Source organism: Aplidium turbinatum, chromosome 13, assembly GCF_918807975.1.
Source record: "Aplidium turbinatum chromosome 13, kaAplTurb1.1, whole genome shotgun sequence".
Lineage (NCBI taxonomy): Eukaryota > Metazoa > Chordata > Ascidiacea > Aplousobranchia > Polyclinidae > Aplidium > Aplidium turbinatum.
The window spans coordinates 9,802,548-9,865,602 of NC_137484.1; the positions used below are offsets into that span (position 1 = coordinate 9,802,548).

At 38.5% G+C, this 63,055-nt stretch overlaps 2 protein-coding genes across 2 annotated transcripts; both read right to left on the reverse strand.

Annotated features, from left to right (window-relative positions):
* Nucleotides 1-4,719: 4,719 nt before the first annotated feature.
* LOC145781952 (uncharacterized) lies at nucleotides 4,720-24,986 on the reverse strand. Its single transcript, XM_082593658.1, has 5 exons — nucleotides 24,799-24,986; nucleotides 24,255-24,387; nucleotides 13,464-13,562; nucleotides 13,049-13,153; nucleotides 4,720-11,617 (listed from the first exon to the last, which is right to left on the reverse strand). The coding sequence occupies exons 1-5, from the start codon at nucleotides 24,877-24,879 to the stop codon at nucleotides 10,002-10,004; spliced, it is 2,034 nt and encodes a 677-aa protein (XP_082449784.1). The 5' UTR covers nucleotides 24,880-24,986; the 3' UTR covers nucleotides 4,720-10,001.
* A 25,938-nt stretch (nucleotides 24,987-50,924) lies between these two features.
* LOC145781623 (uncharacterized) lies at nucleotides 50,925-55,287 on the reverse strand. The gene is made up of 6 exons (XM_082593298.1): nucleotides 55,140-55,287; nucleotides 54,457-54,608; nucleotides 53,293-53,970; nucleotides 51,940-52,206; nucleotides 51,411-51,521; nucleotides 50,925-51,207 (listed from the first exon to the last, which is right to left on the reverse strand). The coding sequence occupies exons 1-6, from the start codon at nucleotides 55,285-55,287 to the stop codon at nucleotides 51,058-51,060; spliced, it is 1,506 nt and encodes a 501-aa protein (XP_082449424.1). The 3' UTR covers nucleotides 50,925-51,057.
* Nucleotides 55,288-63,055: the final 7,768 nt, after the last annotated feature.

Consider the following 63,055-nt stretch of genomic DNA (forward strand, 5'->3'; position numbering starts at 1 on the left):
ATTGTCCACACCTACATGTTCCAGTGTCTTTAGCATCTCAGTACTGGTCTCATCTGGTCTCACAGCCCAGGGATATCTATAACTACGGGATTGGAAACTCTATCCAGTGCTATACATCAGTAGGGTCATCACATTACTACGACTACAGAAAGATTAACAAAGTAAAATACCGACTAAAGGATATACAAAATTCGATTTTACTACTGTATAATAATACAAAATACACTCCCATTGAAACTTAATTGTTGTATAAAAGTACATTTACGCTGCTAGAAAAAAAACAACAATGAATCCAAAAAATAAATGAATGCAACGAGTCCAAAAACCGCCTGTTGTTGTTCTTTAGCATTTTGCGTACTGCAAATCGGATCAGAAGTAAATGAGGAGTGTTCAGCAATCAGTGAAATATGCCGTTGTATCATCAACTTGTTCACAGACCAATCCAGTACGAAACCAATTCGTTTACGATGTCATCAGAACTAAAACCAATAGTCATTCTGGATTTTTTTTAAGCAGCAAACAAAATAGGCTACAACATGACTGCACTAATGGAATACAAACAAATAAACATAGCCTACCAGGCGAGCGTGGACCTTACAATTTACAGCAGGTGAATTGATTGTTACACTTTTGGTTATTCGTTTAGTCTCACTACTTGCTGCCCTTTGAGGTCAATTTATGTGATTATTTATCACAGCAGCGCACAAAGAAAAGTGACCCTACTTGCGTATAAAATGGTTTTCAGTTCCGCAGAGTTTCCAATCCCGTAGTTATAGATATCCCTGTCACAGCCTTATTCAATTTAGTTTGTTTTATGGCATGTTCAATTTCACTTTTTAGAATATTTGGTCCTGACAATGGCTCACTGAATTTGAAAGGTTTTACAGTTCGATCTGAATCGTCATATAAATCAGATAAATACTCTTGCCACCTCTTCTGTATTTCATTTTCTTCCAATAGTAGCCTAAGTTATTTCACCTGTTTTGCTCTTCAAAAATCCTGACTTTGACCATAGTTAATAAATATAACAACGGAAGCTGGCGAACTAGGTATATTTATTAACTATGCTTTGACGTAGAATTGTGCTTTGCAGTTAACGTCTTGATTCTTTGGTGTTTCTCTTGGACTAAGACTATACAATTTTTCGATTGATATGCACTCGTCATTCAAGTATTTTTCACAGGCTTTGTTGCATGCTTTCTTTATTTGTTTATTCAACTTTTGGTATTCACTTTTATTGTGTTTCTTTTGTCTTTTTTCTTCCACCATCTCTAAGATTTCTTCTGTCATCCAGTTTTTATGTCGTTGGTAATTCATTTTAGCAACTATTTCATTGGCTTTATTTATCAAATCTTTGATAATGCTAAACTGTTCTTCCGTGGTCGTCGTTTCAGTTTTGTTTTCGGAATTAGGCTACTAGCCTACTTGTCATTTGCATTGTGAAAGCTTGTTGGAATTTCTCTTTTAATGGTTTTACATGCAGAGGTGAGCATTGATTGATTGAATCTTTATCTTCGAACTGGGAAAGTTTCTTGTAGAGCTTAATTCTGGCAATTTCGCATACTTGTAGAGGCTTTGAATCACTGACGCAGGCCCGGTCGCGAAATTTTTTTCCCACGACATTTCTGTCTCATTGATTCTAATCACTCTAAAAGTAAGATTTTCCGAAAGTGTTTTGAGAGATTGGTTGATTCAGATTGCGAAATAACTATTTGCTAATGAAATTCTGCAATGATAATAAAATATAAGCTTTCCCTAACCCTACTTTTTTTGAAAAGCTCTTGTGCACTGCAAAAATTAATTTAAAGAAAGAAAAGTTTAACTTCGACGGCGTCGAACCCCGGTTCTCACGATCACTAGGCGGAGGATGAAACCACTCAACCAACCGTGCCAACGAGAATCCGTTGCATTCCACACGGTTTTAATACAAACTTTTACCAAAATATGTAAATGAGACAGAAATGTCGTGGGAAAAAAAATTTCGCGGCCCGGTTACCGAGATTGACAAAGTGAAACTTCCGATTGTTGAAGTCTTGTTGCCGGGGAATTATTCCATTCATTAGATGCCGCTGAATGGAGAGCAGTCCTTAACGTGCGTTGCTCAAGCGCACACCCCGAGAGTCGAACCAGCGCCGCTTGATCTTGAAGATTTTTCGTTCCAAAAGTGGCGCGCTAACCAATTGAGCTATCGGGGCGAATAGGGGCATCCGCCACACGATAGGCCTACTTGGGCTAGCGCGCGCTACCGTTAATTTTGTTTTAAACTTAAACTGACACAGGAAGCACTTTGTGAAACTTCAAAATAACCTTGAACTAACTTGTTTCAACTATCAGGTTTGGTGGCCGTGCGTATAGTTATAATCATGGATACACATATAGCCTACCATAAAATATCTTGTAGGCTACATGTAGGCTACGTCTTATACAGGGTTGCATTCCTGGGGAGGGGGCACGGGGGAGCTCAGCCCCCCAAAATATGAAAAGGCTTGATGAAGGGGGGAGGGGCTCGTTCAAGGTTCCACTTTTTAGCTCTTCTGGCTAAACAACAACTGATCGACTGAACAAGTAACACTTTAACAGCTTTCTCACAACAGAACTGCAAAAATACACGAACATAAGTTGGTAGCAATCGCCGTTTTCCGTGATTAGGTCCCGTAGGCTATAGTTAGCTTAATTCTATTATGCTATCTTCAAGCCTAGTAAATCAAGCTTTTTGCAAATAGGGCAATAAAACATGACATAGGCTAACAAATTTTGTGACTCTTTTGACATTCTACATGTCTGCGTGTGATGTGACTCTTGCATTGGATAGCCTTTCCCACTCATGTGCCTTAAAATTTAGGAAAGTGGGTAAAATTTTCAGTGTACGTTGTGTTGCGTCCTCACATCGTGGTATCAATGCTCTGTGGAATAGTTTCCCAGCATTGTATAAACACTTCATAGCCCTCTCAGAAAGGAACAATATTAGAGAAGCAGATCGGGCCATGTTCAGAGGTCTCTGAATGATGCACCAAACTGACAACCAAAAAATTCATAGAAGATCTGGATTTTTCTGGCGCTTTTAAAAGATTGTCTTCGGTAATTATCGCTTTTGTCAGAAACTCTCCAGACTTAGAAAATTAACTTCGTAGTAGCTAATCGTCACGTTAAATGGACTGTTAATTCTCTATTTCAAATCAAAAAAGCTGTTCAAGAATTAAGGAAAGTAGCCTATTCGTTTGATGAAGTTGTTAACTTGAGTCCTGACTCCTGAAAGTACAAAAATTACTCATTTAAAGGCATAACGTTGGACCAGTTCGAAGCTCGACGTAGAGACTATCCTTCTTTTGGTCGTAATCATTCATTCAAGCTTCAGTTGACAACATTGGAAGCAGGATTGTGGACACCAACAATGAAAATTCTGTGAAGAGCTTGGAAATTATTGTACCAGAGTTACGATCTGTTGTAATCGAAGTTCCATGACAAGAAGGGGAGCATATATTATTGGAAAGAGGAGAGATTTCATGTCACCACTCTTCTTTCCAATTTTCGATTATAGGCCTACGTTCACAATCCTTGTCATATAACTTACCAGATAGGCTACGATAAAGTTGCTAAAGAACGTAGTAGCCTACTGTACTAAACATGATTGTTATAAGTTCTGCTGAAGCCGAATGAGGATTTTCGTAAATAAACTTGGTCATCACACCACTACGATCACGGCTGACCAAATCATTGTTGCAGACCAGCAGGCTCTAATGTTGTTCATCAGCATTAATGGACCACCTCCTCATATATGGAATGGCACTGTGGCAACACAGAAGTGGTTGCGGACTCATCAATCGGCTGTGGATACTCAGGTTAAGCATTTTAAGCTGCCCACATTGAATGAACTCAGATCTGTGCAAAAACGTTTGCTGGCTATCAATTGGCTTAGGCCTGTACAAATAAGTAGCCTACGATTGAGTTATGAGATTGGAATTAGCTCATGCAAAGCGAGTTTCAAACTTATAATTTTATTTCGGATTCAACCACTTTTTGTTGCTTCTACCTTTTTCTGTACCTACTTCAAGCTACGTTTTAGCAGGGATTGTTTTTCGATATGATGTTCACAAATAAAAACAAACTGAGCAGTGTTTCTTTTTAAAAAAGGTAAAGATTTTTGGCTCATCTACACCGATCACTTATACATAGCCTACTTTGTCTATAACAACGCAGTCACTCTTGTCGGTATCAACGAGGCCTGATATGATGGCAACCAGGTTATTCTAAGCTATTCAAGCAGTCGGGCACATTTCAATTTATTGGACGCCAGGTATCTAATTGTGCGTTTTTTTCATCTTAGGAAAAACCTCATAAAAACGGTTGCCCGTTTGTTAACGTTAACGGGTCGTTGGATATCAAATGACACCTGTTGGGAAAGAGATGTTATGAATCCAGGATAATGACGTTTCATCCAAAATTGAAGTCAAACTCAGCAACTTCATAGGCTACAAACATTAATTTGGCTTAAACAGATACTGTAGTGTAGACTGGTGATCAGTGGCTTGCGCAATGGTTGGGGTCGACCCCCATCATGGGGATTGATATCGCAACATTATTTTAACGTCGGTGATGGAAAAAAAATAAAGGAGTAGCTGCTATCACTATCAGCATTTCTCAATTTTCTACCTGTTCTTGCTTACAGTTTTGTTTTCAAGCCTAGTACGGTTGAAATAACACTGGACTAGCCGCTTAATTTATAGCCTATACTTTTTATTTGTGTTTTGTATCAGACTCAAAATGTTGAATGTCACGATCAAAGAATTAAGAACAAGAAATAATAAAAGAACATACACTTAACTCCAGAACTGAGTCACAGACCACGATTTTTACAAGCAACTGCACACCGCAATAAAAGGGAATTGCAAGTTGCAACAGAGTGAAGGAGAGTTTTTTTTGCAAAAAAAAAAGCGACAAAGTTGCAAGTAACTCAGCAATCTGCATTGTACAAAAATATCATTTGGCACATGTTGTTGCGCAACATGGACAACTTAGTTAATTGCTTAGGCCTAGTCACTACTTATAAAATAACCTATATGGTTGGGTGGTTGGTTTTGAATCTTTATCCTCGACATGACAAAGCCTTGATAAGTTTATTCCTGGTAGTTTTGCATACTTGTAGAGGCTTTTGTCCTTAGCAGTCCTTAGAATACGTTGCTCAAGCGCACACCCCCAGAGTGGAACCAGCGCAGCTTGATCTTGAAGCTTCTTCATTCACAAAGTCACCCGCTTACAAACTGAGCTATCGGGGCGAATATGTTATAACAATTACTATACTATTGCTGGCAATACCGGGTCTACAGAGAAACCTCGTGGCACATTAGCTGCAACGAAAGCATAAAAGTTGCGGTAAGAAAAAGCCAAAACTATACAAATTTTAGTGAACAAGTAAAAAAACGAAGAGAAATTACATTGTTTTTCTTGTTTTAGTTTTAGCATGAAATTAAGCGCCTTCTGGCCGCTGAAACCTTGAAAACAAAGGTGCAATGTTTTCATTGATTTGTTCACAAAAGCTACTTTGTACAGCAAATAGGGGAAAGTGGTGTAACTTGGACCAGTGTGTAAGTTGGACCAGTTCCCTAACTCAAAAAATAAAAATCGTTTTGTCGATATTTTTGAACAGCTTGAAAGAAAAAATAATAATAGCCCGGATGTGAAAAACTGAGCGTATTTGGTTTAGAAACGTGGATGGGAGATTGGAATTGGTGGTTTTGGGTATGCTGATGTTATTTTGGGGAGTTGGTTGCTTAGCGCTCAGATGTTATTGGTATGACGTTTGAGACTGATATGATGTTGGTATTATCTTTAACCTATAAGGAGATGTTGTGATCAATTACAAGACTTATAAACAAGTATGGAGGTCATAGTTGGTAATTTTTAACAGTGCATGACAGTGTGTAATTTGGACCAGTCATCTCACCTACGCAGCATCGCGTCAGTTCAAAATTCCCAAAGCTACATTGTTAAGACATGTCAATAATAGGCTACCAATAAACATACAATTTGGGTAGAGAGGTAACTCTTTTAAACCATAAACAGACATAACTCAGCAACAACACTACATTTAACATTATAAAAACAAAAAACAAAAAGCGAACGTTTTCGGCTAGTCATATAGCCCTTTTCAAGCCTATAAGAAATACATTATTAAAAGAAATGCTAAAGAATCATATAGTATCACAGCAAAAATATGGTCAAAGCTAAACATTTGAGAAACTGCCTCGCTCACACAAAATGATAACTGAAAATTACACAGCACAACGGGTCAAGTATTTCAGAGGTAAAATTAATTGATTGTTCAGACAAGGACACCAATAAACATGCTACACAAGGGTCAAAAACCATTGGTTGACAACTTGATCTTTCCGAAAATATTGAAGATCAACTGGTCAAACATGTTTTGGAAATGGAGTCAAGATTTTATGGTTTAAGGGTCATAGACTTAAGAAAGCTTGCGTAGGATATTGCGTCTGCCATTAATATCAATACCCGCTTCAACAGTGAAAAGAGTTTGGCTGGAAAAGGTTGGCTGAGGGGATTCTTGAACAGCCATCCAGAAATTTCATTGCGAAGGCCTCAAGCAACTTCGGTTCAAATTACATACTTCAATGGTCCAAAATACACACCCCAATGGTCCAAAATACACACCATATGTGTAATTTGGACCATTTTTGAACATTTTTTATTGCTTAATTATTCTGTATTTTTTTAATGTACGTGGTTTATATTTTCTACACTGGTTTGCAAGTATCTAGACTGTATCTGGGTGGAAAATAATACACATTGACCGGAAGTTGGCCGAGTTGTGCTTATTTTTCTTTAAGGGGTTCAAAATACACACCTTTCCCCTACCTTACACGTATAGCGCATGAACGAATTTAGAAAAGAAATAGTTTATATATTTCATTCCTAGGATATAGTATCAAAAACATCACAAATAGAAGAAAAAACGAATAAGACATATCAGTGTTTACGCTGAAACTAAAAATCGGGATTGTCTAAACTTTAAAGGCAAGAAAACACGTTACGTTGTTTAAAGCCTACTAACATTGAGAAAACTGAATTAACCTATTCAATAAAAATGTTTAATCTTTGTTGAAGTAACAAAAAAGATACAAATCTTTCGCAGCACAGCTCAACAAAGGTTTGTCTACTTTTGGTATATCAGAAGTTTTGATTGATAGAGAATGACATTGCTTTTTTAAAGTAGTTCAAGAGGTCGACATTGGATGTTGTAAATTCTGTTCAAGGGTGCTTCAATTTCAGTTCACCCTAAAATTTTGCATTTTCAAAGTAAAAAAAATATATGGCCGCAAACACATACATTTAAACCAGAGGTTCCCAGCCTGAGACCAACAGACCCCTTAAAATTTTTAAAATCTTTGTAAATTCAACTAATACTCTAGTTAACAACTAAAAATGTTAAGGGGGTCTATGAAAACATACATTTAAAAAGAAAAAAATTCTAAAATTTACGGACTAAAGGACATTCTTAAAATTTTTGTGAGTCTACTGGCTTGACAATCTGCAGCAAGAAAAAATGGAGCACTTCTCTTGGGCGCAAGCCAAGTAAGCAACCTCACTGCGGCGACATGACGCCTACAATTTAAGTGCTGACTCACTTAGTCGCAACTTTTAAGTAAAGAGATTTTTATTGGGTGCATTGTGGTTGCAACAACACAGCATATTTTGTCAATAAGTAACGATCATACAGACAAGTTAGACCTAATAACAACTTTGACCAAATCTGTTGTCACAAATTTTAACAGGCTTCTGTTTGTCAGCATAGTATGTCATCTGTTTATAGTATGTTAAAGTTTACCCTTGCTTTTCACACGAACGTTTGTACTAAACAACAACAAAAAGTTCAAGTCGTTCAATATGAAAGTTTTTTAGTTACAATCCATGATGTGTAAAATGTTCGCAAGAAGCAGGCAAGCGACAATTAGCCGGATTTGCTATGCTACCGTTTGGCTGTGAGCTGGTATTAACAAATTTTTTTAAATTTTCATTAAAATCAGAGATATTGAAGAATTTTTTTTTTTTTGCCAAATTGCAATATTCATTTTGAACATTTTTTTTTCAATAAAATAGTCTTCATCCTCCTATCGAGACTAGATATTTTGGCTTGACACTGAGCAAATCATACAAGCTGCTAGTTAAACTTACCGTACCTGCTACGTATGATCGTTACTTATTGTCAATGATTACAGGCAATCAATGATTCAAGAACATCATCTCTTTATCAAAATTGTTAATGATTAAACATATCTTCCTCGGAATAGCGCCCAAATGAGTCAAGACAAATCACTGGCGCCAAGGTAGGGGAGCCGACTACACCCGCGTCTAAATGCCGTGGACACACAAAAACGATTGGGAACCATAGATTTAGACATTTTTGCAATACATTAAGTTTGTGTCAGATACATAAATTTGAGAACCAATTTTACAAAACCTTAATATGTACGTCGGCACTAGTAGTAGCCGAAGTGCAAACTTCCAATCACAACTACTCAACAAGACTTTAAAAAGACACAAAAAATCAATTGCTATTTTTATCACATCACTCTTGTACCTTAAACTATTAAAAATAAAGGATATCTGTGAGATGAGGGTTTTAATTGGATAAAGAAATGCTACAAGTATTGATAATACAGTATATTGATAATATTACACAGCGAAGTTTATGGAACTTTCGATACGGGTCTTGAAAAACAATTTGTCTCAAATAATTTCATTGCAGGCCTTACAAGTAGGCTACTTCAGTTCCTTTCTATTTCTGAACATAAAAGCGCCTGTAAAACTTACCAGAACAAAGCAAAGATCTAGAAAAAGATGCAAGCGATAAAACGACGTTAAAACGCACCCGAAACCGAAATGATATACTCTAAGTATAAAGGATGAGCAATGAGCATGCTCATAACACCTTACTCTTTTGTGGCGCAAATAATAGTCTAACATTAATTGTCTACTTTTGACTTTTCAATGCTTTTTGAACAATAACAACACCAAAATTAGCTTTACTGGCTTCAAGAACAATCTTTTTCAACTCAAAAAGTATTCTAAATCAAGAACGCATGTGAAGTATTGGACAACGCTGGACAATGTCTTGGTAGAAAGTCAATCAGTTCAAAGCTTGAAGCAGTATATTTTCCTGGTTTGTTAAAATTTTCGAAATCTTATTCTAGTCTACTGTTCTTCAGTCACACTCAGTCAAGAATCAGTAATGCTTCGTTGATCGGAAGTTGAGCGGCTGGCACAATTGGGTGTCTTGATTTCAGTCGACGGGGGTGTTCGTTTGGGAAAGCAGAGATCTTGTGGTGGAGAAGATGGTTAGGCTCCAGAGCCCGTCGACCGAGAAAAAGAGTGGCTTCTTCATGACGAAGCTCAGCAGGTTGAATGCCAGAGAAAATGGGAGATTGTCCAATGATGTGGGACGCAGGCCCCCGGTCACTGTGCGCTGTTTAGAGCAGCGTCGATGACATGGGCCAAGGCTGCCACACGCAAAGCGTCAGCCCCCACCCGCAAAGCGTCAGCCCCCACCCGCCAGGCGTCCGAGTAGCACAGCGCGGGATGCCAGCCTCCTGCGCAGCGACACCAAATGGTGGCGGTATGGAAGCGATCTGTCCAGTGTCACTCCAAGGTACTTTGGTTCGGGGCAGAAGGACAGAGATTTACCGTTGTTCTAGACATGTAGCTCACGATAAGCTTCCCGATTGTGCAATGTGCAGGTGGAAAACTGCTGCCACAGTTTTGGTTTCGCTGAGTTTCAGTCGCCAATTCTGGAGATAAGCTGTGAGGGTTTTCATGTCCTGGCTCAAGGTGTCTCCTAGATTTTCCTACGACTTTGTGGAGTGAAGAATTGCCAGGTCGTCCGCATAAGCGTATTTTGCGGAGACCGTGTTTGGCAGGTCGTGGGTGTAGATGTTGAAAAGAAGTGGAGGCAGGACCGATCCGTGTGGGACGCCGTTCACGTGGGATCACGCCTTGCCACTCTTGGACGCACTCTCTTCGTTTTGTGGTGTTACAGTTATGTTACCAGCTTCTTCGATCCAAGATGAAAGAAGTGAGCTCTGAGGGTTGTTGTTGTCATTGTTGCAATTATCTTGATCTTTTAACCTCGAAATCAAATCACGAAGCTTCCTATTTTTAACTTCGTAATCAACCATCACTTTGAGCGAAAATCCAATCTTTATCTTCTCTGTAACATCAGGATGAATGAGGCCGAACACAAATGTACTCATTACTTTCCATAAGGGATTAGTCAATTCAACAATGTACCGTTCAAACTCTTCAACTGGCAAAACAAATACCATGTATGTTGCAGCAAACAGCTCGTGCCATATTGGATCGGAAAACTTGCATAGTACTTTTGAATTTGCAATTTCATCTTTTATGTTTCCTTTCGTGACAGTGAGAAGAAACGCTTGAAACATTTTCGGGTTGATACCATCAAACTCTTCTTTCATAAAGATAAATCGTCCTTTTACAAAATAGTTCCATGCTAGAGAGGCAAGCTTCCAAAATTCTTTGACGTTTCCGTGGCCACCATAACAGTACATGACTCGACGAAGCGATTCGACAAGAACATTTGTCAACAATAAATTTGAGCTGGAGAGAGCAAGATGTATGATAATACACTTTGCAGGAGCACGACATGGGGACAGAATATAAGGGTGGCGGTGCAAGAGTTCCTTCAGTTTTTCAAGTTTATCTTCTGACAAGTTGCAAGACCGGCAAACTTGCATACCCAGTTCTACTCGTGATTCTTTGCTCAATCCGAGAACGCTAATCACAAAGCGTGGCTTGCAGTTATTGTTTAGCTGAAAGAACTTCCCCGGATGTGAAGTTATCAACTTTTTTGCCAAAGGGAATCTACGGCCTTCAAGGATCTTTCTGATGTAGACATCAGGTGTACAAAAATCTGAGCTAGGGTAAGAAGTTTTATTCTGAAACAACTTATCTGTTTCAGCGTGATGAAGATCATTAAATATGATCCAAACATTGGGGTTCTGTTCAAGCTTCTCAACCCACCAATCATCAGACTCAGATGAATGCTTCCAATGTTCACAACCAGTCATCATGACGCGAAACAGAGTTGTCTTCGATAAAAAGTCGATTTCGTTCAACGAAATGTAAAAGATATATGCTTCCTCCACCTTCTGGGGATTACCCAAAGCTTTGTTTGCCTGGTTATCCGAAATGTGCTTCATCATTTCCTTAGCAAGCATTGTTGTTCCAATACCTTTCGGTCCTATTAAAGCTATGCTGTTTCCGTTTTGATTAACATATGCTTCCCGGGCCACTTGATTGTTCGTTTCATGATTTGCTTTAATTTCAGCTTTTTCTCTTGCAAGAGCAAAACTTTCAACAAGATTGATGCTTTCATCAGAAAACTTTTCAAATAAAATTTCAAAGTCTTCTCTTTTGCTAAATCGCTTTTCACCATCCAAATCGAAATATGAACTTTGAGCCTCTGCCTCATACTTGTAGCCCAGTGGTAGGATTGGATTGTTAAAGTTCACTGGGATTGGTGGTTGAACAGTACCAACAATTACTCTATTTCGCGTTTTCAATATTTCCCCCAAGTCTTGCTCTGTAAAAAGATAAGGATTCAAACACAAACACACTTAAAAAACAAGAATCTTTCCTTAATGCATAATAAACTGAAAAATTAATTACGATTTTCTTCACTAAATTAAAAAAAAAAAAACCTTGTTAAAAGCACTGGTGTGCAGAAGTATTGACAGAGTGAGAATGAAGTATATAATTATATTTTATCAAGAGCTTCATTAGCAAATAAACTGATTATGATTACGTGCCTGATCTGATACAGCAGTTGGCAATCATACTCTTCAAGTTTATAAAATTACGCTTTACTACCACGTATAAACCATTTGTTATTTTGCAGTGATTTTTTTTTATACACGCACTTCATGTTTTACAGCACTGCTCTGCGTTGCTACAATGACGCCTCACAGTTTACAGTGTCACTACTTGATCTCATTACAATAATACGCGTTTAAAACAACAATTTGGAATGTTATAAAAATTAGGATTTGAAACTTTGCAATTGGTGCTTTGCTTTTTATCACGACATTTTAAATTGTTACACTGTAAATGAAACCGGGTTGAGAATTCTCTTGTAAGAGAATCTTTTTTGAACTATTTGACAAAAATCTAATCATGGCAAAGACTTCTGACTATATGAAGCAGGTGATCGCAGATCAATCTTATAGAATGGAGTCAATTTGGATACGCAAGAGATCCTGTCAAGACTAACAACAACCACCTTAAAAAGTTCCAACAAACTCCGTCATTTTTACATTAAATGCAAGCACGTGACAACAATTAAAACACACACAAAAGGAAACCAAGCAACAGGAAAATAATTGCACGGGACTTTGCTGTTGAGAGGCGATTATTAGGCTTGCTTGATTACTACGCTTGATACAACTCATGTGATCTGTTTCTTGCAGTGTTATTTACTCGTAATCATTCATGTATCACTTGTTGAGTTTGTGCTTTTCAGTCCGAAGTATCGTTACAGTTAGGCTATAGTGCATAGTCAGATTTATCTTATGATTCTCATTTTATGTACCGTATATATTGTATAATGTATATTGCAAACTCAAAGAAATTCTTGATGAGGACGCAATTGTACGTGTCGAAAACGTTTGAGTTTATTTTATTTATGTTAAATTTCTTACTGATTTCTTAGTGTGATAAATATGTTAAATTTGTTATAGTTTCTTCGTTTTCTTCATAATGTGGATATTAGCGACCTGTTTTAACCTGATGCTACGAGTTCGCAGTTGTAACAGCAACAAGCACGATAACAAGGTGAGAGGAGAATATTCAGATATAATATGTAAAGAACAGCCCAAACAGCAAAATTGAAAATCCAACATTTTTACATTGATTCAACGTTTGCAGAACTTAAATCAATGTAAAAATGATGGACTTTGCTGTCTGGGAGTGCCCCAACAATAAAAACTGAAACAACCAATCATGAGCTTCCGCATACCGTAAAGTGACTTTATTGCTGTTTCCCTCACACTACTAGACTCTCCCAATGAAAAAAGAGGAACTTGAAAACTTTGTGAGCTGTCATGATCGCCACTTTGTTTGCCTAATGTAAGCAAGTAAAAAAATTATCAGTATTAAAAAAAACTCAGCAGTCTATTCAAATAGAAAATTGTATATACACATTTTGAATATACTCAAAATAAAAATCTTGTGTTGTCAATAAAATAAAAATTTATGATAAAAGGAAAGCAACTATAGTGACACATTAACGTCCACATATAAATATGTTTCTAATTAATTTACTTAAATTCTAAATCTTGCATTCTTGTTTACCGTTACAATCGAAAATAAAAATCCATGGTGAACTGAGAAGGAAAGCAAGCATAGAGACCCAGACATAAATTTTTACATACCATGACATGACTGATTTGTTGCTTCACTGCTGGAAGGTTTCTTTAAAGTATTGGAAAGTTGGAAAAAATGAACATTGCCATGAGTGCCACTTTGTCCACCTTCAAAGATATACAAATAAGCCTTTTGTGTCATTAAATGCTGCAACAGTGCTTCACTTTACGTTTGTTAAATAGATTGCCTCAGTGCAAACTTTCTCACTACTCGGCCAATAAGCTGACAAACATAAATAGTAAAGAGCAGAAATCCACTGAGTTGACCCTGTTATGCTTCTGTTGAGATGATATCAAACAGTTTTTGTGTACTCGTGAAAGCAAAAAAAAAGTGGCATCTGTCATACAGCTATAAGAATTATGTAAGAAAAGATTCATCTACTATTTTTCAATGCACAAATGAGCTGCATGTGTTTTCTCCACAAAATTATAGTCACAGCTAAGATAGACAATATAATTTTATAGGAATACTGTAATACCATCTTGAGTTTTTATAAAGCATTTGAACCAAGGATGGATCCAAGGGGGGTGCGCACTCCCCAAAAAAATTTCAAACTGCTATTATTTTAATAAACTAATGGTATTAAGATCTACTGGTATTACTTTATATTTTGATAGATCATAGCATTGTATATCAGCATGTAACGAATTGATGCTGTGTAGATTATGGAATGTGTACCAATGGAAATAATCATGTGTTTTGTACTGCTCATGTTTTTAAACTTTAGAATATTGCCCAAAATTTCATCACGTTCTTGAATTTTGTTATACCATAAGTTTTTTTTTTTTATTTATGCTAGTTTTCAAGTCTTTATTAATATTAAACAAAAACATCTGTATTAACAACATGAATGCTTATCAGTATGTCAAATACAGCAGAGACACATTTTGACAGTGCCACACTGATGGACCTCCTTGAATGAAAATAGATTTCAGCAGCACCCCCCAAAAAATTAGAGGCTGGATACATCCCTGATTTCAACAATATATACAGGGTGATCAAGCCAAGTGTAGACAAATATTTATTGAAATAACAATACATCCAAACAGGAAAAAAATTACACATGTGAAGAAAAATGCAAAGAAAAGTATAAATAAACAAAATGTACTCTTATTTTTCTTTTGTACTCCTTTTGCTTTCACCAAACGCCTTTGTCTGTTGTGCACTTGACTGCATGAGGCACGCAGCCACCAGTCCTTTGGACAGACGAAAAGTTATTCACCGTCCAAGCTGTGCATAATCATCAGAATGACCGTATTTATGCAAAAAATGAAGAAGATATCCCACTGAATGAAAGGCTGATGTTCCGGAGACAGAAACCAGCCCTTGGGATGGTTTGGGGTGGGGTAACTTCAAGTGGTGAAGAAAATCCTCTCTTCTTCATTGAAGAGGAAGTAAAAATTAATCTACATCATCATCATCATAATCCATCGTTGGTTTGTTCCCCACTAGTGGGGGTGGCCGATTGTTTCCGCGCAGCAATTGTTTTAATCCCTTTTCTCCATTTCACCCTGTCCCTTGCATCTTCTCCTTCAGTCCGACTTTTTTAAACTCATCCTTCACTTGTTGTTTCCACGTTCTTCTTGGACGACCGCGTTTCCTCTTCCCATCCACCTTTAGATCTAGTGCCTTTCTAAGAAAACTTCCTTCCTCCCTCCTTATCACATGTCCATACCATCTCACTCCATTTGCCCTTGCCAGTTGGTCTATGGTCTCTCTCATCTCTAGCATATCCAACAATTCTTCAGTCCTTTTTTCCCTTCTCGTTTTCACCCCACACATTGCTCTCACCATTGACCTTTCCGTTCTTCTCAGGATTGCCAGTTCACTCTCTCTCAATACCCATGTCTCGCTACAATTTACATTGCAGGCCGCACACAGCTCGGATATACTTTTCCTTTCATCCTTAGTGAAAATTTTCTGCCATACAACATTTCCCCACATTCCCTGAACTTTGCCCAGCGCAATCTTGCCCTTGTTGTCACCGCTGCTTCACATCCACCACTTCCATTTATCCGATCACCCAGATAACAGAAGTCTGTCACTGTTTCGATGCCATGGCAGAACTCATCATCATGGCCTTCCACTTCATTCCTTCCTTTACTGCATTTCCCACAAACAAAACACTTCACCAATCTTGTTGCGGCTCTCTTGACATTAGCACATCTTGCATGTACCCACTTTCCACATTCCTTGCATTGCATTGAATTTCTCATCACTCTCTTGCCACATATTCCACAGGGATCTACTTTGCTCTCAACAACTGTTCCTTCTGCTCGGAATGGCCCGATTCGGTGAGTCCAATTCGGTGAGTCCGATCCCTTAACGGGGGATTTTTTCAATTTTTTTTTTAATTATCGAGTACCGTGGCCTAATTATCATTGCCGTTTTAGGGTTAGGGGTTAGGAGTTAGGGTTAGGGGTTAGAGGTTAGGAACTCACCGAATCGGACTCACCGAATCGGACTCACCGAATAGTAGCAGACCCCCTTCTGCTCCACTCACCATCACTTTTGTTTTTTCAAGATTCACCTTCATACCCTTGGTTTCAAATGCTTCTTTCCATTTCTCAAACTTTCTCTCCATTCCCTCCATACTATTACTTGTCAAGACCAGGTCGTCTGCATACAAAATTTCACTCAATAAGACCTCCCTCACTCCTTCAGTTACAACGTCAACCACAATAGCAAATATCAGAGGTGACAAAACTGATTCCTGGTGTACACCAACCTTCACAGAAAACTCGTTTGAATAATTTGATCCAACTCTCACTTTTGTTCTTGCATCCTCATACATAGACATCACAGCTCTCACTAATACCTCCGGTATACCTCTTTTCCTCACGGCCCATTCCATCACTTTCCTTGGTACTCTGTCAAATGCCTTTTCTAAGTCGACGAAACACATATATAGTTTTCTCTGCTTCTCTCGGTATTCCTCCTGCATTCTTCTCAATATAAACAGAGCATCCACTGTACCTTTTCCTGGCATAAATCCAAACTGCATATCATTTAATTTCACCAATGTTCTCAACCTCTTTTCTAGTATTCGCTCCACAATTTTCATTCCATGCTCTAGCAACATGTTTATTTGAAAATGTTGAGGGAGAAATTGATTCCCTGGATCAATGCAACATTTGGAGAAGACGAAATAACTCTGCAACAAGATGGGGCTAGGTCCCACACAGCAAATCTTGTCCAGGACTGGTGTAAGGAGAATATGGAAGAGTTTTGGCCAAAGGAATTATGGCCTCCATCCTCTCCTGATTTAAACCCAATGGACTTCGCAATATGGAGTATCAGCTCTGAAAGCAAAATTGCGCACTTGTTGGGAAAAAATATCATTAGACACCACACGTGCCTTATGCAGTCAAGTGCACAACGGACTAAGGCGTTTGGTGAAGGCAAAGGGAGGACATATTGAAAAATAAGAGTACATTTTGTTTATTTATACTTTTCTTTATATTTTTCTTTATATGTGTAAATTTTTTCCTGTTTGGATGTATTGTTACTTCAATATATATTTGTCTACACTTGGCTTGATCACCCTGTATATACAGATACATTAAACAATATTTATAAATGTGCATATGCAAATCTATATGTCTATGGAGGGTGGACAGTTGACACTGTATAATATACTGTACATGGAGTCAATCAGTCTGTGGAGTTTGTAGAGGATCAAGAACTCACTTGTTAAACTGCTTTTCGAAATGAAATAGACAAAACTAGGCACACTAAACTGTTGGATTCATTAGATAATACTGTATTTCTTAACGAAGATTTGCACTCAATAGTTACAAATGGTATTATTAAACAAAACCAGTTCATCAAAAAGTTCTAGGAAGCCACAAATAAACAAAAGTGTTGACATTGGAAATGTTATATTTTTGCAGTATATATGACTTTGGTTACATCTTTTTCATCAATAGTAGTTTTATTATACGGTATATATTTATTTAATTAGTTTCAAATGGACTTCGATGCAATTGAAAGACTAATCAAAGTAATACAGAATTTGAGTTTGCAAACAAAGGGCATGGGCCTAATCGTTACAGTTAAACGGTTTGTGACAAAGCCAACTCATGAGGTAAGTACATTGCTATTCATGGCAAAGCGACGCTAGAGATTAGAAAGCTGAAATATCATGGTATGGTATGATTAATTAAATCATATCTCCAAACCTACACATGATAGCAGCATCATTTGAAGTGGATTAAACATTTTAGAAAAAGTCATAAAGTTTCAAGGGTAATGGTTGTGTACCGGTAATTGATTGATTGAATCTTCATCCTCAAACTGAGAAAGCTTCTTTGAGAGCTTAATCCCGACAGTTTTGTATACTTGTAATGTAAATGCTTTGCAGCACTAATGCAGACCCGACCACGCAGTTTGACAGAGCAAAGTTTCGGATTGTTGAAGTGTTTTGTCAGTGAATTATTCCATCCACCAGAACAGTGGTTTTCAACCTATTCGGTGGAACGGAACCCAATGAAACATTCCAAAAGCTCAAGAAACCCCTGTTTAATAATTTAATTGCCTTATGCAAAAAACATCGTTTGATTAATAAAATTAAATTAAAATAGGCCTACTCATGTTCAGATTTATTTATGTACAATAAAAATAAAAACTGTAAAAAATTACATTTATTCTCATAAAATTTTTATAATTTCTCCGATTTGAATGTAAACTTGCGGAACCCCTAGATTTACTGGCGAAACCCTGGTTAAAAACCACTGCACTAGAAGCTGCTGTATGGAAAGCTGTATTGGAATATGTATATAGTGTAATTTGTGCTAGTAAATGAAGTTGTGTTAGGGGAATTTGTACAGCAGTTGTAGGGAATTTTATTTGGCAGCGTCGGGGAACAACCTGGTCATGCAAACTAACTTTTACAACACTTTCTGCATTGTTTGGATTTTTAAACTGTTTTGATTCAAAAAGAAACAAAGAGATCTTTGTGTTAAAACAAAATTTCTCCAGTATGATATTATTTCTAACAGCACTATCAATCATGTAAGGACAGTTTTAAAGTAACTTTACAGTAGTTTGCAACAGGATAACACCTATGCATACACTATGGTAAACATAGTACCGGTTGTCTATTTGTATTGACATTGCATATATATAGTACTACTCTAGGTATATACACTTTTTTCCTAGCTTATTTGTTTATTTTGCAGCTTAAATTTCCTTGTTTTTACTAATTACCAGTAATAATAGCTTCGGCTAGTTAAAATTTAGTGATGGTACAGCAAAACTGCATTATACTATGTATGGAGGTTGGAGGCCTATCAATTTCTATGCATTTTATGGGTCTGCTACTATTCGGTGAGTCCGATTCGGTGAGTCCGATTCGGTGAGTCTGATTCGGTGAGTTCCTAACTTCTAACCTCTAACCTTAACTCCTAACCCCTAACCCTAAAATGGCAATGATAATTAGGCTATGGTACCCGATAATTTAAAAAAAGAATTGAAAAAATTCCCCGTTAAGGGATCGGACTCACCGAATCGGACTAACCGAATCGGACTCACCGAATCGGACTCACCGAAACGGGCCATTCCGGCATTTTATAGCTTGAAAAATGTCCCAAAAGCATATTTTCGAAAGAAAAAAGTATGAAAAATAGATTCCAAACAAACAATAACATTTTTAACTGAGAGTACGGTACCATCACTAAATATTAACCAGCAAGACCGAATGTTGCAACACCAGAAGTATGCAAACATTAAAGACAAAGAAATGCAAACTTTCAAACAAACAATAAAAATACAGTAGTAAATATGAACACACAACATTGTGACTTGGCTGACATGATGCGAGACAATTGTACCTGTTGCAGAGACATGTCAACGCAACACCATTTGATGTAAATTCTACTTTATCCATTGAGCATGTCTTGGGCTTTGTACAGATATTTACACTAAAGTTGATGAAATCAGCTCCAGTATATATAGCTGCTTTTTTGTCAAGGGCTGTCCTTAACTCATCTGATGCCATTTTTTGTATTTTCACTGCTCATAAATCATATGTTTCTCAACAACCTAAACAACGGTTCTGGCATCTGAGGGTACCATTTATGATCATTTTTAAATAGTCCCTAACCTACCATTCTACTGTATGTAAGAGCCAATGATTTCTATCAAGTGAAGTCAATTTACTGAACATATCGCCCATTGTTATCACACAATGCATTATTACGGTATCATAACATAATTTTACTTCGATTTGTAGGTTAAGTTTTATGTTTGTTCATACTGTATCTTGTGACAACTTTGCGTAACAACAAATGTCTATCGAGGAGCAAGTCTTTCAGGTGCAGACAGTTAGGCGCCGATCAAATAGGCGCGCACACTGTGGCGTCAGGATATTTAGGTGCAGAGCACTGTGGCGCCCGTTCATATAGGTGCTATTCCTAGTAAAGTCTGCAGATTGTATTAGCTTGGCAGGTAGGGCAATGCTTTTCACACAAAATGTTATATTAAACAGAAAAATATGTTGTTTTGTTAATGCGCGTGCATTTATTTGTTGTCAGTCATGGCTTCAGTGAGTGAAGCTGTTTTATCCGGCAATGCGTTTTACACAAAATGTTATATTGAACCATAGACTGTATTGAACAGAAAAAGATGTCATGGCTTCCGTGAGTGAAGCTGCTTAAATCGGCAATGCCTTTCACTCAAAATGTTATATTAAACAGAAAAACATCTAGGCTATTGTTTTTAATGCACGTGTTCGGCATTTATTTGTTGTTAGTCCAGGTTTGCGTCAGCGAAAGCTTTATCAATAAATTATTCAAGTTTCCGAGTTCACTTTTAGTTAAGTCAAATAACAACTAAACTAAACATCAGTAAAAAACATACTGTAGCCTGTATTCAAGCGGGTGGTAGGTTTGAGTGAAGAGTAACTTAGTTTTCCACCAAAACCCGGACTAGGTTTTGCCAAAGCTGAGCTGATGCAATCTGCAAACTTTACTACAAATAGAACCTAAATCATCGGGCGCCACAGTGCTCCGCACCTAAATATCCTGACGCCACAGTGTGCAATGTGCATGCCTATTTGACCGGCGCCCAACTGTCAGCACCTAAAAGACGTGGACCCATCTATCGATATTAAAAAAAGATTGTGATGGGAATTCAACACAGATAAACAAAAATATTTGAACAATCTAAGATAGAATTGAAGTCTCATGGTATGATGTGCCCTGCAGTGACAGTGGGCATGCCTATTTGACCGGCGCCTAACTGTCTGCACCTAAAAGACATGGACCCGTCTATCGATATTAAAAAAAGATTGTGATTGGAATTCAACACAGATAAACAAAAATATGTGAACAATCTAAGATAGAATTGAAGTCTCATGGTAAGATGTGCCCAAGTGATATGTCCTAGCGACAGGTTGACCAACTGACCATGACTTCCATCAGTTTGGCCACTATAGATTGCTTTGATCTCCGAAAACATAACTATGGTAAAATACATCTAATTGTTTATATACTGTTTAGGTTTAGCCGACTTGCAACCTTTTCTGTACATCAAAATCATTAGTTCGGTTTAACCCTTTGCTTTTCAACGTTTTTTTGGAAGTTAACTGCTCAAGGGGGGGCCGTTTTTGGATCAAATTCAATCAGCTGTTACGTGTTATCCGCTGGTGCTATTTCAACAGAAGTTGCACTGGTGTGAAAAAAAAATCATTTGTCTATAAGTTTGAAAAGTCATTATTTTAAAATTTTATATGTTAAACTTGATATTTCAATTTTTGCAAAGGTACCCAAAAACGACAATTTTGATTTATCTTGCCGCTATTTAATTATCGTGCTAATCCGATTTTATGCAAAGTTCTGAAAAACAATGAGCTCGATCGAAGGCACGAAGTGTGTGTGCGGTGTGCCGAATCATTGCATTGATAAAGATTTACTTACGACTTGCGAGCAAATCTTATTGTAAGCTACTCACTGATTCTAAAATAGTTACAATCAGAGTAATATTGTTACACGAATTCGAAAAAAAAAAAAAAACTGCGTTTGTTGTCTTACATTTTTGTCCTAAACTAATGCATTCCCAAACTCATGGCTAGCTTCTAGTTTTATGGAACCAAATTTCTCATAAGTAACACCTTAGCCTGCTTGAATAGCTGTTTACATCTTCGTTTGTGTATTTTAGGTCTACAATTGAGTTTGTAGTATGAATATTTTTAGTAGAGAGAAGACAATTGAACAAATTGTTGAAATTATCTGAAATTTCTAAGTTCAAATTAGGTGCTTTTGAAATTGTGGATTTGTGTCAAGTCGCATCACAAATATCATGCAGGCTACATCATAAGTCATTTCGCTTACCGGTATTTATAAACATAACTCATAAATTACATCCACAAACAATACAGCATTTACATCAACAAAGCTAAGTTCGAAACCAAACTTTTTATTGAAGATTGTGTCAATCAATTTGAAAATACATTTTTAGTCCGCCAGCGTCGAAACAATGCAACAGCGAATTGATCAACATGCGTAAACAAAGGAAATGTGAAATAACCCACAGTCAGCAAAGCTACATAAATTTAACGTTTACAAATGTTGAATCAATGTAAAAGGACTGGATTGCTGACTGGGTCGTCATTGTTTGAAACACAAAAAATACGCGTAAAGGCGACAACATCAGCAAGGCAGCGATTATGTTTCTGGCCAAAAAAAATTAACTTTTTACTTCAAAGATAAAAATGATTATAACGAAGCTTCAAAGATTGTCGTAAAAATATTGCAGAGATACAATAAACATAATCATTTTGTGCCAGATTGTGAGAAGACTTCCTAGATTCTTTCCAAACATTTGCAGGATTGCAAATTATTTTCTATAACTTTATATTGCCAAAAAATGGCTTCTTTGTTGAAACAACGTGGCTACAATTCTATAAAAAATTCTTAGGCCTACTACATTGAAGTGATGAAATTTTTTTTTGATTTTGCTGATGACGTTTTACAATATCCGAGAAGTAAAAAATAATAATGATGAATTATTTTACAAAACCGTGGTTTGCAAGCGCTTCACAAAAAATTGTTGGGGGAAAATTTACCATTAGACGTAAAACGTTTGTAAAAGAAAATTGTCGGTTTACGTATTTATAATGTTTATTGCGCTGTTCGAAGTATAAACTGCCTTTATTGTCTACCTTTGTGGTTGCCGGCCAGCTTAGAGCAGCATGCAAACCACGCGTTTATGGTATTTGCATCGTGTTATGATTCTCGAAAATTTCGCACAAGGTCTTTATTTTTATCGTGATATTTTTGTGCCTTTTCTGTCCTAAACTTGAAGTCATTGTGCAGCACAATCCACATCGGTTTGTAGACTCAGTCTTCATTGACAATGTTTTGTGTGGTGCATCATTTCAAGTAGTGTCTTCCCCTAAGCTGTTACACAAACCGCCCAGAACCAGGTTGATTATTATGTATCTTACAGCCGTTGAGAGCCCGTTATTGTATGTGTGGAATTATTACTGTAGATGTCTGACTACATTCATGCCAAAGTCGAGCAAATTCTGCTTTCGGGATCCTTGCCGTTATTTACGGTATTTTTTGTTGATAAGTTTAGGCAGCATTTTTCAAAGATAAATGAAGACATCGGTATTGTTCGTCACTTAGATTTAGTTTTCTCAGCATTGTTTATTCATTCTTTGATCCACTAGTTTGTCCCACTTTTGGTATAATCGAATCGTTTATAAATGGCGGGCCTTCACAATAGCCGGCCTCTTATACATTGGCGCAACGTATTCAGATGTTGAATTAATGATGAAAAAAGCTGATTTGTTGTTTGTCTGATGTGACGCCTAGCTTTATGCCTCTTCTACATTACAAAATATTTAGTAATGTAGATGAGGCATTATCATCTTTATTTTGCGCTCTTTGGAACAACACACAGTGCACTGTGAAACAAAAATGCAGGACATAACAACAAGTAGGCGACATAAAGCAGGGAAGGGACATGTAGCCATCGAGTTAGCTGCTACGTGTAAATGGAGCCTATCTCATAATTTTGAGTGTATCTCACAATTACTGTTTACAAAAACGCCATTTCTTCGGCCTCTCCCAAAAGCATTTGCAGTGATACATTTCCTCAATTGCAAGTTTTGTCAATGAGAGCATTTCCATAGAACGTTTATTTCAAAACCAGGTTTTCGTGCATTTACCCAGGAGAAGATTTCTTATTGTAACGTTTTTTATTCGTCAATGAATATTATCTGCTTGAAACAACTGTTTTGAATAGTTTGTGGCCTACATAGCCTACTATTTTGATCGTGGATTGCTATTCTTCTTTGTAGAGCTGATAACGCAAAAAACGTTTGCTATTATTGTTTCTAATTAACAGCTTTGTGATCACTGGCTTTTCTTTTGTGGCATAAAAAATAACGCGCTTTGTATTATTGAGGTCAAACCAAACAAAGGAAAACAAGAGGATGTTTCTCTCTGCTCGCGCACATCGATGCACGAAGCAATTATGAGCTTATGGCTTGTTATCGCAATGTAATCCATTTCACGCTTTGCTGGAAGTGAGCTAGAAATAGCAAAAATTCACCAAAATCTTGAATTTACAAGAAAACTACACAACTTTTAGCATCAAATTTAATATCATCAGATCCGCCTGGCAATTTTAGGAAAAGTCAAGAAAAACCAAGTGCATGGCGTTACTGTGCTTCAAATAATCAAAGGAAATATGAGGGGGGGGCCAAATCTGGCCTCCCTTTGAGGAGCAAAGTGTTAACTGTATATAGTCAACAAAACAACCAAATGCTATTTAAGCAACAAATCACTAACCTTGTGATGGAAAAGAGAAAACGTTCTTTATTTGATAAATATTCTCAGCATAGCCAGTGACATTAGTACCATTTTCAATAATGACAGATGTTTCACCTTTACGATAATAACCATCAGGAGATGAAGAGGTTTCCTAAAAAAATGCTTGCTTTCGTATAACTGTTTGAATGAGAGAATGCAGACTCGATGGCCTCCTACGCCTTCAGGGCTACGGTCTTTTGCAATCTCTCATTGGATGTACATTGTACAATGTACGTTTTTGTTTTATGTACATTTCGTTTCACATTCAAACAAAGAAGAATACTGCCCAAAACACTTCATTTACAGTACATTGTGAAAATGTGATTGACAATCTGTTGTATAAACTTCAGGCAGACTTACGCCAACCGGGAGTAACTTGAGCACATGATGTCATGCTCCAGTGACATTTATGGTGATGATAACTTTAGAAGCTAGGTTTACTATGTGCAGTATAGTAACGAACTAATTATTATATAGTCTCTACAATAACATCTATAACAACAATAACATCACTGATACTTACATTCATTGATTTGACATTTTCTATTCTTGGAAGTTTCGCATGGGGCATGTAATGTTCATCCTGAGATGATGATGAAGACATACTTCCAGTGTTCGTGAAGCAACAAATCAGGTACAGTACTCATTACTCAAACAATTATATGAACTATATAGTATATTCTACATGATGACTGATAGCCTACACTTTGCATAAACTAAAGAATAGTTGCGTTAGGATACTAAATCTATGGTCACAACGGTAAACCATAATCTCTTTGTGAGAAAATTGTAATATAAGATTCCCGGATCCGTTCGTCTGTATGCAATGACCGCAAGAAAGACTCTTCTGGAAGCGTCTATTCGAGAATTGTATTTCTGTAAAAAATAGCCCACGGCTGTCGAAATTGGGACACAACACGGTACGCCACTAAAACTTGTCACTACAATACAGATTACTTGGATAAAAGACGGAAATTTGGTCCAGCTGGCAAGCACTAAGCAAAACAGTTAAGTATGCGGCCAACTCTCAAGTAACAATTTTACGAATGACGAAAATAGTTTTCAATATCTCAAATGCACGTAAGCAGCTATGTGACGTAATAATGATAAGCAATTCAAGCACCTGTTCAAGCCTGGCCAACATCTGTTCAAGCCTGGTCTACAGCTGTTTCGTAATTAAAGATTTAACGATGATGTAAGCTGCAGCTGCAATGCTTTACAGGTCTTGCAATCGATTCTGCAATCTGCTCATTTTTTGCAATAGTCCAGTACGTCAGACGCCAAGATTCAGTAGACCTGAACGGTTTTATATGACGTTTGATATGAAAATTGTCCGTAACAATCTATCATGAGAACTTATATAATGTATTTATCATAGATATTATTCCAGGGATAGGTTGCAGCAACCGTAAACAAAGTGTTTAATGCAGCTAGCAGAGCTAAAATCAATTACAACTGATGTTGGTTGGTAATATGTTTATTTTTTTGTGCTTATTTTTAATTTTGTTTTTCAGTGTTGCGTATGGTGAGTGGTGATTTTTATGCGACATGAAACCTTAGCTAGAAGTTACCTTATAAATCTGTGACAGTTTTTCTGTAATTATACAATATATAATATATATATCATAAATATATGTGATAATGATATGTAACACACTTGGTGTTCGCCCAATTAAGCATTTAGCTGGAGACACCTTGCTATTGCATTGCACAAAGCTTGCAGTTCAGGCACTATGGCAAGGTTGGCAAAAGTACCATTTTGTGTTCATTTATGTACCGGTACCACAAATGAAGAATTGTCCCATGGGGGTATATGCCTTTGTATTCATACCCAGGGTAAAAAAGGCCGAAATATTGCTGTATTCTATTGTCTAAATAAAATAAAACATAACACAAAAAAGGTTTAACTCTCTTCCTCAAAATGTTAGATTTTTGTTTCTAAATAGTTTTTGGAGCTGGTATACAAGTCCCCCCCCCCCTTGGTAACTCATGACTAAGACAGGACTCGACAAAACATATAGGGTGAAACTACTTTACCTTTGGTTTGCTAACGCTTGTGTCCAAAACTGGGTAAAACTGCACTTTAGCTGCCCAAATTTTTTTAAACTGTTTCTTGCTGAATAGCAATGTGTATTTAACATTGTGTGCCTATTCTGTCCGCAGAAATGTACGTACATGTAAGTCTTGTAATTAGGCTATAGGCTATACCGCACATAAAAAGGTAATTGCAACAACGCAATGGCTGGAAGACCACGTGCTCCAAACAACCATTGTCACACCAAGCACAATTTTGGGTATGCGTCAATGAGCGGAAAACTATAATATGTCAAAAATATGTGGATGCAAGCTAAAAAAAAGCTGCAGTGCCAGTTCGTCACCTCAAGGACGTTGTTTCCGTCATACATGTGCGAATTCATGTTTTGCGACAAATTCAGGAAAGACGACATGTTCTACCATTTTTTGGATGTTGTTGCTAACAACTACCCTGTGAATTTCTGATTATATACTAATTTGGGCACCTAAAATGCAAGAATAAATTGCATTTTAATTTAGAGAGCTAAAGTGCAGTTTTACCCAAAGCTGTAGCCGGTAGCTGGAGAGAAAAGTTTTATTTCGTGTAGTCTTCCTGTCTGTTGTGAAATGTAATCTTTTATGGTGCTATTTTTTAGTACCGTATTGATTATTATTTAATGATCATAATTGCAGCAGCGTATTTTTACATTTACAACAAACCAACCAAACAAAAGTTTTTTTCTTTGTTCTGTGTTGCCCTCCTCTTTTTGAGCAAAATATACCACAGTTCCTCTTTGTTGTTATTATTGATGGAAAACGACACTTCCGGCCAAACCAGCTGATAGCAGTCATGCATGTCCTTGTGGATATTAGTGATAAACATACATTTTATTGTGGTGAGCAATCAAAAGAAAATCTTGCAAAACACAAAGTAATGAACTCAACTACAGTTTACTGGATTGCGTTTCGTTTAGTATATTATTGTTTTAGATTCTCGTTGGTTCGAAGTTTCAATTGTAAACCACAAGCAGCTGACTCGATGACTGTTATAGTCTTTCGCTGCTTGCTGTCTGTTGTGAAATCTAGTTTTATATGGTGCTATTTATTCGCACTGTTTATATTTTATAATTGTACCGTTGGCTACTATTCTTGCAACAGACAAACTAAAAGTTCTCCCTTTCTCTCTCTCTTCCTCTCTAGTCTACAATAGACCTTTCCCGCAGCCAACCAATGAAGCGTGACGTTGAAAACAAACCACTTCAAGAACTGGAATCGTAGTAGTGAAGCACAGTTTTTGAACGTTTTGATCGAACAATCGCTTATTTTAGACGTACATATTGTACTAAAAGTCCTTTTTTGACTGAGTATTACAATTAAGTTATTTATTTTCAGAAAAAAATTGAATTTACTACAGGGCCTTAGCCTATGGGCCTATAACTACCGCCGGCACAGCACTATAGCCTACTGCATGGAACCACTAAACGAAAGGACCTCGCATTGATAAATTGTATTTCAAAAATATTTGAGATAACAACTAAAGTAGGTAGCCGAAACGTGTTATCATTTCATTTAGAATCTACACTTATATTTTTTTCGTGCAGGATTTCCGTTTATTACTTGATATTTTTGTCCTAGCTTACCCTATTATATGCTTTTGGTCACTCCAGGTTTCTAGCCATTTAATGTTTGTGTTTGGTTCGGCTTCTATTATTCTTATGGAACTAATAATAATATATTGACACAGAATGAGACAGCATAGTCCTATGTATTTTTGGCAGTTATTACTTTCTGTCGAAAATAAGTTTGCAACACACATGCATTCATTTTAAATTGGGCTACAGCACAAGTGGAATCCCCAATCCAATAGGCCTACCATACTTTTTGGTTAGGCAAATACAATTATATTAAATTATTAGCCTACTAACTGTTGTCTAAAATTTTAGTAAACTTTAAAACATTATAAAATTCTACTTAAGTACAAACAATTTATAGTAACGTATAGCGACTGCATAGTTGAATGGTGAAAACGTTTGCGCGACGTTCGCAAAGGACGTCGGTTCGACACCGCTTCAGAGTTTGCGGCTGTGTCTCGGCAAAGACACTTAATGGCATGCTAAAATAAGGATAGCAGCTGACTCGACAACTAGGCTATATAGCCTATCTCTTTGTTGCTTCTTATTGTGTTGCATTTGTGATCGCAGTGAAGGCTACGTAATAGCCTACTCTATAATTATATGTTGTTGCAATGGGAGCAAAAAAACGTGATTTGGCTAGCCTATTACTAGACTTCATGTCAACTTTACTGGGTGGCTTATATGAAACTGGGTAAGCTAAACAAACAAATAATTGAAATCCTTCTGTGGTCGAAAAAAAAGATTAAAACGTAGCTTCGATTTCATATCTAAAGTAATCACCAAACTTCTGCGGAAATCCAGTTTTTATTGGATGAGTTTGGGAAAATGCGAAGTGTGTGCCCATATGTCTTCATCAATAGGTTGACCCGTTGGGCAATTGAGCCAAAAAGCGGCCAAAACAAGTTATAAGCTTATAGTAACAATAAATGTTTGTCAGCAGCTGATTGTAGCAAGAATTGACAGCAATGGACACCGGCGTTTCGTGGTCTGTAGCTCCTGCAAGCTTTACATATGTCATTTCTACGTTCTATAATAGCCTAAGCACAGAAACAAATGGAGGCCTCATAATTGTATCGGAGCCCTAACTGACGAAGTTAGGCTACGGCCTTGATTGAATGGCAGTCCAGCTTATTAGCCTACTTCAGTTGATTCATATTCAGTGCAAGTACGGTATCCATAAGTGATAGGCTGCATTGCTTTCACAAGTAAAGAAGCAAAAAAGGCTACAAATTGAAACCCACTTAGCCTACTTATTGTAGCAAATAAGACAGTGATTCTCACTTTAAGACATAATAGCTAAAGCAGAAAGAAATTTCAAGTCTATAGGTACTAGAGCCCATTAAATAAGTGGCTTATCATTGTATCACATTGGTTTGTTTTTCATATAAAAGTAACTTGAATAAAATTTAACAGTCATATCCTTGTTTTTTAACGTTGATTCCATGTTTTTACGAAGATTCTACTAACTACTCAACAAGTTATCAAGTATTCACAAGCAATTTGGTGCTTGCCAATGAAGCAGCCGGCGCGATTGTTTTCAACGTCACGGTTCATTGCACAGAGCTGCGGGAATGGTCTATTAGGTAGAGCTCACACATCTTTACAGATTTAAGAAAGAGAAGCATAGGCCTCAGCAGTAACATGGTTTGGTTGTGACTTCAGCTGACTGGGTGACCACTTTCGCTGGCTGATCAGATTGAATTATTCAACACTGAGCGTAGTCTGAAGCGTTTTTTTATGTTTGTGAATAGTATGATATTGTGATGTAGACTATAAGCTTACGGTTGACTTGGTGTAGGCAACTCTCGCTTTCTCACAAACTAACTTATTCTTACACAGGACAGCTTTTTGATCTCTCGTTTTCTTTAACCACCTTCTTCACCGCTCGTTCTGACTGTAGACTGTAGTTCTGTCTCAATTGCTCAAATATGACTCTTTTTTGTTGTTTTATTTTCGTAAGCATTTGTAAAAATATAACGCTTGTTCGTCTCAGTAGGCACTTTAACATAGGACAGTTTTCCGTGCAAACCAGCTACCACCATTGCGCCGCGGCGCATTGGAACCCTTAACATACCAAGCGGGGTCTCGTAGGGACCCCAGAGGTGAATTTTTTTTATCTCCCGCCTTACCTATAGCAACAATTTTTCTCCTTATCTGTGTATGTGTCATAAATTTAAGCAAGTTCAGTAGGCTATAGTGCAACAAAAATTAAAAAAAAATTTGAAACACATGCAAACAACAACATAACGTTACCTGGGGTCCTGATGGGACCCCCCTTGGTATATTAGGTTACAAATGCTGAATGTTATCCAGCTACCTTCACGCGAAAAATGTCCTTACATTTTGCCAGAGTTTGAGAATTTGATGACAAATCAACACGTGGTCAAAGAAAAGAAAATGCTAAACTGCAGCTTTTCTCGAAATTTGGGTGGATTTGTAGAAAACTGCAAAAAAATCCATAAGCCATTTGAAGAAGTAACAGTAGATGAACAATTAGTCTCTTTCCAAGGGAAATGTCCAATGAGACAGTAGGCTACATGAAATCAAAACCAGCAAGATAGGGAATTGAAGTGTGGGCAGCTGAAGACGTGAAAACCACTTACCTGTATAACCTCCAAGTCTATACTGGAAAACTTCCTGTGAGTACACCAGAGAAAAATCAAGGACGTCTGGTTGTATGTACTGTGTGACATGATGAAATCACTGTTTGCAACTGGAAGAAGTGCTATCACAGATTTTTTTTTTACATCAGTGCCAACTGCAGAATTTTTGCTCTAGAAAAATATCACCAAGACAGGAACACTGAGCAAAAAAGTCAGATATTCCTGCAGTTATGGAAGTTGCGAAAGGACGATAGCCTACGGTTTATCGTCAAACTTTATCTTTTCAGATAAACTGTCAGTTGTAAGCTATGTGCCTAAAAAAAACAAGACGGTTCTTTCACTATCTTCTCAATATCTTGATGATTCACTGTCTAATGAAAATCACAAGAAACCCAACATGATACTTGAATATAACCGCACAAAAGGCGGAGTGGGTGATGCAGACAAGTTGGTGAGTGAATGTTCTTGTGCCAGACGAATGTCAAGATGGCTTTTCCGACTTTTTACGAACGTGCTTGACATTGGAGCCCTGAATTCCTATAAGCTTATCACTTGGGTGTTCAAAAACAGAGACAGGAACAGTAGAAAATCTAATCAAAGATATTATTTCTTGACGGAGTTAGGCAAAGAATTGACGAAACCTAATGTCTTGCGCAGAGCATGTAATCCATCTGGTTTTCAGCTTCACATCGTTAGAGCTATTGAAGGTATGGGAGTTTCTGTAGCTCGAAACACTGAAGCTTCAAATATATTCTTAACGTCAAGGCAGCTAGTGAGACGTAAGAGAGGAAGATGTTTTCAATGTCTTTGAAACAACGATAGAAAAGTTAACATTATATGCTCCAAATGCCAACGTTTCGTTTGCGAACAGCACCAAGTCACCAACACAACTGTGACAAGTGCAAAAGAATGTGAAGATGGCAGTGAATGAACTGTGTGTTTATGAATATGATCCTTTGGCTAAGTAATTTGTAGAAACACATATATTATACTGTATGTGATGCTAAGACTAAAATTTTAGTTTTTATAACACTTGGGGTAAAAACAGGGGTTTGTTACAGTGTCATAAAAAGGGCATCTGCTTTACTTACAATTTCAGCAATCTTCCTTTGTTACATTAGCTGTATAAACTGTAATCTAAGTAAGGATAAAGAAAGTAGATTACAAGTTGGCTTGTGCTTTAGTGTGCCGGTATACTGATTGTATGTATTGTGAGAGAACGCAAAACTGGCTCAGCCAATTTGCCGTTTGTCATTTCCAAGGAAGAATGGCCTCCTTCATCCCCAAACCTGAACCCCCTAGACTTTGGCATCTGGTCTTACCTAGTGAGCAGGGTTTCGACTAAACACCACCAAAGTTTGGAAGCGCTGAAGGCTAATCTGAAAAAAGAATGAGCCAAAATACCTCAGAGTTATTCATGACTCTTGCAGGTCTTTTTCGAAGCGTCTCCGACTTGTTATCGACGCAAATGGCCGACACGTTGAGTAAAACTTGTTTTCCCTAAATATTTATTTATTTGACAATAATATTATATGTTTATTACTCAATTTTTATCTACCATTTGTTAAATACATTTGTTTGAAGTTATAGCGTTAATTATTGATGACCCTGTATATACTGTATAAGTTACTTTAAGCAATAGAAACGATGGGGTCCTTGGAGGACCCCACCTTGGTAAACGACGTTGGTGAGCTAGGCTTGGTATGTTAAAGGTAGGACAATTTTCCTTATAAACTCAATTGATTACAGTCATTAAGATCCTTCTTGCACTCGATCAGTTCAGTTGCAGAAGAAAAACTAACATTGGCAGAGGGTGGGAATCGAACCCACGCAATCGAAATGAATATTCCCTTGCCCTAACCTTAACCCATTAGGCCACGCTGCTTGTGGCGATACATTCACTTAATTTTCTTTGTATCAAAAATCTTTCGAGTAGATCGATCAGAATATCACGTGATGAGTCGCATGACTGAAATCAGCCGATGCGCAAGCAAAACTGTCCTATGTCAAAGTGCCTACCGTTCGTCTCACAGGGTGTGCGCTTAAGCAACTCACCTTAGGACAGACTTTGGACAACTCAGTTGCGTAGCTAGGAAATGTGCCGGAATGTCCCGCCCGGGAGGATTCAGATTTTGCCACTCTTTCAAGAAAAAGCATGTGAAAATAAAATGCGTTTTTTTATCAGATTATAATCAAAAATCGTAGTCTGAAAGTGCCGCCACCAGACGTGCCGCTTGGGGCGATCCGCCCTCCCCCCCGCTCCCCCCCTAGCTACGCCACTGGGAAAACTAGACAATTCTAGTTGTTTAATTTGATAAATTAGAGCGAAATGTCGGTAATTCTAATCTAATTCGGTAAAAACTTGTTTGCTCTAATTGTAGGCTAGTTCTTATCCTATCTCTAGTTTTGCTAAAAATTTTAGTTTGTCCAACAGTATTTTTTGGCAAATGGAAGGATAGCCTACTGCGCTCTTATCAACGTTGTACAAAGAAAATGCAATAAAACGATCAAGATCAAAGTGTCATTCCATCCCTTGAGCAGCAAAGTCATGAAAAATTCGATTAATTTTGTTTGAGAATTATTAAAATAAAGTTCAACCAGCCTCATGTTTAAAAAGAATATATATTTCGCTACATAATGAGCATCTTCAGTTCTGCAAACAAACAAACAAATTACTGCAATGACTGCTGCATAAAGGGAAACTATACAACTATACTATAACTAAACTACTAAAACTAAACTACAACTAAACTATACAACCACCTTTATGCAGCAGTCATTGCAGTAATTTGTTTGTAGAACTGAAGATGCTCATTATGTAGCGAAATATATATTCTTTTTAAACATGAGGCTGGTTGAACTTTATTTTAATAATTCTCAAACAAAATTTTCGATGTGATCAAGTCAACCGCTTCTTGCTGACGGCGTGCCAGGGTTAGGTCTCGGTGTCTCAGAAGACATTCACTTTATCAAAATTCGATTAATTAATCAATTCACTGACGTTGCAATGTATATTGTGACGTAAGTGGTTGTGGCACTGTGATGGTGGAATGACACTTTGATCCTGAGTTGCCACATTGGAGTTGGTTTGGTTTTTGAACCTTTATCCTCGGACCGACAAAGCCTTGATTGCATAGCCGTACGAGACCAAAGCATTTTGGGGGGGCAGAAAGTAAATTTGCCCAAATGTGCACGCTTTTATAGAAATTGCCCAAATATAATGTATGCTGTGTATGATAACTATCCCTGATGATAACAGTGAAAAAGTAACATAACAAGATCACCAGCAGTGGCGTAGCCAGTAATTTTGAAAGGGCGGGGGTTGAGGGCGTGTTTCGCTTATGACGACACCCAGCAGTGGGAGGGTCTGGGGGGCCTCCCCCAGAAAATTTTGAAAAATTACTTTGAATTTGGTGCATTCTGAGAGCATTTTCAACAAAAATGTGGTTATAAATATTCCTGTAAAATGATGCTGTCCGGTGGCATAGCAAAAGGATAAGATTATGTTTTCTTCGGTATTTTTCAGAAATAAAGCTACAATTCTCGATGTTTTCTTGTTGCTAATTCCTGGCTGAGATATTTGAATGTTTGGTAATGGCAAAACTCGCTCTTTGCAATATCGACAATGTTATGAATATAAAGGTCGTGTACAAAATTTTATTGATGTGCTGTTAAAATGAGGATGACACATGCCGTTCAATGTAGAAAATTAAGAGGAATATCATTTAGGCTATATATTCTCAAAGATTTGTTGTACCCACGAATTTCCCCAACTGTGCAATTACGCATTAGGGATTTCTCCATAAACCGCAAAATCCTTGCTCTCAATCACGATCTTCGTCGGCATCTTACAATGGGACAGCAGGTCTTGCCCATCAATGGGACACTGTAAATCAACTCGACTCATTCGTAAAAAGGGAAACAAGATCCTTTAACTATGAAAACTGTAGTTGAAAAAGCAATACAAACCGGAAAAAATAGACCTGTAGCAAGAGAATTTGACATACCAAGATAAACATTGAAAAACTGGGTTGACACATATACAAAAAAGCCCAAGCAAATAATGATCAAGGCAATCTACGTTTTCAACCTCATTGTGGTGTCAAAAAGATTTTTAATGATGAAGATAAGAAAAATGTAGAAAACTTTAATAATACACTACAGTAATATAATCAATAACAAAGTGAATATCAAGCTTATAATATGCATTTACACAGATTATAAATTTTGTCCCATTGTTAGAAATTGCCTGTCCCAATGGTGGAGCCAGATTCAACAATGGGACGTTTTGAGTAACCTTAAAAAAACTGTGCGTTATTTCTAAACCACTGGAGATAATGAAATCAAACCAAGTGTTATTTGAAAAAAAATGCATTGGCAAAAGTGTTGCAAAAAAAAAACCACTGCATTTCTTTACAAAATTAAAAAAATTAGCAAAACGCAAAATTTGTCCCATTGATGGAGGTTCTCCCCTATATATTCTCAAAGATTTGTTGTACCCACGAATTTCCCCAACTGTGCAATTACGCATTAGGGATTTCTCCATAAACCGCAAAATCCTTGCTCTCAATCACGATCTTCGTCGATATGTTTAAAATTGTTGGAGTTTTCGACTGAAATTAATTCTTTGTAAAGTAGAGTAGCCGTAGGAGAGTAAAACATTTTTGGGGGGCGAAAATAATTTTCCCAACTTTTGTCTTTGCATATATATTTTCAAAAATACAAAATTATTCACAACCTCTGAGAGTCATTAACTTGGCCGTGTACGAAATACAAGCAAAAAAAACACGTACAACAGCAAAACAAGGCTGAACTTACTTTAATCTACGTTCATAGACCTGCCTGTGTCCCAATTAAATGAACCATCAAATTAAAACATTCTTATGTATCACACAAAATATACAGTATATTAAGCCTAACTGGATTCAAAAAAATTTGAACTGAGACTTCACCAATAACTGGATAACAATAATTGCTGAATATTCATGTCACCAGATTATATGAAAATCTCCAGCCCAACTTCAATAAAAAACCTGACCAAAAGTAGCTCAATCTTTTCAATGCAAAGATAGTCCAAAAACTCAATATTTGTAAATTTGCATTGAAAAATACTAAAATGACAATCCGCTTAGGCCTACTTATCAAACCAGTAACATTACTTAATCCATGCTGCTACAAATCCTACAGCCTGAAAAGAATTGGACAGTTTACCATGCCATGTGCATCAAACTTCCACCTTTGAACAAAACTAGGTTTGATACCAAAAATATTGATATTATATTACAATATAATCATAGTCAATGTTTTTTCAGAAGATCATTACAAAGATAATCTTACTTCACAATGAAGCTGCTAGGCCTACTCAAATCACAAGCACTGAAGAAAAATGACTCCCAGATAATAGCTTCAACTCAATCGTTGCCACAAAATACAGACCACATTACCAAAACATGACACAAAAATAGCACTGTTTACATTGCCTGATATATTAACGTCATGAATTGGATGACAAAACAACATAACATGTGTCTTTATATTTGATTGTTGTTGCTCTAATACTGTGTCATAGATAGTAAATAGCTGAGCATATCAACCCTGGGACTGGCAAAGACAAACAGCAGTTTATACAAAACAAATCAATACAGAAAACAGTTAAAATATAGCTCACAAAAACATGAAATTAAATCCAGGAAAATTCACAAGTTGTTTTCATTTAATATACTTTTTCACTTTGTACATAACTACAGTTAGTGGCCGGGATCAATGCTCACAAAAGTGGTGTATACAGTATGTGGCCTCACAACTGTTGTTTATTAAAGTTTATAACAAATGCTTATTCTGTTTGACCACATCTAAACATGATAAGCTATCTTTGTAGTATTTAAGTCAAGTTTTGCGAGCATAGCATAACTCATGGTAAAATTGACTTATCCAATAATTGGATATTTTTGCCCAAATATTTTTACAAACAACTACATTAGTGGGATATAGAGAAAAAACAAAAACTTCAGTTCAAGTTCACCAGAACCCAGCAAGGTTTCAAAATTCTACCAATGAAGGAATGTAGGCTAGTGTGATATTCTTATGAATATCTGTAATAAGCTTATCTCAGCTTGTCGAAGCATTATTTTGCATCTTTTTCGGCAAATACTGAATCGAAACTTATTCTGTCCAAATTTTAATACCAAATATAAAAGTTTTCAAATTGTCGATACTCTGTTTTACATTCAAAGCAAAATGTTTTTTATACCAAATGCAACACTATAAAGTTACTAAACTGGTAGAATATTGAAAACTTATGGTAAAAATTGATTTGTCCAAATAACTAGACATTTTTGCCCAAATGATTTTTATAATCAACTACATTAGTAGGATATTGAGAAAAAACAAAAAACCTTGTAAAGTTACCAGTACACAGTAGCCTATAGGCTTTTAAATCTTACCCATGAAGAAATGCAGCTTACAGCACTACATGTTAGTGAATATCAGTAATAAGCTTACCTTTGTTTCCCAACTGTATTTTTACAGAGTGTTCTATTTTGCAGTTGTCGAATCGAAACTTATTCTGCCCAGATTGCAATACCACATGCAACAGTTTTCAAAGTCGGTGATAATACATTTACATTCATTGGATAATATTAATGTATCTCATAAATTTCAACAATTATGTAAAGTTTTTTAACTGGTGAGGCATCGAAACATTGTGATAAGATTGATTTGCCCAAATAACTTGACATTTTTTCCCAAATTTGCAACATTTTTTTTCAGCGGGGGAGCAACCGCCCCCACCCCTCTGCCCGCCCACCTCCTATGGCTATGATTTGCAAGTAGCTAGAAGTGATTAAGCTACCACCAAAAAATATATATATTCGGAATTAAAGAGTGGGTGAAGAAAAATATTTCGTGTTTTTGAAAAAAAAATTGTGGTTAGGGAAATCACTATACCTGGAAGGGGGCCCGGTACTTTACCATCTGACGGCTGAAGTGGCTGTTTTAACCTCTGATGGTAATTCCTTTAGATCTGATTATATTAAGATCTTGATAATGTTTGAAGTCGCGGGGAATATTTTAAATCCGGGCCCCCTAAATATTCCGGGCCCGGGTCCAAAAGTACCACCTAGACCCCCCTGTCAACGCCCCTGCAGACAGTGACGTAGAATTCAAAGAACCCAATTAGCCTAACAGTTCGTATTCACATTGATTCAATGTCTGAATATTGATTAATATTCAATCATCGGATTTGCAGAAGGCGTCGTTGGATTTTCAAAAAATCGCCGAAAAAGGCTCTGGCCGAATAGGGAACTCGCCAAATAGTAGCAGAACCTTTTTATAAAAGTAACCAAACAAAGCTAAGCAACACCTTAACATTACAGTACTTTTAACAGGTATATATAACATGTTTTTGTTAAATGTTGTGGTGGTGTTGCTTAGCTATGTCCATTTATGGTTGAAAAAGTACTGTGACCTCCTCACCCGAATTGTTTTGTAAAAGTACCGGTAGGCTATTCACCAGATTTATATAAATTCATATTTTGTAGTTGCCCAAATCAAGATGATGCATTTATGGATATTATGAAAAATTTAAAGACTTTGTACATTTTGATGCGAGGCAACTGCATCATGCCAATTTGGGCAGTTTTATAAATAGACTATGATCAGATAATTTCATATTTTTTGTTGCCTTAATCTAAACGATACAGTTATGTAAATGGGAAAAATTAATGAATTTGTTCATTTTGGGTAAACTGCCTCACGCTAATTTGGGCAGTTGCATAAACAGACAGACTAATCAGTTTCATCAAATAATTTCATGTTTTTAGCTGCCCAAATCAACACGATGCATTTGTGAAAATTAATAAAATTAGCTATAGGCCTATAGCAAATTTTGTGTTTTGATTTGGGCAGTTTCACAAAAGTATTAGAGACATATTTTGGTGGCTGCCCAAATTGGCATGATGCAGTTGGTTAAATGCATTTCATAGCCTACTATAGTTTGATCACCATGCAATACAATACATCAGTACGGGTGTGCCAAATGAAAATTTTGCGGCACATTTCTTGTGCAAATAAGAGGCTGTACTTAGTTTGATAGGTAAAAGATATTAATTTATAGTTTTTCTTAATTCATGCAATTTTGTAGCTTTTTATATAGCAATTTTTGCCCTAATAATTTTAAGATTTTGCCCGGATTCGCGACGTTTTGAAACAACAGGGGGGGCGGCTGCCCCCCCTGCCCCCCTGGCTCGTACGGCTATGCTTGATTGGTTAATTCCGGGTAGTTTCGCATAGGCTACTTGTAGAGGCTCTTGACGCAGAGTCGGTTACCGAGATTAGCAGAGTGAAGCGTTCCGATTGTTGAAGTGTTGTTGCTGGGGAATTACTCCATTCACTAGGTGCCCCTGAATGGAGTGCAGTCCTGAATTGCGTTGCTCAAGCGCATACCCGAGAATCAAACTTGCGCCGCGTGATCTTGAACCCGGCGCTTAACCAATGAGCTAACGGGGCGGACTTTATCCAACTAAAGTTTGCCAACTAAAGTTAAACAACGAAGTTTTCATCCAACCATAGGTGTACGGGAAGCATATTTTTTGGGGGTGCAAAAGAATTCTTGCCCAAATATAATCAACTGGCCTAAACAAAAGTACTACACATGTAAGAAAAAGCAATAATATAGCCTTATAAAAAACAGCATGAGGCATCAACTGACAAGCCTTCTACAAAGCCACTGGTATGATAAGTAAGCGGAAGGCGGGGCAAGTTGAGCAGGTTTTTTTAAATCTTTTTTTTTTATTTCACTAACTTTCTCGAAGACTCAAGTACAGTAGGCTATTGCATTTCAAAAACATGCTAATAAGCCAAGTTTTTAGACAAAAACTGGTTGGTTTTATTTATTATTTTGCACTGTATTCAAGTTTAAGTAACGATTGCACAACTTGCCCCGGATTATTTTTCCGGGGCAAGTTGTGCAGCACCATGGGGTAAGCTGTGTAGCACATGGGGTAAGTTGAGCAACAACAATCGTTCTTTTTGACTAGGGGCAAGTTGAGCAACATATTACGGCCAGCAAAAGTACAGACAATTTAACAAATCAGCTATGTTTACATTCATTCACTAGTCATTTTTTACATTCATCCACGTGGAAGACTTTGAAACTATGTAAAAATGGCTAATAGGCTAGAACATTTGTAAATTAACAAAGGCGGTTTACAGGAACAGTTGCACAACTTGCCCCGTCATCAATTGCACAACTCGCCCCATTCACACTTTTTTTTAAAGAACAAAAAATTTCAAGAAAACTAACAAATGTACGAAAAAATTTTACTTGCGAAAATACATCTACATCATATGTCTACTGACCCATACTGCTAAAGTTTGACTAGTTCTACTGTGCATCCGAAAAATCAAAATTTCGTTTGCATCCAAATTTAGATCCTAAGACCTAAACACCTTATATCGTTGATCAAGCCTAACCTGCCCAAAAAACTGATAACTGCGATTCACGTGCTTCAAAGGCGTTATAGGTAAAATATAATAATGGCGTTAAAGATTCATTACGCTAATATTTATTTCCTTTCAAACGGGGACTTGCACAACTTGCCCCGGGCCCGTTGCACAACTTGCCCCGCCTTCCCCTACGGTATACCATTATGCAAATTTGCAAAACAACGAATTCATCAAAAGACAATTGAAGGGAGTAGGCTAATTGACACTACACTAACGAACCAGTAGAATGCAGTACTACCGGTACATGGCTCTAAAACTGCAAAACTAAAACTGCAAACTGAACTAAAAAGTACTGATTAGTGGTAGTCTGGTGGTATAGGCTACACAAATTTAAAAGAAGTATTTGTTTTGCCCACTTCGTTGTCCAAATATATCTACAATGCGATTGACATCCACTTTAATTGTTGTTGGTCTTTCCAAGTGCAACAAAGCTAAGTTTGACAGTCGTGTTTGGCCCATTGTTGATCTCAGATATGTCTTCAATCGTCGTAATCCGGAAAAAGACCTCTCAGCTGAACATGAAGTTGCAGGAACTGTTGCTAGAATTTTTGCTGCTTTGGAAAAGTGGGGCATAGTTTTATCTAATCCATTTGAAATTAGAAATTTTGTACATTGTACAGCAGTTTTGATTTCTCTGTTGCGAGTGAGTTGGTGAAAAAGTTGATATTCCGATTCCAGGAAATCCTGTTCCAAGGTGTAGAATTCAGATATCAACTTCAAGCTTTGTTGGTTGGCATTGTTTGTATCTTCCGAAAATTCTCCTTTTGAAGACTAAGGAGAGAATTTGGGCAATTTTTCATATTTGGGCAAGATTTCACACCTATCTATTCTCCTTTTAGGATAGATAGGTATAAAATCTTGCCCAAATATGAAAAATTGCCCAAATTCTCGACAGATTGGGGGTGCGATTGCACCCCCTGCACCCCCGGCTCGTACACCTATGCATCCAACTAAAGAAAGATATGTGATAAATGCGTCCAACTAATTCTAATCTAGTTTAAATTCTACTCTAATTTGTGAAAACTTGGGTAGCTCTAATTCTAATCCTAGTCTAATTTGTAAAAACTTAAATTAGTCTAATTCTAATCTCATTTCGAAAGACTACAAAAATTTTAGTTGTCCAAGTCTGCTTCAGGACAGCTTTCCATTCAGCGGCACCTAATGGATGGAATAATTTTCCGGCAACAACACTTCAACAGTCGGAAGCTTCACTTTGTGAATTTGTGTAACCAGCCCTGCATCAGTGCTAAAGTCTCTACAAGTAGCCTAGTTTATGGAACAACTTAAAGAAATTACTGTTTGTAAGTCTGAGGATAAAGATTTCAAACCAAACCGAATAAATGTTTGAGAGATACAAGTACAAAATGGTTGGAACGCCTGGGTAATCTAATCGTAATAACCCAAAATGGCTACTAACCACATGTTCACCTAAACTCAAATAGGCTACGGTATACTAAACTCATGCTCACCAAACATTTCAAAAGCCGAACTGTTTCAGTGCTAATGGAATTTTCATTGCACTAAAGATGAAGTCAGTTTAGATATAGGTAGCGGTATGCAATTGAAACTGAGATTATATTACAATAATGATGTTGGCCTATAGCTTATTTAATCAATTAGTACACTGCGTTGAAGTTACGGACTTTGTTTTGTATGTCTGCGGCAGGCTACAACAAAGCAAACTCTCTACCAAAACTTTAATAACCCTATTCTGTCATATGAAAGTAAAAGTTGGACTTATTTATTTATTCTAATTAGGCTACTAATTTATGCTTTTTAACTCTGGTGCTACAGAAAAATACACTAGGGCCTAGGCCCACTACAATTATTATATAAAAAATAGGCATTAGGCTACAAATGAGGCGATTAGACAAAGAAATGGGATCCAAGACAGATGAGCAAACAATTAAGTAAAACAACACAGAAACATATTGAGTTGGATCGGCAGGCCAGCTACATCGATTAGTTTTTGTAGATATGATGGAGGGATAAAGGTGCAGGCGAAGGAGACAAACTTGGGGAAACGATGTACCGTAGCTCATGTGGACTGACGTGTGGAAGCAAATGACAGCCAGCCTATCGTCCGCTCTAATAGCCCAGTTGGTTAGCGCGTGACTTCGGAAGAAGCTTCAAGATCAAGCAACGCTGGTTCGACTCTCGGGGTGAGTGCTTGAGCAACTCACGTTGAGGACTGCTCTCCATTCAGCGGCACCTAATGGATGGAATAATTCCCAGGCAACAAGACTTGAACAATCGGAAACTTCACTCTGTCATTCTCGGCGACCGGGCCTGCGTCAGTGATTCAAAGCCTCTACAAATATGCAAAATTGCCAGGAATAACCTATCAAGGCTTTGTCAGTCTGAGGATCAGGGGCGCCTGAACGATTTTTGACTGGGGGGGCAAGATTACGAAAAAAGGGCACTTTTTTTTACAAACAGGCAAATTTTTTGTTAAGTTTTAAGATAAGGTATAGCGATAATGCTAATCTATCAGCTCACTATGTATTGAGTAATGATAGCCTACAAGTGTCCGGTATACAAAGAAGGGCATCATGCTATGTTATAATGATGCAACCTACTGTCAAGCCTTAAAGCAGCCTGCGGCCATGGCTGCTAAGTAGAGCTTGAATGACCGCCGGTGCTACCTCCTCAATCGGCCAAGTTTGGCCGCCGGTCTCTTCTAACCAATTATTTAATTTCGCAATAGAATGATCGTGGATTAACTGTCGAAAATATGTAGTATCAAAGAGTGACGCAAAATTAGGTCAGCGAGTCATAATCGCCACTGTTGCATTGTGCGGGGATATTTGTTATTGATGGAATATATCCATCTGCGATCACCAGCGCTGTAAGTCTTGTTTGTAATTCTCGACGTTTATTTTAACAAAGTGTTAATCTGAAGTGCTAATTTACATCGGCTGGCATTATTGTCGTTTTTATGTCGATTCGATGTTGTCGGACATTGAATCGTTGTTAAAAAGGAGAACTAGGTTAGTTGACATCCAAGGGGAAAACATTTTTTGATCATATTTTGCAAACATTATGCTTCTTTTAGTAATGTCCTTCACATCATTGAAATATTTATTTTATTACATTGCCGTCATCGTCAACACAATCATGTCGAGCGTTGTTTTTCGTTGCTAAAAAGAATTCTAGGGGAGTGGCGAACTTCTTTAAAATCAGCCACATTGGAGTGTCGTTAGATGGTCCCGCAGTACTGGATTACAATTCCGATAAAGCAGTTGTTGCGTGGTGCAACGATTCTATTGTAGAACGTCGCCCAGGCCCAGACTTCAACAACACTAAGTGATCATTTTGGCATTGTTGCATGTTTAATTTTATTTACTTGTGCTATCGTTATTTTCAGTGGCGGCTGGTGAGTCCTAGAAATGGGGGTGCTGTGGCCGCGAAGGCGAATACAACAGTGGGGGGAGGGGGGTCTCCTTCAGAAAATTACATTTGATTTGGTGCATTCTGAGCATATTTTAGCTCTAAATTGTGATAAATGTTTAATGTAAAACTTGGCTTATAAGCTTTGCAAATGTGTAATATTTTGAATATCACGTTCTTAATGATTAAAAGAGAAAACGCTTGTTTATTTTCATTACCTACTCGACAAAAAATTCTCCCCTGGCCTATGTCACTTTACATTTTGGATGTAGATACGTTGCTTGTTGCATGACATATTAAATTTAAGCAGTTTTTGCTAAGGATGGGAAGTAGACCTATCCTAAAAAGTATCAGTTTTTCTAGTGCCTCCGTATTTGCGTTCTTCTTTAACTAAGACTACCGTAATACTAATCAGCGAAAATGTAAACTACTAATTGGTTCATTGCGTAATATTTAACAGTGCGTAATTTCACAACATGAAGGTGGACTCAAACTGGTGTCACTATTGCCTATTGCGTTGTAAACCACTTTTGACGTCACCACGAAGCCAGACACGGTGGATCGACTTTTCACTCTGTGCCTTTTTTCCTTTTTTCTCGTTCTGCCAGTGTGCTGTTCCGAAGACAGCACACCGCTTTGCAATTCGCTTGTACACTGTACAGGCAATTCAAGAAAACAGGCGGCTCTACGACGTCACAGTCGATGCCTCTACGACGTTATGCTGGTGTGCTGTTTCAAAACGGTAGCCACTTTAACAAGTCGAAATTCTGCCACTAAAATTGATTAGAATGAAACCGCCAACCAATCACAAGCTACGGTTTAAGTGACGTAAAAAATGGCGAAAAGAAGATGATAGAAAGCAAATTAAGTGATGGATTTTTCGTCAGCTGGTTGGCTTAGGGGTTAGGGTTAGGGCTAGAAAGTAGTCATTTCATTGACGCGGGTTCGATTCCCACTACTGCTATTTCTCTTTTTCTTCTGTAATTATCAAATAAAGTTCAAAACAAGCATTAACTCTCTGGATGAGTGCGAGAAGGATCACAATTGGACAGTGGCCTCTTATAACATGTTCTGATTGGTTGGCGGTTGCATTCTAATCAATTTCAGTGGCAGAATTTCGACTTGTTAAAGTGGCTACCTTTCAAAACAGCACATATTTCCTAGCACGCAGAGTTTCCAAATATAATTTACACTTATAACAGTCAGCAATTCTGTGAACAGAGAACAAAAAATACATTTTGGGCAGAAAAAACGCTAAGATATTTGAGAAACTTTTTGTGAAAACTTTTATGGGAGTGCTGCAGCACCGCAGCACACACTAGCGAGCCGCCCCTGGTTATTTTTATTTTGTATTTTGGCCTCCAAGCACACAGATTTGGCCGCCGAGAAGGAGCTCCCGAAAAAAAACGAGTTTTAAGGCCTGTACTGTGTTGCAAAATTTTCTGCCGTAAATATTATTTTGAGGCAAAAATGAAAGATTATTATTAGGCTAAAAGCGAATAGTGAACAAAGACGGTTATTTTTCTTAAATGTATTTAACAAAAGAAAAATGATCGAATCGCAATTTCTGCAACAAAATATACAACGTAAGATTGTTAAACTCAACACTAGAACTAGAACAAAAGAAGCTGTTGTTCGCTAGCCTGCCAGAATGAAATGATACGAATAGAACGGAGTACTGCCTCGCGGAGTACACGTGACAAGAGGAGTGCAAAAGTAATCAAGGAAGCATGCTAACTGCAGGCATTTGTGCATCCCCCCCAGCTCGTAAGGCGAAACTGTAGGCTTACGAGCTCGAACCCTTGATTACCCATTGACCAGAGGATGCGTCTAAATCCAATGCCGGCCGTCGGGACCGCGTAGAACGGCGCAAAACAGGCGATTTTTCAATATGAGGGACTCCACTTGTGGGTTCGGTTGGTTCCACTGAATCGAAAGGTAGCGGCTGCTTTGGATGTTCAGGTAAGTGCTGTGGCTCACAAAGCTTCGGGCTTGAGGCTGGTGTGGGGCAGGAGAGTGCAGGCGGACTGTGATCTGCATCGAGAGGCAACATCGGTGATTCTCCAATTTCTGGGCTAGGGCCTATCTCGAGATGCGGAGGGTGGGGAGGGCAGTAGTCCGTTTCAGGAGGCTGGGCAAAAGAAGATGATGGGAGGCTCTGTGGGTGAGCATTGATGTTTGGTTGAGGAGGGATGGGATCGGCACATGCTTTAGTATATGGAATTACTCGCAAGAAACGTCGATTCCGTTTTGTGATTCTGCCCGACCCGTCAACTTTCACTACATATTTGTCATGCGGCAACGTTTCGACAACCATTCCCACTTTGTCCCATTTTTGAGGATAGTTACCGTTTTGGTTTTGGATAAATACGCGGTTTCCACATTGTAAAGTACGTAAAGGACGAGTATGCTGAGACAGCGCCTTATCGGTTCGACCAGCTCGCAGGCGAAGGGCGTCTTCCTTTGCCTTCCATGTATCCCGCCATGTACGACGAATGTGACGATTGGAGAACTTGACTAGGCGGTTTACAAAACCGAATGCGTCGCGCAGAGGGTGACCGAACACGATCTCTGCTGGAGAGATATCACAGTCAGGATCAGGTGTGTTACGCAACTGTAACAATGCACGTAAGAAGGAATCGTTGTTCAGGTCTCCGTTTGGGCTCACATTAGTCATGAGCAAGCGTTTGACAGTTTTGACAGCCACCTCAGCTCGACCATTAGATTGAGGGAAGTAAGATGACGATATGCGGTGCTGCACACCCCAATTTTTAAGAAAGAGTTCAGTAACGGCAGCAGTAAATTCGGGACCCCCATCTGTAGATATTTCCTCAGGAACACCAAACGTGGCAAAGTACGAGCGCAAGAGTTGAGTCAAAGCAGCTGCTCCTGCGGCACTTGATCCTGATGGCGTGGCAAATACATCCGACCACCCCGAGAATCTGTCCCCAATGACCAAAAAGTGACGGCCCCCATAGTCAAAATAATCTGCAAAAATTTTCTCAAATGGTGTAGCTGGGGGATCACATGGCGTCGGGGGAGGAGCTGCTTGAGATGGAGCATTACGATTACATGATGTACACGAATCACGAATAGCATGGATATCATTAGTCATACTGGGCCAAAATACTATAGCACGTGCCCGGCGTTCCATGGCAGACACACCTTGATGACCAGCATGCAACGTTGAGAGTACTCTAGGCCTAAGCGATGGTGGTACAACAATACGATCATGATATAGGATAACGTCGTCTTCAACAAAGAACCCGTCACGATAGGGGAGATATGGGCGAATGTCGCCGGTGTTGGGAAAGGTGAATCCCGTTTCAATAGCTACCATTAACTTGCTAAGGTTTGGATCGGCGGCTGTTTCCCGAACGATTTCAGACCATTGCAAGCAAAAGGTATGGGCGGCATCTGCCTGTATGGTAGTAACCAGCGCCATTTCTGCTACATTATTTTCTGCACACGACGCTACAGCAATGAGATCGCATGATACTGGATGACGTGAGGCAGCATCGGCTGCGCAGTTGGTTGTGCCGGGTAAGTGTGCGATATCAAAGCGCCACATTAGTGTACGCTGTTTTAAACGAAACAGGCGAGTGTTAGTGATTTCGTCTAACGTACGGTCTCCGAATATTTTTACCAATGGCTTATGATCCGTTACAATAACCAAATTATCACAGCCTTGCGTAAAATACTTTGTCTGTTCTAGGCCCCACGCAACTGCTAGGGCTTCGCCTTCTATGGGGGCATAACGTCGTTCGGCCGATGAGAGGAATCGGGATCCTGCAAGAGTCACTTTCCAACCTGATGAGCAGCAGTCCGGTATAGTGGAAGCACATACGCAATGTTTTTGGAGAAGGAAATATCCGATGCCTTTATTAGACCAGTCAGGGCGCAAACATGTTCGACGGCAGGGGTCAAAGATTTCTACTCCATGGCGAATAGCGTCAACAATTGCCGATTTGGAGGCGGCAAATGCGGAATCCAGCTCCTGTGACCATTCGAACTTATGCTTTGGGCTAAGGAACGGCTTGAACGGTGCCATTAGGTCACGCAGTTGAGCATAGTTTCCTACTTGGTTGATTAATCCAAACCAGCTGCGTATGTCTGTGATATTATTCGGGACTGGAAATTCTTGGATGGCGAGCAAGTATTTAGGGAGGGGCTCGACCATTGCTTCTGAGATACGGAATCCAGCAAAATCTACGGTGCGTTGGGCAAATTGAAACTTGTCAGGGTTAAGGACAATGCCCGCCCGTCCCACTAAAGTGAGGAATTTTATGGTTCGCCACCAATGTTCTTCCAGTTCGCTATCATAGAACACTGTGTCGTCGACACAGCGTTCTTTTCGCACAAAATCAGTTAATATGGTATTGAAACGGCGATTGTAGCCATCCCCAGAGGATAGGAATCCTTGCGGTGCCCTAGTGTAGCGCCATCTTCCAAAGGGAGTGATGAAAGTTGTGAGGTGCCGATCAGAAGGACGCAGTGGAACACTGTGATAGCCGTTCCATGCGTCAGTCACCGATTTCCAAGTGTTTCTGGGGACACGACGGGATAGCTGGAATGGAGCTTCAGAGGCGAAGGTTTCTCTCTGGCAGAATTTGTTTAAGGGGGAAAGGTCGACAGTACGGCGTGGTGAGCCATCATTTTTGCGTGTGATAACCATACGATGACACCATGTGGTGGGTTCGCCGTGGGGGACTTTTTCAAGGATTCCCAGAGCCTCGTCGCGGAGGAGATCAGCGTGTACTTTTTCTTGCCAATGCAAGGGGATAGACGCTGGTGTATGAACGGCCACTGGTTTCGCGTTTGGGTCAACATGTATTTCTATGGGAGGACCAGCCATACAATGTAGCGCGCGGTGCGGGCAAGTGTTGAAAGTGGATGCGGCGTACCTCTGGAGTAGCCAGTTTGCCATCTTGTCATTGTTTTCAGGTGTGCACGGGAATGGAAGCTTGGTTGGGGGAGCTGGAACTGCACCACGTTGAGGGCAAGTGCACGACTCCAGTTGCTTGCTGGGTAATGTGCAGCCACCGTTAACAAGTCTGACGACGTTGATTTCTGGTTCGATAAGATTGTGCGCCATTTCTTGCTTGATCTGATGTTCCCCTAGAGTTGGGAACTTCGGGGATAGGGCACCTAAATGCAATAGTGTGTCATGAGATAAGTATAACTTGTCAACGTCTTGACTGATGTAAATCATGCTCCGACATTCAACATTGCAGCCGTGCGCTGTACCCCGAATGATCGCACGAAATGCTCCTGTAATGGAAATAGTAGAGCGATTTGCAGCTATTAGGTTTGGTGCGGGTACAAGGGTCTCTTGTCCAAAGCCGGATTGCACAAAGTTCTTCAATGACGATACATTTATTTGGGCACCAGTATCTGCGATTGCTGTTACTTGTGCTATCACGCTAGTGTAACTGCCATGATGACATGAGTCATCCATAGATATGTCTACCCGAACTGTGGGATGTTCTCGCATGCGGGATGGTGTCCAATGCCCTTTTTGGAATGTGTGGTGAGGACCACGAATTGTTGAGCACATTGGGTCTCGGGCTACGATGTCAGTTTGTGTTGAGGCAAATGTGCCTATTTGAGGTACAGTAGGTGCTGCACAGAGTGCTCCGACTGATGCATCTTTAGGAGGAGCGCCCCATTTGTTTTTATGACAAGATGACCGAAAGCATTCGAGACAAAGGGAGTAAGGCGTAGTGTTCCAACCTCTGGGGCCTTCTCTGTAACGATTGAATAATCTATTGCATTTAGGGCAGTGAGTTTGTTTAGACCAATTGGGAGAGGAGGGTGCTGCCTGGATGTGTCCACGGTCTCTTGGAATAGGGCTTTGGCTTTTCTTGCGCTTGAAAGTCGACACTACCGAAACGTCGTGAGATGGTACCGCATTGCGAGCCATTTCTTTATTCTCGACAAGGGCGATGATATCGTTAATGGGAATCGACAATACTTTGTCCATTCCCATCATGTCGCGACGAATCTCATTGTCGGAAATTCCACTGAGTAGTGTGTCTCGGATCATGTGATCTGTATAACTGACTTTCAGGCCGCAAGAACATTTAGTAGTGAATGCACATATATCCGCTTTTCCTCGAGCACGAGCTGCAAAAGCGCGAAATTTTTCATCGCGCATTTGGTGCATAGCCATAAACTCTGTCCGTAACACCCCTGTGGCGACAGGTATAACGGCCAGTTGTCGCATTGCAAGCAAAAGGTCATCTACAGGTTTACTCACTGTTTCAGCGTCAGCTTGGAGAAGGCTGTCCCCTAGGGCTTGGCCAGTACATTGGAATAACTGGGCTGAAGCTGCTTCATCCGAAATTCTGCACCCTTCTTTGAAAGCCTTCCATCTTCTGGTGAACACGTTCCATTCTTCCGGGGAAACTCCAATGTCTACAGTAGGTCGAATAAGCTTCGGACCAAGGTTTACGGGCGCTGGAACGTTGCGCGTCGTATCAGCATGACTGTACGTGTGACTTTGCAGCACCACACAAGCAACCGCTTCGGGCACGTCGGCTGTTTCAAAATTACAGTTGGGAAAGGCGCATGTTATCACCACCATTCCACAAATTTCTTTAGATTAACCTTATCCTATTGCGATTCGATCATGAACAAAGACGGTTATTTTTCTTAAATGTATTAACAAAAGAAAAATGATCGAATCGCAATTTCTGCAACAAAATATACAACGTAAGATTGTTAAACTCAACACTAGAACTAGAACAAAAGAAGCTGTTGTTCGCTAGCCTGCCAGAATGAAATGATACGAATAGAACGGAGTACTGCCTCGCGGAGTACACGTGACAAGAGGAGTGCAAAAGTAATCAAGGAAGCATGCTAACTGCAGGCATTTGTGCAAATAGCAGAAATTGTTATATTGCAAAATGTGCAGTTGCTTACATGACTTTAAAAGGGCACCATTGCCCCCCCCTGCCCCTCCATCTGCAGAAAAATTGAGGGCAGGGGGACATCCGCCCTCCCTGCCCCCCGCTTCCGGCGCCCCTGCTGAGGATAAAGATTCAAATCAATCAATTAACTTCCGCTCAGAGACGGCACATGATGATGATTTAACCTTTTTTTTTCTCACAACTGTTGCTTTTCTGAAATCTGTTTTTATTATCTAATTAGAAGGTTCGATCTTCGCTGACGCAAAGTATTCACAAAGTGGTTGTCAATTGAAGGTTTAAAGCCGGCACTCGGTCAAAATTATCAGAATCAACGCAGAAAATTTTGCTCTCCATTTTAGTACGGTAACACGTGCACCATCAGAGCTTTCAAACTCGTTTTAAATTATCATCCATCCGTGGAAAATTGAGAAATGGCTCTTGATGTTATTTTTGTTTGAAGCTTGTAATTAAAACAATTCCGAACTTTATTGCATGCACACATTTATTCAAAAAAAGAAAAGAATAATAATAAAGCTACGCTCAATCCGAATCATGGTGCTGAGGCAATCACATCTTGAGCAAATATGGTCTGGCTAATAAAAAAACAAAAATAGCGCTTCTGTTACACTGATGCAGAATTATGTAGCAATTCAAAGGAGGCTTTGAACATTTGACCATGATAATCATCCAACATTCACAAAGTTGTAAGGTCCTTTAAAAGATTCTTTTACAAATATTCTTTTAGTAGCTTAGAGGAAATACATTGATCTACTCGCACAACTGCACAAGGATACGACGCATCCACGAGCCATGCATTTAAATAGCTGTCATCCATGTCCTTCAAGTCCTTAGTTGATAGACATGCGTTTTTTTGTTCCTGAAATGTGATAGGAATTTTATAAACGCATTGGTACATTAAAACGAAGAAGATGTCAACATTCAGCAGCGGCTCTGCGATATGATTCAAAAGACAGTCTATTCAGAAAATAATGTACAAAAAATAAATAAATTGAATTGAATTTCTACAATGGCAAAACACAACCACGGAACTAATCTAGTGTCACATTGCATAAAAATTACCAGTTGCACTCCCGCATAAACACATGTCTGTTTTGGAGGTCTTCTTACAAACTTCTCCAGAACACGAACCACTCCATTGAACTTTCGTCCTCTCTTGTTAAATATGCACACCTGAAAGCATGAGAATTCCGATGTAGGTTACAGTATGGCAAAAAGTTGGAAATTAGTTTTATTCAAAATCTACGACACACAAAAATATTAGGCTACTACTATGTCTGCAACTTTTGTGATCCAAGCAGTTCAACCTTGCATGGTAAGCAATTCAAATCCTACAATAGGCTACAGCACAAAGCAGATACCCAAATCAATTTTTGTCCCCCGGCTATGCATCAACCGCATAGCCTAATCAACTCATCAAAATTGCCGATTACCCAACTACCGTACCGTAAATCTCACGTAAAATAATTCACGGCCAAATCGGCTGTTTAAAAGATTCACTGCTGTCACATGCAACCCTGGCCTATGTGTAGGCTGCAGTAGGCTACAGGCTATACCAGTAGGTTATTAGTAGCCTCCTAAATCAACCAACCTTCATATTTAATTTAATTCCACTGCAGCTTCGCAGTTTTGGAATAGTTGGCGAGTCTGGATCTGACGATTCATCATCTGTGCTTGTAGAGAAGCTAGATATATCGCTATACGAGTCGCTGCTGCTTCCTTCGTCATCGTAACTGCCACTGCTGGAATCATAGCGGTCGCGTTCGTCAGAGCTGTCAGTGTAGGAAGTTTCGCTTTCGTCGTCGTAACTGCCCGACTGACTCGACAGAGTATATTCGTCTTCATATACCGAGTCAAGCTGAATAGCAAAACCAGGAAAAAAAATTCTTGTAAAACTACTGATATAGTGTACTAAAACTTTTCAAGTTTGTTTTGAAGGCAAGCCAGAGTTAGATTTGTGACCAGACAAAATGCTGACTACGATAGGCTACTGCTTAGGCTATAGGCCTACTTTGTTGGTTTTGAATCTTTATCCTCGAACTGACAAAACTTTGATAGTTTATTCCTGGTAGTTTCGCACACTTGTAGAGAATTTTGACGCAGGGACGGTAACCGAGATTGACAGAGTGAAGTATCCGATTGTTGAAGTGTTATTGCCGAGAAATTATTCCATCCATTAGGTGCCTCTTAATGGAAAGCAGTCCTTAGAATGCGTAGCTCAACCGCACACCCCGAGATTCGAAACCTACTATAGCCCATGCGTCTTAATCTGGAGTGCACGGGCCACTAAGCGCTGCGAGACCTGTTTTTAGGGGATGCAGGGATGCTGAATAGTTTGGCTTGGTTATAAATGTCGTTAGAAGCTATGGTTGTTTACCGGGCTTTTCACCAACATTCTGAATTGTAGGTGACTATTACTTTTTAGCGTTCTACGAGGGGTGCGGAAACTGGTTTGTTATTTAAAGGTAGTGCCAACAACAAAAAAGGTTAAAATCACTGTGCTGGTAACTAGCCTATGCTGCTGCTGCTGCAGCAAACAGCACCGTTAGCTCAGTGGTTAAGCACCAGATTCAAGATCACGCGGCGTTGGTTCGGCTTTCGATGTGTACCCTTGAGCAGCGCATTTCAGGACTGCTCTCCATTCAGCGGCACCTAGTAGATGGAATAATTCCTCGGCAACAACACCATCAACCAGAGGAAACTTCACTCTGTCAATCTTCCTAACCGCCCAGCGTCAATTAAGAGCTTCTGTACAAGTATGCGAAACTACCAGAAATAACCGGTCAGAGGCTTTGTCAGCCCGAGTACCGTATAAAGGTTTAAAACCAAACCATGTGCTTTCCGCTAAACATATCTGTAGCCTACAGCTTTCAAAATTTAACGTCGGCCCTAACAAAGTATAGGCCAGCTGTCAACATGAAACTGACTAAGAAACTTAACTTACTTCCGATTCTTCGGATTCATTTTCGTAATCCTTGATGTTCCTTAAAGTTTTTACATTGGCGTTTTCATCTGCTTTAGGAAGCGCAGACTTCTTTTTTCTTGAAACTATTTTCTCCGCAGAGATGTCCATTTTCTTTGTTTTACTTTGATTGTCATTGCTTGTAGTTGGCTCGGTCTGATGCGCGGAACCTTCGCATTGAGTTGAATTTCTGTGTCTGCCAACTTTTACAGAAGCTGATGTTGATAGCTTTTTCGCTTTAGAGATTGGCACTCTAGATGTTTTGTTATCACTTCCAAATTTGCCAGCCATTTTTCCAACTTGCTTTGATTTCACTTCTTTCTTTGTTGCAGAAACTTTTTTGTTTTCTGCTGCTTTATTGCAATTCTTTTGCAAAGCAATGTTGCTTATTTTGCTGCAATTACTATAAATTTTTGATTGGTTGGAATCCGTTCTTGAAAGAGGTGCTGTAGTAGTATTGGAACTTGGAGGCAATTTTTCACATTTTTTGTTGTTTTCAAAGCGTCCAGTGTTCTTGAATGCATTTGTGTGCTTTCCTGTTGCGGCACTTTTGGCTTTCACAGATTTGGAATTTAATTTTGCATTTTTTCTTGCTGCAGGCTGTTTATCATGTTTAGAATCTGCTGAAGACTTCATAACTTTTTCTTGCTTTTTAGTTTTCTAAAAATAAAGTTTTCTCAAGTAACTATTCAGAGTTACTTCACTATGTAGATTCTAACGATCTTTTTAAGCCTGATGCTGCGAGTTAGTTGTGGCAATATCGAATTACACGAGCTTTCGGAACACAGTTCCCTAGTCATGTGTTATGACGAATGGTGTTGAATTCAGTGAGTGGTTCTTTCATGTGGCTCTTTGGTTTAGTTGAGGCTGCAGCATCAGGCTTAAAAAGATCGTTAGAATCTACACAGTGAAGTAAGCAACGATCATGCTGCTAAAAGCGAAACTCAATCAATTGTATTCAGAGTTAATACGTAAATTAACATTGAACCAGACGGAAGCAAAATATTTTTAAGTTGAGTTTTGGTAAAGTACTTTCGTGAATCAAAATTGTGATTTAATCAATCACGTAATAAAAATTATTTTCAACTTTGCCAGGATTCTAAGTTGCCCAAGGTAGTAGCCTACAAGAATCATCTACCGTATTACCTTCTCAGAATCCTGTACCATATTGAGCAAGCCTGCTATTACAAAACTGGTGGGAATGTCATCTACTCCTTTTTGAGGAATATTCGTTGATTTGCGGCAAACGGGACATTTAATCGTTTTTTTTGAGCTTTTTTCTGCAACTTTGAAGCAGCCTAAAAGCAAAAATGGTGCCTTCAAATTGTGCCTTTAAATTTACGCTTTAAAATATAACTCAGCAACCTAGTAGGCCTATAAGTGTAACACAATTTTGAAAACTTTAAGCATGCGTTAGTGCCCATATAGCCTACAGTAAAACCTTGGGTTTGCAATCCACAAAGCCTTAACATAGACGAATGCTTAGGTGGCCAGTTCCTTTCTCACGGCTGCCTTTCTTTTAGCAGCTACCGTACTTCCAACCACTTTGTTTACAACCAGAATATTCTCTAGTTCGCCGTGTTACAACACAACTTGGGTAGAGATGAGCGGTATTTTTTTAAACAGCTTAAACCGGAAATCGAACCAGGGTTGCACGATTGAAAAGCAATCGTTTTATATGCTATAATTCTACCATTATTGTTTCAGAAGGAGATGAATATCAAGTTTCACACTGGAAAAGAATGTTTTAAAACAGATCAAACAGCAGTATAGCTTACTGTTTTGACATTAGATTTTAAGCTACAGTAACTTTTTTTTAAAGCTCTTACCATGAAGACATTGGTAACAGAATGCATGTTGGCATTTCAAGACGCGCGGGTTGTTATAACGCCCACAGCATATAGGACAGGTTAATAAATCTTTTTCCATTTGATCTTGCAATGATGATGCTGATGGCGTTTTACTTGTTGTTGCCATAATTATACTGTAGGCTATGAAGTTTAAATGAAAGAACAATAACCTTAAATAAATTGAATTTAGTTGTAAGTGTGGTGAAAATAAAAATACGGCTGTATAGGCGTTTTGTGGACTAGCTATGCTGAAATATTAAGATTACAATACTGCTGAATACATAACTATAAATGAATCAGCCTATAAGCTTACATGCGAAGCATAATAGGTTAACTCACTTGTAAAATACAAATAGGCTGCAGTGCCAATTATTAGTGACATATGTGGAACTGGCTCCGATGTGGAGAAGAGACAGTTTTCCTCAGTAAAACGTTGTTCATAGCTTAAACCTAAGCAGCACAAGATCAACCCTTTTCAAAAACCTAGCTCACAGGATAATACTGGACAGAAGCAATTCATACTGTTTGATTTCGTTTTGGAAAAATGATAAATCACAAAACGATTTCCAAACCGAGCCTTTGTCTTCACCGTGGCAATGGGCGAAGCTGAAAGGTTTGATCCACTCTCTGAAAGGCTAACTCTCAAAACCGGCTTCTCATGTAGCTATACAGGGCCGTTGTTAGCATAATTTGGGCACGGTACCAATAAGATTCTCGGACTTCAAATCAAAACACGCTAAATCTAATAAATACGCGATGGCTTCTTCCACAGACCACTAGAAGTGTAGGCTACTTTAGGCCAGAGGTAGAATCATTACAGAACAGACGCATTTTTCTAGCTGAAACAGCAAAGGCTATTACCAGTTTAGTAGCCGAGTGGTTTCGCCTTCGGCTCTGGTGCTGGTAGATCCGAGATCGATTCTAGGTCGGATCAAACTGAAAACTTTAAAAACGGTAGGCCTACCGATTGTGTTCTTTCCTGCATAGCGTAACGCAACGAGAATAAGTCGGGTGATAATGTAGTGACATCGCAAATCAGCAACAAATTAAAAATGAGCCCTGTCGCTAAAAGACCTTAGCAATTGTAGAGCGAAAATTGATTAAAACTATAACATTATCATCAGGGCTGAATTTCAGCCGGAACGGTCCGGAGCGCCGCTCCGGAAGCTCGATCAAAAAGTTGACTTGTCCGGAACGGCGTTCCGGAAGCTCAAATATTTTATACTCTTATTATGCTTTGCCCTGTTCAGTAAAGTATATCCATAACTCTTGATGAGCCGAACACGTTAAATCGGGTATTCACTTTGATAATATATCTTCGTACCAGTCTTGACGGAAGCGAACCTGTGAATGTAGTTGTAGACCTTGTTGAGCTCGCTAGTCTTACGGCGAATGGCATCTTTGATTCCCTGAAGAGATGCCTAAAATAATATGGCATGACTACAACATTTTTATCTTCTTGTTTGATTGGTGTTGTATGTGATGGCGCGGCTGTGATGATAGGTCGCAAAAATGGTGTGGCAAAATTGCTTCGTGATAAATTTCTAGACATTGTGGTGTGGTATTATGCAAACCATAGATTGGAACTATCGGTTCGTGATGTTGTAAAATCAGTCAGTAATACGTATCGATTTCAATCTTTATGGACAAGCGCTATAGCCTTTACCACGCTTCTCCTAACAATAGCAGGGAATTGGGTGAATGTGCAGTGGCTGTTAAAGTACAGTTGTTGAAAATCGGAAGGGTAGCCTACTGGACACACGTTGGGTAGTCTCGAGTTTCCGCACAGTTAATGCCGTTTGGAATGATTTTCCAGCACTTGTCGAACATTCCAAAAAGGGAGCTAGTAGCGACACAAGAGATTTTCGGAAACGTGCGAAATATCAAGAATTCTTGTCGAAGATAACATCCACGGATTTTTTGTTGGACTTGGCTTTGATATGTACGAATCCTCGCAAGAATTATCAGAAGTACCGGTAGCCTAAACCTTGAACTGCAAAACAGAGCATGTACTATTTGAGATGCAGATAACGAAATTAATAATCTTGCAAAATTATTTGAAACACGAAGGAACGAACCCGGACGACATCATCGCATTGCCAAAGGATGCTGAAAGAAAACTTAGAGTTCAAAGGTGTGGAATTGCATGTAAACAATTGCGGAAATAGCCCGCCAATCAATTCCTGCATCTTCTATCATCACTTAGAAAATTCCATCCAAAATCGTTTGTTGAATTCAACAGACTTTTCATTTATTAACAGCTGCAAAATACTTGATTCAACTACTTGGTCAGAGGACACAGTAATGACACACGGAGAAAACGAAATCATTGAAGTGGCAAAGAGAGTGCGCTTAGATGAACGCGAAGCTGTGAGAGGACTTCGTGAATATACAACTACGAAAAGAAGATCTCAGAGTCTTCAAAATTTGATAACGTCACTAAAATTCCTTCCAATTTCATCGAGCGAGTGTGAGTGCGGATTTTCACAAATGAACCTCAAACTGACATCTGACCGTGCTTCTCTACACACTATGTAGGCTAACTGTTTCAAGTTTACTCTTTATACGAATAGTCGGTCCTTCACTGAGAAAGTTTTCACCAACGAAGTATGTTGGATCCTGGTCACGCCAGGGACCCGGTAACCCGGCAATTGAGAGCGAAATCGACAGAGGTTTTATGATTTTGAATTCGATAAATGTCTTAAAAAATTGTAGGCTGTAACTTGTATTTTTTTTGTGTTATTGTTTCACTAAAATACGAATATACGCATTGAACAACGCTTATTATCTATGGACCATGATAGTCTACTTACTTTAGCAACGTTTTACGTAGGCTACATCAAGTGTGTTGTTTCAAAGTCTCATAAGGGCATATTTCTAAATTTTTTCTACGGCACCTAGCGCATTTGGAAAGCAAAAAACTAACGTTCCGGAAGCTAATCTTCTGGAAATCCACCACTGATTATTATTATCATTATTAGCAGAGGCTATTACCAGCTCAGTGGTCGAGTGGTTTCAAATTCAGCTTTAGTGCTAGTAGGTCTGAGATCGATTCCAGGTCTGGTCAAGCCGAAGACTTTAAAAACGGTAGCCTATGGATTGTATTCTTTCTTGTATAACGCAGTGAGAACAAGTAGCCTATGACATAGTAAACTTGATACAAAATAAGAAAAATGAGCCATGTCGCTAAAAGACCTTAGCTGTTGTAGAGTAGAGTACAATTATATTGGAGTACAATAAGGCGAATCATGACCATCATGTTTTTACTTCCGAACATCTAATAAAAAAAATTAACAATCTCACTTGCCATAACATAGCAGTGGTCTGGAAAAATGTTGAAGCGACAAAACGCGAACGTTAAAGCGTGCTCTACAGAGAGATAGTTTGCTAAATAAAGATAGCCTACAAGGATTTTGCCTTCTCTCCAAAAGAAGAAAAAATCAAAACCTTCAGGCAATTTTTTTCTCAGACACATTTTCAAAATATCACTAAAAGTCTATAAAACATACAGAACATAAACTGTAGACTTGCCTGGTGGGCACTTTAACATGCAGATATCCTATTCAACCACGAACCATCAACCAATCAGAAGCTATGCTGTTCATGACGTCATCAAGGTTGCGTTTCTGGAAACAAAGGAAAAACGCATCTTCCCACCACTGCTATTGCTCTGTTTTCTTCTGTAATTACCAAACAAAGTTCAAAGTAATAATAATCAACTCTCTGACTGAATGCTGGAATGGTCGCAATTGGACGGACAAAGTAATATCTGATGGTTCGTGGTTGAATTAGATATCAGCATGTTAAAGTGCCTAACGACTGGCCCATTGTTTCTTGTTGTGCAGGATTGAAATAAAAACAAACTGAGCTGAAATGGAGAACACTCTACAACCTTCGTCAATAAATAATCCACAGAAAACCTTTTGAGTCATAAAAAACATAATTTAAAACTTTCAATAAACTTCAAATAGCCTAATGTAACTTATAAACAGCTAGACTTTGCAATTCTAACTTCTAAAGAAAATTAAAATTATTTTGCTAAAGTGTGTGTCTTAAACAAAAAGCTATTCCGAGACTACAAAACCGACAATATTACGACAAAACTTGCCATACTTTAGTTTGTGTGGCCGAAATCCCTTTCAACAAGTTGGTCTTTATCTTCCGATTGTCCATTTTCTTTAAAAAAATTGCTCTGTTGAAACTCTGGGAGGTTAATATTTTTTTTATTTAGATCCACTGCAGTCATAGCCTATCGGGAAAGATTAGAGACACACAGGGAAGATTTTTCGAAATTTTCCTACTACGACAAAAATATAAAAATCTATAAAAAAAAATATGAAAATCACAGACATTGTGCAAAATAGCAAGCAGAAAATTTGCAGCTGTCCTGAAATTATTTTTTACATGCAAACATGGATATCGCGTTCCCAGGTCTTTTTCCTTGGAGCCTATTAGGCTATTTGCCTTCTTCCCTTTGATCACCAATAAAGCTTTTTTAAAGCTTTTTCTTGGGAAATAAATGATTAAAATTATTTGGTCATAATTCAAACATGGTTTTGAATTTAATATCGTACCAATGTTATATACAGAGTCCGCCTCGATAGCTCAGTTGGTTAAAGTTTGACTTCGTGAACAAAGAAGCTTCAAGATCAAGCGGCACGCTGGTTCGACTCTCGGGGTGTTCTCTTGAGCAACGCGCCACCGTGCCATTTTTTAAACTGATTGTCCTGCTTTGGTATCATGCACGTTATAACGTCCGCGTTTTGTCGCTTGTACCTTTTTCTAGACCTCTGCTATGTTCGTTATATATTGGTTTTTCGTTGTGATGGTCAGAAGCAGGTTTGTTTTTAAGGTTTGGTTTGGGTGACCGCTAAATAGTTTTAAGAGACCGCAAGTGTTTCATTTAAATACCAAAAAAACAGCCAAAAAATAGCGATAACTACATACAATCAACGCAACATAAAATGAATTATTCGACAAGGCACAGCTTAAATGATTGTGACAGCGACCAAACAGCCTGCCCAACACGTCCGCCAAACAAGTTTTCTGCACAATCAAACAAAGTGTGCTTGTTGGCTTCTGCTTGTTATGTTTCCACACGTAAAAACCGATCATTATGCGCCATAAATCAGAAATAAACATTGACGAGTATCGAAGGTGCACTTCTTTTGTGAATAACTCTTTGATTATCAGCTGTTAGCTGTACCTCCACTTATTCTTTTTTCCGGACGTGAACTATATTGATCGTATAGGCTATATTCGTATTATCGACAAGACATAGTGAGAAACAACCATTACTTTTCTACTGTAGTTGCAAGTCCAAATTTTGGAGAACCGCTGGAGAAATTTGGGGGACCGTATTTCGGTCCCCCAAAACACCTTAAAAAAATACTGGTCAAAAGTAAAAACAAACTGAACTGGACTGAACGCACGTTAAGGACCGCTCTCCATTCAGCAGCAGCTAATGAATGGAGTATAATTCCCCGTCAACAACACTTCAACAATAGGAAAATTCACTCTGTCAGCAATCTCGGTAACTGGTGTTGCGTCAAAACTCTCTACAAGTATGCGAAACTATCAGGAATAACCAATCAAGGCTTTGTCAGTCCGAAGATAAAGTTTCAAAACCAAATCAATACCGTGCCGTAGTTTTTTTATTCTAACTTTTCCTGGTACGGCTTTGATGATCATGGTAAAATACATAGTAGCCTATGCATTGTAAACAAGCTCAGTGGTTACGCCACCTGGTTAGCTGAGTGGTTACGCGCCCGGCTCAAATCAAACGGCGCTGGTTCGACTCTCGGGGTGTGCGCTTGAGCAGTGGCTCCGAGAGGGGGGAAGTCGAGCCAGTTTCTCCCCTAGCAAAACATTGTAAAGAAAAAACGAGTAGTTTTTTGTTTTTGCACTTTTGAGGGGGGCCCATTTTTAGTACTAAAGTAAAAATGTACCAACTAAATAATCAACAAATTCTTAAATGAAGTGCGTAGTTCCAAGTATTTCTCAATCATTGTAAATGTCACTCTCAATGCTTCTCATCAAGAACAAATCATTTTCGTGTTAAGGTAGGCGATGTTGAACAGATTAAAGACGTAAAATCTGAAGCTGAAAAGATTTCTGTATCACTGAACGGTTTCGATTGTATTGATAGTGTCAACTTGAAAACTGGTGCTGTTTTAGCTAAGCGGGAACTATTTTTTCTTGACAACTGAACCTTAACTTCAAAATCTGCGTTGGCCAGGCATAGGATGTTGTATCCAACATAAGTTATCTGGGAAAGTAAAAGGTATCAGTCCAAGCACAATTAAAGAAAGTAAATCCTGTATATTTTTTGTTTATGGATCATCATCATCATCAATCATCATCTCCGCCTGCAGCAGATTGCGCATCAACATGAGTTATTTTTATTTGCTTCCAAAAGTGGCGATTTTGAGCCAGCTCGCCCAGTGTCGCCAAATTGAGTCCGGTCCATGATTGGATGTTGTCTTGCTATCGTTTTGGTTGTCTGCCACGTTTTCTTTTTCCTTCTACTTTGCCTTCTGTGCAAACTTTGCTGATTTCGAATTGTGATCTTTAAGTGTGGCCGAACTGTTTTAAAACTTTTGATTTTATTAACTTATTGCTGCAATTGAATCTAATTTTGTCATAGTTAAAAGATCTTCTGTTTTCGTGTGGTCAAGTAGCCTTTTGTTGGTCATGCTTCTCATGATGTGATTTTGGAAGGTAGTGAGTTTTTTCTTTATTTGAGGTTTTTGTTTATGGATGTTGTTGCCTAAATCTAGTTGGAATTCATAATGTTGCCTACAGACAGCGTTGTTCAAATGTCTTATCATTTTTGGAGTAGGCTAATTGATTATCTGTAAGCTAATGGCATCTTTAAAGTTATAGCCCAGTCAGAGGAAAAATTCTGAAAAATCTGAAGAAAGCTGTCCCATCATCTTGCAAAGAAAATTGACTTCGAGACGTTAATCGGGGCGTGGTGCAGTCAAACCCAATGCTTTACATTACCCTTTTGCAATTGAAGCTCTAAAGATATTTCTTAAATGCATCAAGTTGGAACCAACAAGAGCTTGCTCGGAAGCTGAGTCAATGCTAAAGTAACCCACAACTAGCAGTTTTAAATTTGTGACTGCTTTGCATTATGTGGATTACGGTCCTAAACAAGATTCACTGATGAATTTAACCGTATCTGTTACTGGCGTAGACCTTATGGTCTCGCCCTCTGCTAATTCAGCAATTTCACATAGAAGCAGTGACGCTAGAAACCTGAGACTTTTTGACTTTTACTTTTTTTTCTTGCCCCAACTTTTAATCTCGATTATGTTGGTATCGGATAATTGCGAAGTTCACAATAAACCTTTTGTCACAGCCAGTTATAAAATGCAAGAAATTTGCTGATATTCAATAGTTTGATTGACAGTTTACTATTAGCGTGCGGTTTCATTTTGTGTCTGTCCGTGTCTGTCCGTCATGACACGACGGCGCTAAAATTCCATTCTCTACCCAGGCAGCAAAATCCGTCATTTTCACATTGATTCAACGTCGATTTTGCTGTCTGGGTAGGGAGTTGGTCTTAATTTATTATTTGCGTAAATTGCTTTGTAGTGCAAAAAGTGCATGGAATACTGTTCGCACAAAAACGGAAAAACAAAATTGATGAAATTCTGTGTTCTATGCAAGAGGACTTTCAAAATAAAATGTCAACTGAGAAATTTGACCAAGAAATGGCGAAAATAGGTCAAAAACCGAGTCTTTATCACCTTTTCTACCTAAAATACACAATCACGAATATATTTTGCGAAATAAATTGATTGAAGTGATAGATAAGGCTTTTGACCAACGGCATACTTTTTCCCGTTGTTATTTGATATAAGCCGACGGAGTAATTAGCAATAAGA

Bases quoted from the DNA above. Each gene is read 5' to 3' on its own strand.
- LOC145781952 (XM_082593658.1), bottom strand. From the start codon at position 24,879: ATGTCTTCATCATCATCTCAGGATGAACATTACATGCCCCATGCGAAA. The intron at 24,388-24,798 runs GTAAGTATCAGT...GCATTTTTTTAG, and splicing joins AAAATGTCAAATCAATGAAT to GAAACCTCTTCATCTCCTGA. The intron at 11,618-13,048 runs GTATGCGGAAGC...ATCTTTTTACAG, and splicing joins AGCAATAAAGTCACTTTACG to AGCAAGACTTGGGGGAAATA.
- LOC145781623 (XM_082593298.1), bottom strand. From the start codon at position 55,287: ATGGCAACAACAAGTAAAACGCCATCAGCATCATCATTGCAAGATCAA. The intron at 54,609-55,139 runs GTAAGAGCTTTA...TTTTGCTTTTAG, and splicing joins CTGTTACCAATGTCTTCATG to GCTGCTTCAAAGTTGCAGAA. The intron at 52,207-53,292 runs GTAAGTTAAGTT...TTTGCTATTCAG, and splicing joins ATGAATCCGAAGAATCGGAA to CTTGACTCGGTATATGAAGA.